This window comes from Helianthus annuus, chromosome 17 (assembly GCF_002127325.2).
Source record: "Helianthus annuus cultivar XRQ/B chromosome 17, HanXRQr2.0-SUNRISE, whole genome shotgun sequence".
NCBI classification, from domain to species: domain Eukaryota; kingdom Viridiplantae; phylum Streptophyta; class Magnoliopsida; order Asterales; family Asteraceae; genus Helianthus; species Helianthus annuus.
This window is the reverse complement of record NC_035449.2, coordinates 151,060,040-151,132,128: the sequence shown is the minus strand read 5'-3', so window position 1 is coordinate 151,132,128 and position 72,089 is coordinate 151,060,040. Positions and strand designations below refer to the sequence as shown.

Sequence of the window (72,089 nt, the reverse complement as noted above, 5' to 3'; positions counted from 1 at the left end):
GCCGAAAATCTATTGGTAAAAGTCGGAGACTTAGTCTTTCTGGCCGACTTTGTCTTACTAGATATGGAGGAAGATACCAAAGTACCACTCATCTTAGGAAGACCATTCCTAGCCACGGCTCACGCAATGGTGGACATGAATGGTGGGACACTAACATTGAGGGTTGGGGACAAGGAGATGAAGTTTGGGGTTGGGAAAAGAGTAGAAGATGATGACCCGGTCAACTACATGCAAGTCATAGACTCAAGTTTGGATGATGCTCTCCGACGGTGCAAAATGGGAAGCAAACCATCCCACTTGGGTAACATATGACTGGCTTTGGGTCTAGCCAAAGACCCTTATAAACATGGCGCACCACGGAGGCATTCCGCGGAACTATCCTTAGTTTCAGTTTAGATTAACTTTTTATGCTTTCTAGTATTAGTTTTAAGTTTTAGGAATAAAACACACTCGGGATGGTGAAGGATACTAAGGGAAGCTTGAACCCACACCCCATGCACAAAAACAGAGCCACCCGACAAATTTTTCTTCATTACAGCAAGTTCAGCACGGGGCCGTGCTCAGCCAACACGGCCCGTGCTCAAGGGTCTGCAGAAAAACGCCCAGTTCAGGTATCTGGACATGGGGCGTGTTCGCTGAACACGCCCCCATGCCCAGCCTTCTGTTACTTTTTGATATTGGCAATCTGAACACGGGGCCATCCGGTCAACACGGGCTCGTGTCCAGATGCCCAGTAACAAAATTTTTTTGTTTTTAAACACCTTTTTGCACATTCAATCAACCTGAAAATTTATTTTTGAGACACATTGAGGACAATGTGTAATTTAAGTGTGTGTGTGTGGGGGGGGGGGGTGCTAAAACATTAAATTTTGCAAGTCCTAATTACAAGCCTTACACAAAACTCTATTGGAACCGCAAATCACCCCAAATTTTTTTCAAAAACTTTTCATTTTTTTACTTGTCTTGGTTTAAGTTGGGAATAACAAGTTCTAAAAAGGTTATATTTTTACAAATTTACAACCGAATGCGTCGTGATAAAAAGAACCAACATAAGAAAATTATGAAACGGCAGGACAAATCTAGTTAAAATTTGATTATATATACTTGATCACATTAATAAACCCATTCCCACAAAAAGTGAGTCTTGAGCCTTTATTGAGCATACTGATGCGTGTGTAGCATTATATATTTTTTTTGTATATTTTTAGCCCCTTTTTAACACTTTCGTCAAGTTTTAAATTTATAAAACACGATATTCTACTAACACTAAACACAGATATGGGCAAGTGCACCCATCGTGAGCGTAGTATAGTGTTGGTAAGATACCGAGGTCGTCCAAGGACACAAGAGCTTTTAGTACCGGTTTATCCTCAACGTCTAATCAAATCAAAATTTTGGAAAAAAGGTTTAAAACATGAAAATAAAAAAATGCTGAAAATAAAAATAAAATAAAAACAGATAGACAAGATGAATCACTTGGATCCGACTCGCCTTTAGTGTAACCTTGGATGTTTTCCGTATTTTTGCACTTTTTAAGAGATTATCTTAGTTATAGTAGTAGGCCTTTCTTTTGAAAGTGACGTTACCCTCAACCCAGTAGTTTGAGTTAGCAAGGATACAATCCTAAAGGGTTGGATTATTGAAAGATAATTAATTAAGTTATTAATGCGTAAAGTGGTAGGCCCCTCTTTTGAAGGTGACGTTACCCTCGGCTAAGTGGTTTGAGTCAGCAGGGATACAATCCCAAGTAGCCGGGTTAATGTATTAATAGTAGTTTACATATGAGGGGATCAAGCCATTCGCACCCCCACCATCCAATACCAGTGGGTATTGAAGGAGGTCCTACTGTCCTAGTAAGCTTGACCCAGGTCCTTGCAGGATCTATACACTGAACAAGGCAAGAACCTTACCAAACCATTCCCTTAACCCCCGACCAGGTAGCCAACATATCTCTATATAGACCGTAGAGATATGAATGGTGTAAATCTTTTATTTTATATAGATAGTAAAATAACGCCAAGACACAACGGACAAATGATAAGGAAGTTTCACCTTCAGCATAAGAAACTAGTTATTAAAGTCACTAATACAAAACCAAATAAAAAGTGTACAAAGATTAAAAAACAAAAGTATTACACTAAATGCTTGTCTTCACCAAGTGATGTAATAGACTTAGGCAAACATGGCCTTTGATTGTCAAGAACTCTTACTATCAATCTTGGATCCCGAGACTACTACACACACTCTATGATGGATGATGGATGATGGTGGTGGATGTGGGAGTTGTGATGGTGGTGGAGTGTGGGTGAAGTGGGAGAGAGGTGGTTTGCCAAGGGATGCCTTTGAAGTGAACTAAGCACCTCTATTTATAGCCTGCACAGAAGCCCAGACACGGCCCCGTGTCCAGTGGGCATGGCCCCGTGTTCATCCACTTTCTCTTTCTTCATTAACTGCAGTTTGTTTGCATTAGTTGACCACGTCCCCGTGTCCGCTGGGCACGGCCCCGTGTGCAGAAGCGTATCTGTACTATAAAGATTTGCTTGGATTCTGCGAATCTTAGCGTTGACCACGGCCGTGTGGAGCTGGGCACGCCCCCGTGTGGAGCTGGGCACGCCCCGTGTTGGGAGATAGAAGCTTCTATGCTTTTGTCTTTTCTGCAGATACTTGGGCACGCCCCCGTGTCCGCTGGGCACGTGGCGTGTTCAGCCTACTGATGTCTTGTTTTTGCTTGGGAAGATGCTGTCGAGGGGTCGGGCATGCCACGTTTATTCCTTTTCTTGTATTTATGTTAGATTTAGCTGTGTTTTTGCTTCTTTTGTTCATTTAAGCTTTTTTATCCCTGAAAAACAAAAGGAAGACAAAAGCACACTTTTTCCAACATTAGTACTAAAAAATGGTTAGTTTTATGCCTATTTGATGTAATTTATATGTTTCATTTTACACACATCAAATACCCCCACACTTGAATCTTTGCTTGTCCTCAAGCAAAACTCTTTTTTAATGTGGCTTACACACCCAAATGGAATGGGTTGAAGAGAAGGTTTTTGGGCTTGTCTTGAGTATCGGGATTCCAAGATCTTTATTAGGTTTTATTTTTATGTTATTTACAATCCTATTCATTATGATTTATTTAAAACATTACATAAGAAAAATTACTTATTTGGGCATAACATGCCTTTCTAAAATTCCATTTATATACAAGTTCACATACCTCACGGGAGATCATTCAACACTCGGCCGAAAATGTATTTTTGTGAAACATTCGAGACCGGCATGGAACTTACTTCTACCATATGCTTGCCAAGCAATCACTCCTTCTCATTTTTAACTATAAACCTTTGTAAATATCAAGAGGACTATGGGGAAGGGTTAGGCTTGGGTTAAAGGTAGGTGTTTTTGGGTTAGTGGTTAGTAGAAAATGGCGAAAGGAGTAAAAAGAGTCGGTTTTCATAAAACTTTTTATTCTTGTGACTTTTTATTCAAACGAAGCATTTTTCAAACAAAGTTTCTTTTGAGGAACTTGTTTGTTGACTGCTAGACTTCATTCATTCATTTTTTTTTATAATGAATGTCACATGAAAACCGAGCTTTGTACTAAAATAAAGGGTTTAAAATGAAAAATGGTTTTTGTGGGTAAAGGGTGTTTGTTTTGTGGGTTTAGAAATGAAAAGGTTTAGGCTCAAAGGGGTTAACTAGGGGGATTTTGGGTAGGTGGTAAAAAAAGAAAAATAATGGTGTTGAAAGAAAAAGGTTAGTCCTAATGCCTCCATCATTTTCTTAATTGGGTTTAAGTTGGTAAGGACCGGGAATGTATCGTCATGGCAAGTTCCAGAGTCGTAAGAAACCAAGCGGCTATTCACACAAGAAACGAAAAATGAGCATTTAGTTTTAAAGATGTGTATTTGTATGCTCAATTAAAGGCTCAAAACTCACTTTTTGTGGGAATGGGTTTTTAATGTGATCAAGTATATATAATCAAATTTTAACTAGATTTGTCATGCCGTTTCATAATTTTCTTATGCTGGTTCTTTTTATCACGACGCTATCGGTTGTAAATTTGTAAAAATATAACCTTTTTAGAACTTGTTATTCTCAATTTAAACCAAGACAAGTAAAAAAAATGAAAACTTTTTGAAAAAATTTGGGGTGTTTAGCGCTTCCAATAGAGTTTTGTGTAAGGCTTTTAATTAGGACTTGTAAAAATTCAAGGTTTTAGCATCCCCCCCCCACACACACACACTTAAATTACACATTGTCCTCAATGTGTCCCAAAAATAAGTTTTTAGGTTGATTGAATGTGTAAAAAGGTGTGTTAAAACAAAATTTTATGTTACTGGGCATCTGGACATGGGCCGTGGTGACCGGGCACGGCCCCGTGTTCAGATTGCCAGCAACAGAAAGTAACAGAAGGCTGGGCACGGGGGCGTGTTCAGTGAGTGATCGATGTCGTAAGGTCGGTCAAAAATATAATTAAAAAGTGTCCTATTCACCTTTTACTAGTAAAGGGCAAGTAGGGTGTCGAATCCACGGGGAATCAGTGGAAAGTGTAAAAGTTCGTTGTTTTAATTATCATCTACTCCTAAACTAATTGCTTTTTGCAGTTTTGAGAATGATGGTGAAAACAAATATAAATTAAAGTTGTGAACAATTATGAGAAAATGACCAATCTCCGGGTTTCCGGTTATGCAGAAAATTGGGTTACTTAGTTACGACTAGTTGGAAATCACATAGACATGACCCGTAAAACTTGTTCTGATAAATAATTAACGGACAATATATTTGATTGCAATGATCCACGATCGAAACCGAAAGATTGATGCAAATGAATAGTAATCCAATTAATTACCAATTTTAGATTTCATAAACATAATAAGTTCAATGATTAAAGATTTAAAACAATGACAACCTAGAATTTAATCTCGGTAGTTGATGAACAAACCAAATAATTGATGAACTCAAATGATTACGATAATAAAATATTGTTTAATCTAAACAAGAATGATAAAAATAACTAACCGAATGGTTAATCAGTTTTCAATCCAAAAAGTCATAAACATATGTAAACCCAATGTTTAAACACAAACCCTATTCCCGGAGACGATCACGGGACGACTAGCTGCTCATGACGTTCGTATGATCTTCAATAGCTTGAGATGAAATTGAGTTCATGATCGATCTTGATGTTGTGCGGAATATCGATGGTGAATGATGATGTCGAGTGATGAAGTTGAAAGCTCCAAAAGTTGTGTAATGGCTGCCTCCCAAAATCGATAATATCGAAGTCCCCCCCCCCAAAAAAATTCTTTTGTGTGCTGCTAATGGTCGATCAAAAAGTGTTCACGGCCCACTTTTTGCATTAAGGCCCAAAATAATAATTTATGGCTGCTAATAATTTTTGATAATGGGCCGCTGCCTATTCGTCATGTAAGGATTGATTTTGAATGATCAGTTTTCTAGAGCCCACATGCATGTGATATGTGGCTAATTAATGTTGTTGCCAATATGTCTTCTCTTTGTGTATGCATGTCCATGAGAGTCCAGAATTGCAGCTGGCCCCACAATTCCCATGTTCATCCAGAAATCCAGCCCACATGTAACGTGAGTTTGGGTTTTGAATGTTCCTTTTTGTGTACATCAAACACCCGCCGTAAGTTGCAAATCAACCCGTAAGCGGCAAGTCATACTTGCTGTTTCTTTTTGTAAACATCACCCGCAAAGCGTAAGTTACGGTTATCGAACCGTAACCCACGACGTGTTTTAACCAGCTCCATTTATTCAGCACATACAACTTTCGCATCAATACAATAATGGCCCTTTCAACTTTAAACTTCCGTATTTCTTCCGATTCCAAGTTGTTATTCGATCCGAAACATACCCGAATGCTTCCGTTGGCCACACTCATCAACCTTACATGTTCCGCTTTATTGTTAAGCTCCGTAACTTCACCGAATAAAGTGATTAACCTATAAAACCATAAACTCTAGTAGTTATCACATTCACGTCATTTAATCACTTGAAACACACTCAAATACGTAATATAACATGCTTTAACACTCGGGTTTCACACTCTCCATCACATCCCCACACTTACCTTTGATTGTCCTCAAGCAAACCAATATGGAACTACTCACAATCGTAACAATACCGCCAAACCCCTTAACCAGTGCAACTGTTTAAGTCCCAAGTCATACCCGTCCCATATACTGACACAATCAAGATTGACAGCCCGATAAGCAATTGATGCAATTTATAAAACTTAAGACTTGTTTATTCAGAACTAACTTGCTTATGATTATGACACATGCTACACGCCCCTCACAATATACTCTCCTCTCGGTTTAACAACTGAACTAGCGTGTAATGTGCTAGTATGTATAACACTCAAAACCGTACATGAAATTCTGTAATCATAGGCTTGTATAACAATTATACCTCCACTGGATCGTATAACATGACACATATCAAAAGGACTTTTGGTTTTGGGCTTAGGCTAAGGGTAGGAAATTTTTTGTTTATATTTATATTTTTCTATGGCGAACAAACAAACGACCAAACCGTGACAACTTTATTTGCAAACATAACATACTAACACATTCGGGTTGGTTTCTACCCAAGACATAAATGATATTTTCAACACTTCTATTTTTTCTTTTTCTATATTTTTTTTCTTTTTTTTCCAATTATTCAAAACTCGTCGTTCACGGTCGGTATCAAACAACTCACATTAGGTGGACAAACGAAAGGGTAAATAGGCTCAACAGGGCTACTAGGGGTAATGGTTCGGTAAACACGAAACAAACACAACGGGTGTATAGGATATCCTAATGCCGTTATCATTTACGTGCACGTATCAAACCACAGTCTCAGCATGTATCAAATCATACAAGTTCTAACACAGAATAACACGTGGCCTGCTCTCATCAAATGAAGTCATAATATAAATCATTCTATCAAAGGCTCAAAATTCTCACCAAAGAAGGGTAAAAGGCTGCGGACAGGTAGCATATGCAATCTAAAGCATGTTACCCCTAAATAGACATCTCTTTTCAATTCTTTTAACTAAAAACACTTGTCGGACCTACTCTCATGAAACTTAAAGGAACGACCATGACAAGGGACTATGTTAGTTTACTACCGGTAAGGAACCCATTAGTGATTGAAACATTCGGTTTTCATATCCACTTAATTCACTTAAGGTGATGAAATTCTCTAAAATTTTAAAAATTTTCAATTTTTTTCGCTTTTCATCGTTTTCAATCACTTTCAACCTCTTTCAAACTCTTATCCCAAACCTTTCCTTCCCGGGTTTCCATATCCCCACACTTGGGCGACATTGTCCCCAATGTACCGTATTTAACAAAAAGAACCCGGGAATACTTACTATCAAACATCATGAGCAACCATTCCTAAAACAACTTGACACAAACACATTCCCTAAACACAAATAGTTTAACACCACCAAAACACAAAAACACACCAAAACAAGAAAAACTAAAATTGTTCAACCAGAGTATGGAATGAGCACGTGGACCTGATCGATAGTTGTTTTCCGCTTCTTTGCCGCAGCCGGTTTAGATGGTGAATCAACAACTTTTTCTTTTCCGGTCGTTTCTGACCCATTCTGCATACACAAACCAACACGCAAACAATGCAAATCAGCTTCATTATATGAAACATAACAAGTGTGCAATATCACCCTTCCCCACACTTGTTTAGCAACATATCCACTGCCATCGTGGAATTCAAAACCAATAATCACCCAATGTTCATTGCGACCGAATTTTCTTTACTTTTATCATGTTTCATACTTGATAAACAACATCAACTAACTATAACTTCCCACCAATCTCAATTAATAGCAGCACAATTCAATATTTATCATAAACTCAAAGATAAACCACAATAACATGCTTTACAATATTAGTTTTGCATATAGAGATTCATGTGTTCTTCATATGTCATCCAAACAACCACTTACCTTCAACACACTAGCACAATAATGAATAAAAACGTACCTTTTATGTTTAGATATGCTAGAATATACTTCAGATTCAACACATTGCACTCCAAAACGAAAAACCCCAAATTTGGAAATTAGGGTTCGTCACCCAATAGTCTGATTACTCGCAAACGGATGCGAATCGGAACAGAAGAAGGTTAGAATCGTGTTCCTTGTGAAAAATCACTCGAAATAGGCTCTTGAACGGCTTGATTTGATGAAGATTCGAGAGAGTTGGAGTATGATTAGGAGTTGAAGAACTTGAAAGTAAGAGATGATGATGATCGGTGAGGTGTGGTTGTACGAGGAATTGTCTGACCTAATGTTGATGTTTGTGTGTTGTATGCGTGACGGGTTATTATGGATGGGTCGGGTTGGGTTTTAAGGTAACACATGGGTTAATGGGGTGGGTCACGTGTGGTTTGGTTGGTGGGTAAAGCTACTTATTTAACGTGTAGCTGGCACAGAAACCAACGCATGGTTTCTATTCTCCCAATGCAGCCATGTGCCAAATATCAGCGCAATACAGAAGATAACTTCAATCAACGTAAGGTGGCATTTGTGCTAGCGCAAGCTGGCGGCCCGTTTATTTATTCAGCGTTTTTTATGACTTACTCTAATTATAAAAATCACTTGATTTTACATGGTTTGAATCTGTACCACATAATTTCTACTCTTCGGTTTACTCGCCTGCTCCACCCCTCGTAAAAAAAACGTGTCGTCCGCGACACCTAATTTAATCAGAACAACATACCTGGGGGGTTCCAACTTCCCCACACTTGAGTAATTGTATCCGTGGAGAACGTTACCAAATTAGAATCTGCAGAAATCACATACAAACCCACACCAACCAAGCAAACAGTATACACTAATCTACATCCTCGGGCTGCCTCCCGAGAGCGCTAAGTTTACATCCTCGGGCTGCCTCCCGAGAGCGCTAAGTTTAAGAGTCTTCAGCCAGACTTCATTCCCGAACATGATTATTCCGCATCATGGACCAAAGTGCTTAACATGAAGCACTCCGACTGTTTATCCGGTCCGTTGATATCATTTGCATCCAAATACGGTTTCAACATATGCCCGTTCACGACTTGCCTCAAATGGTCATCAAAGTCTTCAATTTCTATGTCTCCATAGTTTCCGATCCACGTGATCAAATACGGACCCATCCATTTGCTTTTCAGCTTACCTAAATAGTTTCAGTCTAGAATTGAATAACCATACCTTCTGTCCTACCTCAAACTTCTGTAGCCTTAACTTTGCATCGTGCACCCTCTTCGTCTTGTCCTTATACGCCATTGCACTCTTATATGCTTCATCCCTCGATTCTTCAAGCTCTCCCAACGACAACTTCCTCGCTTTACCTGCACTTTCATAATCCATGTTAACTTCTTTTACGGCCCATAACGCACGATGAGCAAGCTCAGCAGGTAAATGACATCCTTTTCCATAGACCAATCGATGTGGCGTGGTTCCAATGGGCGTTTTATATGCCGTACGACACGCCCACAAAGCATCATCCAACTTAGTGGACCAATCCTTGCGGTCGGGTCGCACGGTTTTTTGTAAAATCTCTTTTATTTGCCTGTTGGAAACCTCAACCTGCCCACTCGTTTGTGGGTGATACGGTGTAGCAATTCGGTGGTCTATACCATAACGTTTAAGCAATTTTCCAAAATGAAAGTTTTTGAAATGTGATCCCCCATCACTTATGATCAGACAAGGGATCCCAAATCACGAAAATATGTTTATTTGGACAAATTTGCAAACAACTTTATGGTCGTTCGTCTTGGTGGCAATCGCTTCTATCCATTTTGAAACATAGTCCACGGCCACCAAGATATAGTAATTTCCTAACGAATTAGGGAATGGGCCCATGAAGTCGATTCCCCAAACGTCAAAAATATCAACCACCAGGATCGGCTGCATGGGCATCTCATTCCACTTTGAGATACTCCCTAATTGTTGACATCTAACACAATTCTTTGCAAATTCAGCTGCATCCTTGAAAATTGTAGGCCAATATAGCCCACACGCAAGCACTTTATGCCCGGTTTTCTGTCCGCTGAAATGTCCACCACACGCCGATGCGTGCAACAACTCCAACACACACTTTATCTCCTATTCCAGAATGCAACGTCGGATTATCTAATCAGCTCCAACTTTAAAAAGATCCGACTCGTCCCAAATGTACGTCTTCGCTTGAGCTATGAACTGTTGCTTCTTCTTTTTGGGCCAAAACTCCAGAATATCACCAGTAACAACAAAGTTAGCGAAATTAGCAAACCACGGTTTAGTTGAAACAGATAATATACGTTCATCAGGAAACGATTCATTGATTTCAACATCTGGTGCATCTATCTCATGCAGCACCCGTGATAGATGGTCTGCTACAACGTTTTCACTACCCTTCTTATCGCGAATTTCAAGGTCAAATTCCTGCAATAACAAAATCCATCGAATTAACCTTGGTTTAGCGTCCTTCTTTTCCATGAGGTACCTGACAGCACTATGATCAGAATAGATAACAACTTTGCTACCCCACAAATAGGACCTAAACTTATCCAATGCATAAACAACCGCAAGCAACTCTTTCTCAGTAGTGGTGTAATTTAACTGAGCATCAGAAAGAGTTTTGCTTGCATAATAAATAGCCACAGGTTTCTTGTCAACCCGTTGTCCTAGCACTGCCCCCACCGCATAGTCGCTTGCATCACACATGATTTCAAAAGGGAGCGACCAATCCGGTGATTGTAAAATGGGGGCTTCAATCAACTGTTGTTTTAAATTGTTAAAAGCTTTTAAACACTTCTCATCAAACACAAAGGGAACATCTTTTAACAAAAGGTTGCATAGCGGTTTTGTGATAACAGAAAATCCTTTAATGAACCGTCTATAAAAACCAGCGTGTCCTAGAAAGGAACGGACGCCCTTAACATTAGTAGGAGGCGGTAAAGTAGAAATAACCTGAATTTTCGCGTGATCTACCTCAATTCCCCTACTTGAAATCACGTGTCCCAACACGATCCCCTCTTGAACCATAAAATGGCTCTTTTCCCAGCTTAAAACTAAGTTAGACTCGACACATCTTTTTAGCACCTTTGTTAATTGATCTAAACACAAATCAAAAGACGTACCGAAAATGGAGAAATCATCCATAAAGATCTCGATAGAATCCCCGACCATATCTGAGAAGATACTCATCATGCACCTTTGAAAGGTGGCCGGGGCGTTACATAATCCAAATGGCATTCGCCTAAATGCGAAGGTGCCAAAAGGACACATAAACGTGGTTTTCTGTTGATCCTCTGGATGTATCGCAACCTGGTTATATCCTGAATAACCGTCTAATAAACAATAAAACTTCTGACATGCGAGTTTCTCTACGATTTGGTCTATGAAAGGCAAGGGGAAATGGTCCTTTGAAGTTGGAGCATTCAACTTCCGGTAGTCAATGCAAATCCGCCACCCGGTTACCGGCCGAGTGGCAATCTGTTCGCCATCTTCACCTTTGACAACTTGTATCCCTGCCTTCTTTGGTACCGTTTGAGTTGGGCTGACCCACATGCTATCAGAAATAGGATATATTATACCTGCATCCAGCCACTTTAGTACCTCTTTCTTCACCACTTCCCGCATATTCGGGTTCAGACGTCTTTGAGCATCCCTCACCGGCTTTGCATCTTCTTCGGTGATGATCCGGTGCATCACTATAGATGGACTAATCCCCTTTAAATCTGCAATCGTCCATCCAATTCTGCCTTATACTCCATTAACACCCCAATCAATGCCTTTTCTTGAGCTTTTGTCAAATTTGATGCAATGATCACCGGAAGGGTGATATTGTCTCCCACGAAGGCGTACTTGAGGTGTTTCGGCAGTTCTTTTAGCTCCACTTATGGAGGTGATTCCAATGATGACTTCAGATGCGTATCGATGTGCTCGGGTAGACTTTCCACTTGATGAGTCCAAGTGGGTCTCATCACCTCTAATTGCCATCACCTCTAATTCCTTTTCAGCTTCATTCAAACATTCCGACAATTCAGCCTGTTCCCTGTCATAAATAACACACGTCTCTGTTGTGTTTACCCCATTTTCATGATGATGACACTCATCAATGATGTCCGCCATGAAGCATTCATCACTAACCAGAGAATCAGATGCACGGGAAAACACGTTTAATTGGACTTTCCTATTACCAAAGGTCATGTCAACTGTTCCATTTCTGCAATCAATTAAAGCGTTGGCAGTTGCTAAAAATGGTCTACCGAGTATAACATTAGGTTGTTTGGTTTTATCATTGGAGACATAGTCTAAAACCAAGAAGTCAACTGGGTAGTAAAAGTCCTCTACTTTGACAATGACATCACACACGATTCCCCGGGGTAGTTTCAAAGTCAAGTCGGCCAACACTAATGTGGTGTCGGCTTTCTGTAACGGTCCGAAATCGTATTGATCGTAAAGACTCCCCGGGATAATACTCATACTCGCTCCCAGATCCAGCAGTGCCCGGATCATTTTAAAGTCACCCACTTGAATGGGTATTAACGGAGCATCTGGATCTCGGAGTTTAGGAGGGATGGCACCCGACAAAACGGCACTAACATTTTCGGTTAAATCGATTTTCTTTGGAAATTTGTTTCCCGCTTTTGGGTGCACATGTCTTTCAAATACCTAGCGTAAGCCGGGACCTGTTTTATCGCATCTAACAACTGAATATTGATTTTTACTTGCTTAAAAACTTCCCACATCTCTTCCTGTTGTGGGCCTCTTTTAGTACTTTTAGTTCCCGGTTCTACCAAAGCATGAGGAAACGGGTTGGTTTTAACTCCCGCACCCTTTTCCGTAGCCTTGGTTGATGCGTTTTCTATTACCTTATCATTAGTTTCTTGAGAAGTCGTTTTATTAGCTTTCGTAGGGCTTACAGGTTCAGGCTCATGTTCCTCTTCCTCATTTTCATCCCACTCCTCCACCACACCATCAACAAATTGTGGTGGAGTGCCAACCTTATTATCATACACTTTACCAGAATGAAGTACACTTACCTGGTTTACACGTGCATTCTTGGTAGCTGAACTACTGCTTTGATGTTGCGGGTTGACCGTGGTGGTACTTGGCAATTTTCCGAGGTCTCTTCTCAACTGGGCTATATCCTCTGCTAATTGCCTCAATTGCTTCTGCATTGCTGCAGAACTCTTATCTCTCACCTCATTATCCTTCTGAATATCTTTCAAGAACGACATGATTGCATCCAGCTTCAAATCACTCGAGTCGCCTCCACCACCTGAGAATTACTTTGCTGGTTACCTTGATTCCTCCAACTTCCTTAATAATTTCCTTGATAATTGCTTGGATTTTGCTGTTGGTTATTGGCTTGAGGCCCTTGATTATATTGGCCCTGATTCTGGTAACCTCCTTTTTGGTAATTTCCTTGCCGATTCTGATACTGTTGACCTCCTTGGTTAGGTACCTGAAAATTGGGGTTCAACTGATTAGCAGAATTACCATAACTAAAATTGGGGTGGTTTCGCAAACCTGGATGATATGTGTTCGATTTCATATCATATTGCTTTCGTTCACCATACAATTGATTCACTTCATCAGTCTGACCACCCAACACAACACATTCTCCGACTTGATGCCCTAACTCTCCACACTTAGTACATATCGCAAACGTATTGGTGGTTTTAACTTCACTTCCATTTCCGAGATTCATTTGAGCTACCTGCCGCTCAAGCAATAAATTTTGGTGCCTCAACTTCTCGACCCGTTCCTCAGCTTCATAATTGATTGACTTTGCTGAACTTGATCTTGCCCTCCTGCTTGATTGTGCCTGTCTCTTAGAAGTAGCACTTTGTCTCTCCAAGTATGCCCAATCTGCAGCCTCTGTGTTTGTAAGAAACGTACCATTACTAATGGCGATGAGATCTCTTACATCATCAGGAAGTAGCCCATCATAAAACGCCTTAATTAATTCCCATGTCTGAATTTCATGATGTGGGCATTTCCTAAGCAACTCCTTAAACCTTGTGAACGCCTCATGGAATGGTTCCCCTGAATGTTGCTGGAATGCTCTGATTGCATCCCGAGCTTCACTGGTTCTATTCATGGTGTAGTATTCCTCCAAAAACACCTGCTGCATCTCTTGCCAAGTGTATATACTACCTGGAGGTAATGTCGCGAACCATTGTCGAGCTTTGTCTTTCAAGGTGAATTGAAACAGCATCAGCTTCACCTCATCCTTTGTAAACCCTGAACCTCCTATAGTTTGGCAAATCGAATCAAAACTCGCAATGTGCAAGTATGGTTCTTCGGTCCTTTTTCCATAGAATTCTGGCAAATGGCGCCATTTTGATTGTGACACCCCAGGAAAACCAGTGAACGATGTAACTTACCTAGCTTCCTCAGTGAGTGCGTACTAAATTTCGGGACGAAATTTCTTTTAAGTTGGGGATAATGTGACAACTCGAAATTTCAAGATTTCTATTTCGCATTTATTGCACGTTCTTGTATTACTTAGTCGAGTGATATCACAATTAGTTGTTATGGAATTTGTATATGTTTTGATTCAATGAAGTGTGTTGTATGTTTACGTTTATGTGATTATGCATGATTATGTGTTAATGGTGATAAACTTGTCAAATGCATAAACTTGGTGGTGAAACCGTGAAACTATTTGAGATGGTGTAATACTGTAAAATATATTAGTTAAGGGTGTGGAGGGTCATTAGTGAACTTAAACTATACTTAACCCTAAATCCTTCACTAAACCACACACACAAGAATTCAAGCACGTACTCTCATTTCTTTGGCTCTCTAGCAATCATCACCATCATCATTGGCACTAGATAATCATCACTTGATTCCTCTTCCTCTAGAATCGTTCAAGGTAATTGTTTAATCACTGTTCATGATTAATTGTTGATTGATTTCTTGATTTTGTGTTCATGGAAAACCCTAATTGCTCATGTGATATTCTGTGATTTAATTCTGGATAGTTGAGATTACGACGATGATTAGATGCATGCTTGATAGGTTATTATTGTGATGATTGTTGTGGTTTAGCATCGATTGAATAACCTTGTTATCTGCCGTCATATGATTAAATTTAGGGTTTGCTTGAATGATATACGTAACTGCTTGAATCACAAGATCGTAGGATGGAAGTTGTTGCCTGAGTTTCTGTGCACAGTGAATGTCTGAGTTTAATGATTACATACGTCTGAGTTTATAATGAAAACATCAAATGCCCGAGTCTATTTACAAGTCATGCATGTCTGAGTTTTGTGATAATGTATGCTAGATCCGAGTTTAATGTGTTCTCATATGGCCCGAATATAATGTATGATATTGGTCCGAGTATGTATAAGCTCATGGGGTCCGACTTTGTTTGGGGTCTTTGGTCCGAGTATAATGAGTCACCAAGGGTCCGAGTTTAATTGATTTGTGGTGATCCGAGTTTAATTGATGGACATTAAGTCCGAGTATAATGAGTTCACCAAGGGTCCGAGTTTAATTGATTGTGGTGATCCGAGTTTATTTTGATGATTGAAGGTCCGAGCTTTAGACAAGACCACCTTGTCCGAGTTTAACTCCCCAAAACCCCCTATGTCCGAGTTTAAACAGGAAACCCTCCCCCATTTCCTTGTCCGACTTTAATCACTTGGAATGCTTGTCCGAGTTTGATAAATACACTTGGTCCGAGTTTAATGGTTAGATAGTGGACCGAGTTTAATGACCCTATGTTGGACCGAGTTTAATGGGTATGTATTGGGCCGAGTATAATGAATATATATTGGACCAAGTTTAAAACATGATCAACCATGCCCGAATTTATATGTTGATTATATGTCTGAGGTTGTATGATGATTACATGTACCATCCGAGTTTTGAACAGGGGAGGCCCCCCCCCCATACTTGTCTGAGTTTTTGAGAGGTGCATGATCCTGTAAATGTTCATATGAATTACGTGAATTGTATGAATGGGTTAACTGTTACGTGATACATGATTGATACATGATATTGGCTATCAAGCACTATGTGATATTAGATTACTAGCGTATCATTTCGAACATGAACTGATTTGTTATACGTGCATACAATAGGACTTGATTAATTACTTGTGAGTGCATAACCTAGCATACCGAGCAAACCAAGGTGAGTTCACACTCCTACTAAGGCATGGGATTCCCGGGTCGTGGGAATGGGATAAAGGTTACCATTGACTAAGAACGTATATATGCTTTTCCTAGACTATCACCTACCATGGTCCTCGGATGTCAGGACGGTTCCGTAGGTTAGGATAACACCTACGTGGTCATATGCCAATTACTGCCTCGGATGTCAGGCACGCACGTAAAACCTACGTGTACGCATTACTTACTTCTATCCTCGGTTGTGAAGGATACGTGCGTAAAACCTACGCACACCCCATACGCGCTACTGTTCTCGGATGAAGAACAGGGATGATACGAGTAGTTGATACGAATAGTCTAGTGGTCACATAACATGGGAAGCCCCCACCTGTATAACTTACTATTGGCCCAGTAGAGCCACCCGTTACTTACTGTTACGCACTTACTTACTGTGAACTCGCTCAACTAGTTTGTTGATCATTCTGTTACATGCCTTGCAGATCGTTAGGTACTTGGAGCTTGCACTGGAGAAGCGGGTCGTTGTGGACAAGGATCGTGGTTTCTACGTTGAACTATTATGACATTTAAAGCTATTAACTATTGTTGGATTATTTACTATGCTTCCGCTACACTTTGAAACTATGGTTATGTTTTGAACACCTATCGTATTGGATGGATGGTTTACATTTATTTTACTTAATATTAATTACATGTTCAATATGATTGGTGGCTTGATCCTGGTCAGTCACGCTCCCAAGCGGTGATACTCCGCAGGTGGATTTTGGGGGTGTGACAGATTGGTATCAGAGCCATTGGTTATAGAGAACTTGGTTTTAATATGGAAAAACGTTTTTATTAAAACCAGACTATAACCAGAACAGTGCTCTCAACGATCCACAACGACGCTTCGCTCCACGTGCAAGACTCGACATCCTAGGTAATAAGGTTTATGTTTATTACCTGCTTGCTAGAACTGTTTAGAACTTTGCTCGTAGTATGCTTACCCTACTATTGCTCACTATCTGTTATTGCTTAAGAACACATATGTGCTTACACTTTTCTGTCATCGCACTACTCGCGAACCATTCATACTTACGCTACCTTTACTGTTCGATCATGTCTGGACGTGTTAACATGACTCAAGCCCAGTTGACGGCTCTCATTAACGAACAAGTTTCTACGGCGCTTGCAGCCGCACAAGCAGGAGGTATAACCTGCTATTCCAGACCTATTCTAGGATGTTAGATCCTACTCTCGTGACCCAACTCTCGCGCCTAACCATGACCTATCTTCCTCGCGCAACGGGTCAGAACACACAGCAACCTGTCTGCACATTCAAGAACTTCATGGACTGTCGTCCAAGCACATTCAGTGGCACAGAAGGAGCAGTGGGACTACTCCATTAGTTTGGAAAGATCGAGTCAGTATTCGAGATGTGTGAATGCCCTGAGGCACGCAGGGTCAAGTACGCCACTGACACGTTGGAAGGAATCGCGCTAACCTGGTGGAACGCGCAAGTTCAGATATTAAGGCTGGCAGCTGCTCACGCCACCCCTAGAACGAATTCAAAGAACGCATTAAAAGGGAATACTGCACGCGTGATGACATCCACAAGTTGGGAGTGGAGCTTTACCATTTGAAAATGACGGGGTCATAAATTGAAACTTATACGAAACGGTCGAACGAACTGGCCAACTCGTGTCCAACCATGGTGGACCCTCCAAGCAAGCGTATCGATTGTACCTCAAGGGTCTAGCCTCAGAGATTCAGAGCCATACTACATCGGCTAACCTCGACAATATCCAAGACGTTCAGTGTCTTGCTCATCGCCTCACGGATCGGGCAGTGGAGCAGAACATGCTGCCTAGTTGTATCAGCGCTATTACTACCGCTACCACTTCTGCTACTCCCGCTACTCCTAGTGACACACAAGCGGAAATGGGATGGGTATTCCAGCAAGGGTTCCGCTACCGTTCAGTCTCAAGCACAGCAGCAGCGCAAGAATAGTGATCACCAGAGCACAGCAGAAGCTAAGGATTTAGGAGTCCACGGCCTGCAAATCGGAATTCGCCAGCAGCAACAAGCAAGCAGAAATCCTATACAAAGAAAAGATTGTTCGCATTCCTCGCTCTAGTCAGGAACCTCTCGAAGTTCAAGGCGACAAGAGTGGTGCTGTGGTTGGCATCATCTCTTTCTTAAAGGCGCAGAAAAGTTTACGAAAGGGGCACACTACCATTCTGGCACTTGTCACTGACGCATCAGCAAAGGAAAAGAAGCTGGAGGATATTCCAGTTGTACGTGACTTTCCTCAGGTGTTTCCTGAAGATTTACCCGGTTTGCCGCCTCATCGTCAAGTCGAATTCCAGATTGAGTTAGCTCCTGGAGCAGCACCAATAGCCCGCGCACCGTATCGTTTAGCTCCAACCAAAATGGAAGAACTGCCGAAGCAGTTACAAGAGCTCTTGGAAAAGGGCTCTATTCATCCAAGCTCTTCGCCTTGGGGAGCTCCAGTGTTATTTGTGAAGAAGAAAGACGGTACGTTCAGAATGTGCATCGACTACCGCGAACTTAATAAGGTGATGGTGAAGAACCGTTATCCCCTTCCGCGCATAGATGACTTATTCGACCAGTTGCAGGGGTCGAGTTACTACTCCAAGATAGACTTGAGGTCAGGGTATCATCAGCTGAGAGTCCGGGATGAGGACGTCTCCAAAACCGCATTCAGAACTCGTTACGGTCACTACGAGTTTCTCGTCATGCCATTCGGGTTAACGAACGCGCCTGCCGTGTTCATGGATCTTATGAACAGGGTGTGTAAACCCTATCTTGACAAGTTTGGCATTGTTTTCATCAACGACATTTTGATCTACTCAAAGAGTCAGGAGGAACACGAGCAGCACTTACGTCTTATCTTGGAACTTCTTCGAAAGGAACAAATGTACGCAAAGTTTTCAAAATGCGACTTCTGGCTTCATGAAGTCCACTTCTTAGGCCATGTGGTGAATAAGGATGGGATTCATGTCGATCCATCCAAGGTAGATTCGATCAGGAATTGGCCAGCACCGCGAACACCAACAGAAATACGCCAATTCTTGGGTTTGGCGGGTTACTACAGGCGATTTATCAAAGACTTCTCCAAGATCGCGCAGCCGCTTACTATGCTAACACAGAAAGGTGTCGTTTACAGATGGGGTAATACGCAGGAGACCGCTTTTCAGTACTTAAAGGATAGGCTTTGCAGCGCACCTATTCTCTCACTGCCTGAGGGCACGGATGACTTCGTGGTTTATTGTGACGCATCGATACAGGGGCTTGGTTGTGTATTGATGCAGCGGGATAAAGTTATTGCCTACGCCTCTCGTCAACTCAAGGTTCACGAACGGAACTACACGACGCACGATTTGGAGCTGGGAGCTGTTGTTTTCGCACTTAAGATATGGCGACACTACCTGTACGGTACCAGGTGCACGATTTACACCGATCACAGGAGTCTCGAGCATATCCTTAAGCAGAAGGATTTGAACATGCGTCAACGAAGATGGGTTGAACTACTGAATGATTATGAATGCGCCATCAAGTACCATCCAGGCAAGGCCAATGTTGTGGCCGACGCCCTCAGTCGAAAGGACACTCTACCTAAGCGCGTGCGAGCGCTACAGCTTACGATTCAGTCCAGTCTTCCTGCACAGATACGAGATGCTCAGGTGGAAGCATTGAAACCAGAAAACGTAAAGGCTGAAGCTTTACGTGGTTCGAGGCAGCAAATGGAACAAAAGGAAGACGGCGCCTACTATGTAACGGGGCGTATTTGGGTCCCACTCTATGGCGGTTTACGAGAACTTGTAATGGATGAAGCACACAAGTCTCGCTACTCGGTACATCCAGGGTCGGATAAAATGTACCACGACATCAAAACAACGTATTGGTGGCCTAGCATGAAGGCCCACATCGCTACCTATGTCGGCAAGTGTTTGACCTGTGCGAGAGTCAAGGTCGAATATCAGAAACCCGCAGGCCTACTTCAACAGCCTAAGATACCTCAGTGGAAATGGGAAGAAATTTCCATGGATTTCGTTACAGGCCTACCGAGATCTCAGCGTGGGAACGATACAACATGGGTAATCGTGGATCGACTCACCAAGTCTGCACACTTCCTAGCTATAAAGGAAACGGATAAGTTCTCCACCCTCGCAGACATTTATCTTAAAGAAGTTGTTTCGAGGCACGGGGTGCCCACATCCATCATTTCGGATCGGGATGCACGATTCACGTCAGAATTATGGCAAGCGATGCACAAATCCTTTGGCTCACGATTAGACATGAGCACGGCATATCACCCTCAGACGGATGGGCAGTCTGAGCGAACGATTCAAACACTTGAAGACATGCTTCGGGCATGTGTTATCGATTTCGGCAACGGCTGGGAAAAGCATCTTCCTTTGGTGGAGTTTTCATACAATAACAGTTATCACACCAGCATCCAAGCCGCTCCATTCGAAGCATTGTACGGGCGTAAATGCCGGTCACCTCTCTGTTGGGCAGAGGTGGGGGATAGTCAGATTACGGGTCCAGAGATTGTAGTGGACGCCACGGAAAAGATTGCACAGATACGACAACGTATGGCGGCAGCACGCGACCGTCAGAAAGCCTACGCGGATAAGCGTAAAAAGTCATTGGAATTTCAGGTCGGGGACCGGGTATTATTGAAAGTCTCACCCTGGAAGGGTGTGGTACGTTTTGGCAAAAGGGGCAAACTGAATCCGCGGTACGTCGGACCATTCGAAATCTTAGAAAAGATTGGCAAAGTAGCCTACCGATTGAACCTACCAGCTGAACTCGGGGCAGTTCACAATGTCTTTCACGTGTCGAATCTGAAGAAGTGTCTGTCAGATGAGACCCTTATCATTCCTTTCAAAGAACTTACTATCGACGAGCGGTTGCAGTTCGTCGAGGAACCAGTAGAAATCACGGACCGGGATGTGATGGTCCTCAAACACAAGAGAATCCCTCTTGTTCGAGTTCGTTGGAACTCCCGACGTGGCCCAGAGTACACCTGGGAACGCGAAGACAGGATGACAGAAAAGTACCCCCAGTTATTCGAAACCAATGCAACCACTGCTGAGGCTGAAGCTACTACTACTGAATTTCGGGACGAAATTCCAAATCAACGGGGGGATGATGTGACACCCCAGGAAAACCAGTGAACGATGTAACTTACCTAGCTTCCTCAGTGAGTGCGTACTAAATTTCGGGACGAAATTTCTTTTAAGTTGGGGATAATGTAACAACTCGAAATTTCAAGATTTCTATTTCGCATTTATTGCACGTTCTTGTATTACTTAGTCGAGTGATATCACAATTAGTTGTTATGGAATTTGTATATGTTTTGATTCAATGAAGTGTGTTGTATGTTTACGTTTATGTGATTATGCATGATTATGTGTTAATGGTGATAAACTTGTCAAATGCATAAACTTGGTGGTGAAACCGTGAAACTATTTGAGATGGTGTAATACTGTAAAATATATTAGTTAAGGGTGTGGAGGGTCATTAGTGAACTTAAACTATACTTAACCCTAAATCCTTCACTAAACCACACACACAAGAATTCAAGCACGTACTCTCATTTCTTTGGCTCTCTAGCAATCATCACCATCATCATTGGTACTAGATAATCATCACTTGATTCCTCTTCCTCTAGAATCGTTCAAGGTAATTGTTTAATCACTGTTCATGATTAATTGTTGATTGATTTCTTGATTTTGTGTTCATGGAAAACCCTAATTGCTCATGTGATATTCTGTGATTTAATTCTGGATAGTTGAGATTACGACGATGATTAGATGCATGCTTGATAGGTTATTATTGTGATGATTGTTGTGGTTTAGCATCGATTGAATAACCTTGTTATCTGCCGTCATATGATTAAATTTAGGGTTTGCTTGAATGATATACGTAACTGCTTGAATCACAAGATCGTAGGATGGAAGTTGTTGCCTGAGTTTCTGTGCACAGTGAATGTCTGAGTTTAATGATTACATACGTCTGAGTTTATAATGAAAACATCAAATGCCCGAGTCTATTTACAAGTCATGCATGTCTGAGTTTTGTGATAATGTATGCTAGATCCGAGTTTAATGTGTTCTCATATGGCCCGAATATAATGTATGATATTGGTCCGAGTATGTATAAGCTCATGGGGTCCGACTTTGTTTGGGGTCTTTGGTCCGAGTATAATGAGTCACCAAGGGTCCGAGTTTAATTGATTTGTGGTGATCCGAGTTTAATTGATGGACATTAAGTCCGAGTATAATGAGTTCACCAAGGGTCCGAGTTTAATTGATTGTGGTGATCCGAGTTTATTTTGATGATTGAAGGTCCGAGCTTTAGACAAGACCACCTTGTCCGAGTTTAACTCCCCAAAACCCCCTATGTCCGAGTTTAAACAGGAAACCCTCCCCCATTTCCTTGTCCGACTTTAATCACTTGGAATGCTTGTCCGAGTTTGATAAATACACTTGGTCCGAGTTTAATGGTTAGATAGTGGACCGAGTTTAATGACCCTATGTTGGACCGAGTTTAATGAGTATGTATTGGGCCGAGTATAATGAATATATATTGGACCAAGTTTAAAACATGATCAACCATGCCCGAATTTATATGTTGATTATATGTCTGAGGTTGTATGATGATTACATGTACCATCCGAGTTTTGAACAGGGGAGCCCCCCCCCATACTTGTCTGAGTTTTTGAGAGGTGCATGATCCTGTAAATGTTCATATGAATTACGTGAATTGTATGAATGGGTTAACTGTTACGTGATACATGATTGATACATGATATTGGCTATCAAGCACTATGTGATATTAGATTACTAGCGTATCATTTCGAACATGAACTGATTTGTTATACGTGCATACAATAGGACTTGATTAATTACTTGTGAGTGCATAACCTAGCATACCGAGCAAACCAAGGTGAGTTCACACTCCTACTAAGGCATGGGATTCCCGGGTCGTGGGAATGGGATAAAGGTTACCATTGACTAAGAACGTATATATGCTTTTCCTAGACTATCACCTACCATGGTCCTCGGATGTCAGGACGGTTCCGTAGGTTAGGATAACACCTACGTGGTCATATGCCAATTACTGCCTCGGATGTCAGGCACGCACGTAAAACCTACGTGTACGCATTACTTACTTCTATCCTCGGTTGTGAAGGATACGTGCGTAAAACCTACGCACACCCCATACGCGCTACTGTTCTCGGATGAAGAACAGGGATGATACGAGTAGTTGATACGAATAGTCTAGTGGTCACATAACATGGGAAGCCCCCACCTGTATAACTTACTATTGGCCCAGTAGAGCCACCCGTTACTTACTGTTACGCACTTACTTACTGTGAACTCGCTCAACTAGTTTGTTGATCATTCTGTTACATGCCTTGCAGATCGTTAGGTACTTGGAGCTTGCACTGGAGAAGCGGGTCGTTGTGGACAAGGATCGTGGTTTCTACGTTGAACTATTATGACATTTAAAGCTATTAACTATTGTTGGATTATTTACTATGCTTCCGCTACACTTTGAAACTATGGTTATGTTTTGAACACCTATCGTATTGGATGGATGGTTTACATTTATTTTACTTAATATTAATTACATGTTCAATATGATTGGTGGCTTGATCCTGGTCAGTCACGCTCCCAAGCGGTGATACTCCGCAGGTGGATTTTGGGGGTGTGACATTGATCGATGCCGTAAGGTCGGTCAAAAATATAATTAAAAAGTGTCATATTCACCTTTTACTAGTAAAGGGCGAGTAGGGCGTCGAATCCACGGGGAATCAGTGGAAAGTGTAAAAGTTCGTTGTTTTAATTATCATCTACTCCTAAACTAATTGCTTTTTGCAGTTTTGAGAATGATGGTGAAAACAAATATAAATTAAAGTTGTGAACAATTATGAGAAAAGGACCAATCTCCGGGTTTCAGGTTATGCAGAAAATTGGGTTACTTAGTTACGACTAGTTGGAAATCACATAGACATGATCCGTAAAACTTGTTTTGATAAATAATTAACAGACAATATATTTGATTGCAATGATCCACGATCGAAACCGAAAGATTGATGCAAATGAATAGTAATCCAATTAATTACCAATTTTAGATTTCATAAACATAATAAGTTCAATGATTAAAGATTTAAAATAATGACAACCTAGAATTTAATCCTGGTCGTTGATGAACAAACCAAATAATTGATGAACTCAAATGATTACGATAATAAAATATTGTTTAATCTAAACAAGAACGATAAAAACAACTAACCGAATGGTTAATCAGTTTTCAATCCAAAAAGTCATAAACATATGTAAACCCAATGTTTAAACACAAACCCTATTCCCAGAGACGGTCACGGGACGACTAGCCGCTCATGACGTTCATATGATCTTCAATAGCTTGAGATGAAATTGAGTTCATGATCGATCTTGATGTTGTGCGGAATATCGATGGTGAATGATGATGTCGAGTGATGAAGTTGAAAGCTCCAAAAGTTGTGTAATGGCTGCCTCCCAAAATCGATAATATCGAAGTCTCCCCCCCCCAAAAAAAAAAAATTCTTTTGTGTGCTGCTAATGGTCGATCAAAAAGTGTTCACGGCCCACTTTTTTCATTAAGGCCCAAAATAATAATTTATGGCTGCTAATAATTTTTGATAATGGGCCGCTGCCTATTCGTCATGTAAGGATTGATTTTGAATGATCAGTTTTCTAGAGCCCACATGCATGTGGTTTGTGGCTAATTAATGTTGTTGCCAATATGTCTTCTCTTTGTGTATGCATGTCCATGAGAGTCCACAATTGCAGCTGGCCCCACAATTCCCATGTTCATCCAGAAATCCAGCCCACATCTAACGTGAGTTTGGGTTTTGAATGTTCCTTTTTGTGTACATCAAACACCCGCCGTAAGTTGCAAATCAACCCGTAAGCGGCAAGTCATACTTTCTTTTTCTTTTTGTAAACATCACCTGCAAACCGTAAGTTACGGTTATCAAACCGTAACCCACGGCGTGTTTTGACCAGCTCCTTTTATTTAGCACATACAACTTTCAAATCAAGACAATAATGGCCCTTTCAACTTTAAACTTCCGTATTTCTTCCGATTCTAAGTTGTTATTCGATCCGAAACATACCCGAATGCTTCCGTTGGCCGCACTCATCAACCTTACACGTTCCGCTTTATCGTTAAGCTCCGTAACTTCACCGAATAAAGTGATTAACCTGTAAAACCAAAAACTCTAGTAGTTATCACATTCACGTCATTTAATCACTTGAAACACACTCAAATACGTAATATAACACGTTTTAACACTCGGGTATCACACTCTCCATCAGTGAGCACGCCCCGTGTCCAGTTACCTGAACTGGGCGATTTTCTGCTGATCCTTGAGCACGGGGCGTGTTGGTTGGGCACGGCCTGTGCTAAACTTGCTGTAATGAAGAAAACTTGTCGGGAGGCTCTGTTTTTGTGCATGGGGTGTTGGTTCAAGTTTCCCTTAGTATCCTTCACCATCCCGAGTATGTTTTACCCATTACAACATTATCCAAACACCAAATAATTTTGAAAACCATCATTCATTAAATAGAGAGAGAGAGAGAGAGAGAGAGAGAGTTACATAAGGTCCTAATAAAGCATAAACTAAAACATAGATAAGTAGGTCAAGAAACACAAGAAATCCCAAACCGCAAAGAAGTCCTAGCCTATAGTTTATTTTAAGAGCAAAATTTCTGACAAAGATAATTTTATCGGTTGAATGAGGCTTGAAGTACTTCTCCTTCGGGTAAGGTCCCTCACACGTCGTTGAGCCATTCTTCTATCTCCCGAGGGAGAAGAAAGGCGGGCTCATTGGCATCATTATTTTGAGAGGGTGTAACTTCCACCGGAACTTCTTGCAAATTGTCGAGAGGAGGTTCCGCGGAGATGTCATCCCACCCGGTGGGGTTATTGACTCCAAGTGCTAAGTTCCAATCCTCTTGGGGAAGGATTGGTTCCATGGGAGGTGTCACAAGAATGTTCAACCTCTGGTGCAAGAAGTTGATTTCTTGGAAACTATTTTCCAGCCCCACCGTCAGATAATTTATACGGTCGATCAGGACCTCTTCTACGGATGCCATTTCGTTGAGAGCTTCTCGTAGTGCCATCACATAGCGTACAAGAGTTGCTTTGATTGAAGGCCTTCGTTCCCTTCGACTGTTTCTGGAATGTGCTGAAAAGATTCCACTGTTTTGGCTTGACATTCTACGAAAATAAACCGAAAAGAGTTCATTTAAGTGAAACAGTACTTCGGACACGGCCCCGTGCTCACTGAACACGGCCCCGTGTTCACCTTTCTGCGGATTTTTGGAACAAGGAATCTTTGAGTTTTAAATTATTTTTCTGACTTGTAAAGCATTTTTAAGCAGAAATAACTTAAAACAGTGTTGTAAAACTTATTTTTAACAAGATTCCTTGAATAAAAATCTAACAACCATCACAATAAAGCTTGAAAACATAGAGGTTTCAAGCTTTAATGGAGGTGTTGAGGAAACATGAAGAAGAAGGCAATGGACAAAAGTAGAAAAGACAAGATGGTTGTTGAGAACCTTCTTTAGAATATACCTAGTATGGTATGTGTGAAGATCCCACCAAATCTCTGTCTTTGGAATGGTCCAAATGTGCAGGAATCTTGCTGCATTTATAGAAAACGAAAGCACGCTAGACACGGCCCCGTGTCGGCTGGACACGGCCCCGTGTGCAGACAAGATTCTGACACTTTTTGTCCGTATTCTGACCAAAAGTCAGACGGGAATCTTTCGGTGGACACGAGGGCGTGCTGACCTGGACACGGCCCCGTGTCTAGAAGCTGTTTATGAAGTTTCATCTATTTTTAAGGAATTCATCCGGATCGGGTGGTTCCTTACTGGACGGAACAACACCGAAGTGCCTGAGATACCTTAATTGCCCTAGTTTAAGACGAGAACGCAAGAGGTTATCGGAAAGGGTGATTCCTATGCTATATGTAGGTGGACAAGTCCAACCCTTATCCAGGCTCTCATTAAAGAAGGTGTATGTCGAATCGCTCAGGTCTATGTATGCATCGACGGAAGTCGATGGGGAGTCCTTCACGACACAATCGACACAGGGACGACTATCGCTCAAGTCTTTACGAGAGTTAGAGGTGATTTTGGGAACAACGAAGTTGTTTTTATTCGAATGCGATCTCACTAATTCTTCTTGATCATCGTCTTGGGATGAATTAATTATATCCATCTCAAGCTCTTTTATCCAATTAAGAATTAGATCTTCCATTTGAAAATTTTTTATCAAGAATCATTTCATTTAGAATAGATGATTGAGAGCATTCTAGGGAGAGATAGGGATTATTTTTACTCTCGCCCCTCTTACTACAGGAAAACAATGGGTCTATATAGTGGGGAGTGTAATTTAAAAAATAACATTTTAAATCTCGTGAGTTCCACCACATATTTGACACCACGTACCATAAGAGGAGCAGTAGTAAAAAAAATCAGTATCACTCATGTTTGTGTCAGAAATTACTAACCGTCGGGATCTTACGGTTCTGTTTTCAGTATCTGATACTTGGGCACGGGGCGTGTTTATTGGGCACGGCCCCGTGTTCAGCTACTGTCTGACTTAAACAGGATTGCCAGTACCAAAGATAGGGCACGGGGCATGTTCAGCGGGCACGACCCGTGCTGGGCTCTGCAGAAACTGAAAATTTAAGAAAATCCTAAAAAACAGAAAAAATAAAAAAAACGATTAGGCCGTTGATTCCTAACTTTCTTAAAATCCTAGTGTCCCCGGCAGCGGCGCCAAAAACTTGATGCGTGTGTAGCGTTATATATTTTTATGTATATTTTAGCCCCTTTTTAACACTTTAGTCAAGTTTTAAATTTATAAAACACGATATTCTACTAACACTAAACACACATATGGGCAAGTGCACCCATCATGAGCGTAGTATAGTGTTGGTAAGATACCGAGGTCGTCCAAGGACACAAGAGCTTTTAGTACCGGTTTATCCTCAATGTCTAATCAAATCAAAATTTTGGAAAAAAGATTTAAAACATGAAAATAAAAAAAAATGCTGAAAATAAAATAAAAGCAGACAGACAAGATGAATCACTTGTATCCGACTCGCCTTTAGTGTAACCTTTGATGTTTTCCGCACTTTTGCACTTTTTTAGAGATTATCTTAGTTATAGTAGTAGGCCCCTCTTTTGAAGGTGACGTTACCTTCAACCCGGTAGTTTGAGTCAGCAAGGATACAATCCTAAAGGGTTGGATTATTGAAAGATAATTAATTAAGTTATTAATGCGTAAACTGGTAGGCCCCTCTTTTGAAGGTGACGCTACCCTCGGCTAAGTGGTTTGAGTCAGCAGGGATACAATCCCAAGTAGCCGGGTTAATGTATTAATAGTAGTTTACATATGAGGGGATCAAGCCATTCGCACCCCCGCCATCCAACACTAGTGGGTATTGAAGGAGGTCCTAGTAAGCTTGACCCAGGTCCTTGCAGGATCTATACACTGAACAAGGCAAGAACTTTACCAAACCATTCCCTTAACCCCCGACCAGGTAGCCAACATATCTCTATATAGACCGTAGAGATATGAATGGTGTAAATCTTTTATTTTATATAGATAGTAAAATAACGCCAAGACACCACGGACAAATGATAAGGAAGTTTCACCTTCAACATAAGAAACTAGTTATTAAAGTCATTAATACAAAACCAAATAAGAAGTGCGAAAAGATTAAAAAAACAAAAGTATTACACTAAATGCTTGTATTCACCAAGTGATGTAAGAGACTTAGGCAAACATGGCCTTTGATTGTCAAGAACTCTTACTATTTTACTGTCTATATAAAATAAAAGATTTACACCATTCATATCTCTACGGTCTATATAGAGATATGTTGGCTACCTAGTCGGGGGTTAAGGGAATGGTTTGGTAAGGTTCTTGCCTTGTTCCGTGTATAGATCCTACAAGGACCTGGGTCAAGCTTACTAGGACCTCCTTCAATACTCAATGGTATTGGATGGCGGGGGTGCGAATGGCTTGATCCCCTCTTATGTAAACTACTATTAATACATTAACCCGGCTATTTGGGATTGTATCACTGCTGACTCAAACCACTTAGCCGAGGGTAACGTCACCTTCAAAAGAGGGGGCTACCACATTACGCATTAATAACTTAATTAATTATCTTTCAATAATCCAACCTTTTAGGATTGTATCCTTGTTGACTCAAACTACTTGGTTGAGGGTAACGTCACCTTCAAAAGAGGGGCCTACTACTATAACTAAGATAATCTCTTAAAAAGTGCAAAAGTGTGGAAAACATCAAATGTTACATTAAAGGCGAGTCGGATTCAAGTGATTCATCTTGTCTATCTGTTTTTATTTTATTTTCATTTTCAGCATTTTTAGTTATTATTTTCATGTTTAAAACTTTTTCTATACTTTTGATTTGATTAGACGTTGAGCATAAACCGGTACTAAAAGCTCTTGTGTCCTTGGACGACATCGGTATCTTACCAACACTATACTACGCTCACGATGGGTGCACTTGCCCATATGTATGTTTAGTGTTAGTGAATATCGTGTTTTATAAATTTAAAACTTGACTAAAGTGTTAAAAAGGGCTAAAAGTATAACTAAAAACATATAACGCTACACACGCATCAGTTTCTTCATTGGTGCCCATCATGGGGCCGACAACGAACCACATCTTATTATTCTTCTTTACCTAAATTTATAGATCTGTGTATTTCACTATATCCACACTTGATTTTTGTTTGAAAACCCTTTAGATCTATGTTTATTAAGCCTTTTTGGGAGATTAAAAGATTTAAATAACTGGCGATCCACTTTCGTTCGAATCAGATGAGAAGAGATTAAAGATGTTTTGGTGTAACAATGACTAAAATATCATTCCTCTTACTTTTCTACTTTGTCACATGTAAAACCAAGATGCATTCGTAGGCTTTCTACAAATATCAAACTTCCTATTTGATCTTTGGCCTATATTTTATGATAAGATTTGGATAAAATGTGTCGATCGCTTATACAATATTGTTTGATATGTAAATAAATGTTATGATTTATATAAGACTCTTTAGCTTTTAATGTATGTCTCGAGCTTAAACCATGTATAGCTTTTTAGGGTGGAGATACAATAGGAAGTTTATTTGGCTAGGAAGGATAGGAAGTGATCTTGACCATCCATTAAGTTAATCAAGGGCTAAGATTAAATCAGGGAAATTGAAAGGAAGAAAAGAGGCGCGTGAGTTTGTTCAAGGGCATTCTAGTCAATCCAAGCCAATAGTTTATCTCTCCTCCAATTCCCCCCATTTTTTAAACGTTAATAACTCTTTCATACGACATTATTTTTTTATAAAAATTGCACCAAAAAAACGAGCGTTTTTTTATCTTTAAAACGAGTATACTATTGCTATATTTAAAAAAAATTTAAACCCAGTTGCGTAAAACGCAATAAAAAAACCACGTAAAACGCAATGAAAAAAAAACCTAAAAAATGACATTTTTCTAAAACGCAATGCACCAAAAACACAAAGAAATGACTTATTTGTAAAACGCAATGGCCAGAAAACACATAGAAATGTCTTATTTGTAAAACGCAATGGCCAGAAAACACATAAAAAAGTGTTTTACCTAAAACGCAATGCACCAAAAACACAAAGAAATGACTTATTTGTAAAACGAAATGACCAGAATACACTTAAAATGTATGTTCTCTAAAACGCAATGGACTGAAAACACATAAAAAAGTGTTTTACCTAAAACGCAATGCACCAAAAACACAAAGAAATGTCTTATATGTAAAACGCAATGGCCAGAAAACACTTAAAAATGACTCATTCTAAAACGCAATGGAATGAAAACACCTAAAAAATGTGTTTTACCTAAAACACAATGACTAAAAACACTTAAAAATGTGTTTTTGTTCTAAAACGCAATAGCCAGAAACCACATAAAACTCTCTTATTTCTAAAACGCAATGGACACATAAAACTGTCTGTCACTGTGAACTGTCTGAATTGTCTACGAATTACTGTCTTCGAAATGAGCCAATTTATGGAAAATTATTTTTTCTGATGCGTTTTTAGTACAGCTCAACCCCAGCCAGGGGCTCTGCCCCTTGGACCCCGCCAGGGGCTGCCGCCCCTGGGACCCCGCTACCGGGGGCTGCCGCCCCCGGGCCCCCGCAAAGATCGTAAAACACAATGACTAAATCAAAAACCCAGATCATAAAAATGAAATTAAAGAATTTCTTACATGGATTGAAGCCAATTTCTTCATCGGATTGACGAAATTTGAATGATAGAAACACTTATCAACGCTCGAATCGAACGAATCGAGTGATTATCTCCAAAATCACCAGAAAAACGAAGAACACGTTGATCGGGTTCTGAATCATTGATTGGGTTCTGAAGAACACGTTGATCGGGTTCTGAATCATTGATTGGTGATGAAAATCACACTATAATGTAGTGATTATTGAGATAGAAAGTGAAGAAATAGTTGAAGATGGTGGGTTTTGAAAATGGTGGGTTTTTGAATTTACTGGGTTTTGAAAAAGTAAGAAGAAGGAGTTGGATTGACTAAAATACCCTTTCTCTTTATTTTAAAATTTGTCACATGTCATAATCCTATGGCTTCCTATCCTTCCTAGCGAAAATTAACTTCCTATTTGATCTTTTCCCTAGCTTTTTAATCATTTATTTTATTAACTTGCAATTTACGTTAGCAATAATTAGCTGAGATATGATTTCACGTTAGAGTATTTAATAGATTAGAACTTTTGTGTATAAAAAGAAAAAAATATTTCGACAAAAGTAGCATTTTTAATTTATTTTCTAACTTTATTAGTCACCTTTAACCATTTTCTAATACGGCTTCACATGATATTTGTATTAAACTCTGAAACTCTATGGTACACGTTTTAATGCAAGGTACAAATTCTACCGCATGAGGTGCAAGTATAAGATCTGATGATTTTTCAATGTTTTGGTCACATTTTTATCCATATATGCACATACTTAAAGTTATCCCTCACCTTAGGCCCAAGGGCATGCTTGCTTTCCCATGTAACTCCATGGCCTTAAACATGATACCCCCTACCCCCACCCCCAACCCATTTAAAAGAAATTCATTGTGAATATATAGAGTGAGTAAGAATATATTCACTAACTTTGAAATATGAAAGATTTGTATAAAGATAAGTCTAAGAGCATAAACCGGATTAGGCCATCAATCGGTCGTCATAATAATGCTATAATGACGTTGTTTGTTCTAGTTGCGGTCTTTGTTTTCGGTTGCATGTTCATGATGATCGCATGTTGGCTAAACCTTGTAAGTTTTCATTGAACCCCATAACTTACTTTATGAAATTGTTGTGTTTTCACTTGTGAGATGCATGCGTGTCATGTAGTCTTTTTTTAAAAATCATCATTGGTAGTATTCTTACAACTCTTATTAGGGGTGTTATGGGTCGGTTTTGGGCTAACATTGAACCAAAACCGAAGTTTCAGTTTTAAAAAACTATTCATATTTCGGTCTTTTATATGGGTTTGGCAATGAGTCGGTTTTTGGTTTTACACATAGGTTGAAATGTTTGAGCCTAAAAAATTGGCGTGTAGCCAATTTTCGGTTTTACATTTGGGTCTAAGATGTTTGAGCCTAAAAAATTAGCGCGTAGCCAAGTTTTGGTTTTACATTTGGGTCTAAATTGTTTAAGCAACATTGGCCCAAGATAATGGAAAAGCCTAGAAATGGTGATTATTCTTTTGTAACCGTCCATTATTAATTTGGGCCTGATTTTTTTTTTTGGCCAAAATCAAGAATTTAGGCCAAAAATCCAATAGCGAACATTTAGACAAGTTTGGTTTTATAGTTCGGTTTGGTTTTGGAGCGAGACATAACCGAAACTGAACTATAGTATTCAGCTTTAAAGAAAATAAAACCTTAATGTTAGTCATTAGTTTGAATCGGTTAGTTTGGTTAGCTTTCTCGAAAAACAACTCACAAACCCTCCAAGCTCTTGTATTAATTGTTCGCACAAATAAGATGCACACACAGATTTAATCAGGTTTTTGCTATAAAAACCAAGATCACGACTCTTTCCACTTATTCAATAAACTTGCACAATAAATCCGGTTACATAAAACCCTTTAAATAATTAATTAAACAATTGAATAAGCCTATCTAATATAAACTAATAAACATATCCCTAGATTTTTTTTCGATTCACCCTCTTTTAACTTTCTTCATTCTTTCATGTTCAAACCAAGATAATGAAAACATATGAAGTGTGAGGGAGAAACTCATCCACTGATCTCCCAAGATCAATGACTCAAAATTAAGCGATGACATTTTGATAAATATGTGGTTCAAACAATTGAAAAAAGCAAATAGAGAAATGGTATTCTGGTCTTTTCTCACATGAATTCCTTCCCTCTTCGATTTTCAAATGATTATAACCATTTCATACGTTAATATAATTTTTTAAATTACACCGTATTAATGAGCATTTCATTCTCTTTAATTCCAACAACCTATTGCTATAGTTTTCTTAATTTTTTTACAGGATTTTGAATACCCATTACGTGTTTTTAAATACCCAGTATGTGACTACGTGAATTTGAATACCCATTACGTGATTATGTGATTTCATTATAGTAATTTATGTGAAACCCCACTAAGTAATTACGTAACAATAGTAGACTATGTATTATTACGTGACTACGTGATTTTGAAAACCCATTTCGTGATTACATGATTTCATTGTCGTATTTATGTGAAACCTTACTGAGTGATTACGTAAAAACAAAACATGTAATATGTAATAATTCATATGGATTATGGAATACCCAATATTTCAGGTATAATCACGTATTAAGGATAAAGTATATACATTATATTAGCCAATTCAACTATAATAACCACATAATGCCGTATATTAGAGATTTAATCACGTAATAAAGCATAAACATTTAAGTTGTTATTATTGAATGTGTAATCACGTAATGAGTATTCAAAAATTACGTAATGGGTACTAGATATTCAAAATCACATAATCACGTAATGAGTATTCAAAATCTTGTAATTTTTTGTAAGTAAACTATAGGAATAAACTGTTCGAATTAAAGATAATGAAATACATCTTAATAATGTATGAAAAAGTAATAGCCATTTGAAAATTAATGAGAAAACTAGTTCACTTAAGAAAAGACAAAATTAATTACCCTTCCTGACAAAGACGGTTGTCACTTCCGCTTTCCCATGTATGCTTCGAATTCTATCTTGTAAATGTTCCTTTCCATTATTTTAATAACTTGTAGTATACGTAGCTATAATTTGCTCAAATGTCACTTTGGAAAATTAGATAGATTAGAACTTTTGCATATAAGAAGAAAAAAATTCGACAAAAGAAGTAACTTTTAGGATTTATTTCTAACTTTGTTTAGTTTGATGGATCACCTTTAACCGTTCTCTTATACGGCTTCACATTATATTTGTACCATAGCATTTTAATGCAAAGTACAAGTCCTAATGAATGAGGTGCTTAAAGTTATCCCTTATCATTAGCCCAAGGACATGCTTCTTTTTACATGCAACAAACATGATACCCACTACACATACACCCACCCCAACCCCATTTAAACGTGATACATTGTGAATATATAGAGTGAGTGAGGATATATTCACTAAATTTAGAAATATGAAAGATTTGTATAAGGATAAGTGTAAGAGCATAAACCGGTTTAGGCCATCAATCGGTCATCAAAATAATGCCATAACAAGGTTGTTGGTTCTAGTTGCGGTCTTTGTTCTTGGTTTCATGTTCATGATGGTCACGTGTTGGCTAAACCTTGTAAGTTTCCATTGAACCTCCGTAACTTCCACTACCAGATTATTGTGTTTTCACCTGAAAGATGTTGCGGTTGTGTCATGTAGCATACTAGTATTTCTCTACCAATCATCGGTGGTGATAGTCTTATGACTCTTATTAGGGGTGCGTATGGGTCGTTTTTGGGCTCAAACTGAACCAAAATGAAGTTTCGTTTATAGAAAACCATTTGGTTTTCGGTTTAGTATGGGTACCGTTTGTTCATAGTTTTCGGTTTAGTATGGGTACCGTTTGTTCATACGCCAGTTTTCGGTGTTATATTTGGGTTGGAAATGTTTAAGCTAAAAAAAGCTAGCCACCCAAAAAAAAAAAAATCTACTTTTTGAGCCTAAAAAGACCTATTTTTTTAACCATTTATTAATGAATTTGAGCATGAAACTTTTGTCCAAAATAATGAATATGGGCAAGAAATCCAATAACAAACATTCAAAGAAGTCGATTTTATAGTTCCGGTTTGGTTTTAGAGCGAGGACCAAAACCGAATTGTAATTTTCGATTTTCCAAGGAAACAATACCGAGCCGGTTGTTATTATTTTGAATCGTTTAATTTAGTTAAGGTATTTTTTTTTTTTTTTGTTATGGTTTGGTTAATCGGTTTTTTACTCACCTTAAATGGATGCTTTGCATAAATAAAAATTCTAACATGAGGCGTCGAGAGATCAAAGTTCAATGATCATATTCATGCACATCTTGCATATCACAATGCCTTTTATGTAACAACAATTTGTTCGTTTTTTTTTTCCACTAATCTAACTATTATTCCTCATTGTGCATCTAGTATATGTTTTCAGGCCAACCCATTCCAAAATTTCAGACCAAAGAGGTTCATGATTTCCCTCTTGAATGTTTAGCATGGAATAAAACACTATCATGCCCCAACAACTACCCAACGACGCACGACAACCTAGACCATTCATCATTCAACACATGTCCCGAGTACTTTCGTTGGATCCATGAAGATCTACGACGCTGGAGAGGGACAGGGATCACAAGAGACATGGTAGAGGTAGCGAAACGAAGTGCTCATTTCAGACTAATAATCCTCGATGGAAAAGCTTATGTCGAAACCTTTAGAAAATCAATTCAAACTCGAGATTTATTCACACTATGGGGGTTTCAACAATTGCTAAGGTTGTACCCCGGTAGGATTCCTGATGTAGAACTTATGTTTGATTGTGATGATCGACCGGTTTTCAACATAAAACAGTACTTTAGGAGGCCCAACCCTGGGCCTCCACCTTTGTTCAAGTATTGTTCTGATCCATGGAGCTTGGATATTGTCTCACCCGATTGGTCCTTTTGGGGATGGTATGCAACTTTGATCTAATCTCTCTATTACTTTTGACATATCTATTCATCTGAGTATGTGATCAAGTTATTGAAAGAGAGAAACCACTATCAAATTTCAAAATTATAATTTAAGGTTATGATCTAACTTTTGACATGTAAACCTATTTAACCCATAACATCAACATAAGGTGTGAATCTGAATTTATGACGCAAAATGAAATCATAATATGAACCTAGCACGAGAGTTGTGGCTTTCATTTTAGTCTAAATAGGCAGGGCCGAGTTGAACCTGTAAACATTTAACTAAACAGGTTAGGCTCATGTTTACCCGTTTAACCTTTTTTATATTTTATCAAAGTGTTTTTAATGTCATAACTGAATCGAGTATTTTATGTCAAAATTTAAAAGCATAAAGAGAAATTAACATCAACTTTTACAATTTAGACGTAACCATTTTTTATATATGTTTTTTTTAAATGGCAAATTTCTTTTAATTCTTTACATCTGTAGGACTTGAACCCAAGACCTCACCCTCCTCCCAAGGTGTTTAACTATTTTATATACATTTGTATTTTAGTTTTAATTTGTAATTTAAAAGTATTGATATTCAACGAATAATAAAATAGAAAGAAATTCAGATTTACATGTCTGACAACATATTCAGGTTTGTGTAAATTTTTGAGTGATAAATAATTGTTTTTTTTTTTAATTTTTAACTTTTATTATTGAGTTAACTGCCATTTTCGTTCCTGTGGTTTGGTCACTTTGGCCATTTCAGTCCATTTTTTCAAAAATGCGCCATTTTCGTCACTCACGTACTGGAAAGGTGCCATTTCAGTCCAAAAATCATAACCCAGTTAAGTCAGTTAGTAAATAAGGACTGATTGTGTAAATTTGTAACATAAAGGACCATTTAAGTAAATATTAAACACCACCACCACTAGCCCTGCCACCACCACCATTCCGCTGCCACCACCACCGCCACCACAGCCCTGCCACCACCACCACTCCGCCACCACAGCCCTGCCACCACCACCACAGCCCTGCCACCACCACCACCACAGCCCTGACAACATATTCATCGTCTTCCCCAAAACGGTCAACAGAAGTCAAACGGCCTAATTCTCGATCAATACCGGATAATATTCAAATTAAACTTGCAGAAACATTGTACAAGTATAAACATACCGATTGGGTGATTAAAACCGATCCGGTATCGCGTGCAAGGGCGTGGCGACAGTCTCCGGCCACGGGTATTCCGGCGAGACTTGCAGACGATGAACAGAGGGTATTTTCGAAGGGGTAAAGGATTTTGAAGGGTGTGAGAGTTTCATATGGGTTCAGGGACTCTAAATAACACAACAATTTGACACTTAATCGACAAACTTCTGTGGATTAATTCCACTTTGAATTTTTTATAAAAACTCCGATTTCACGTGGTGTCGGGCATGCTTATTGAACAATTACAAAGCGTGGGGAGTTGTTTACGATCTGTGAGAGTGGTGGTGGCAGCGGAGTGGTGGTGGTGGCAGGGCTGTGGTGGCGGTGGTGGCAGGGCTGTGGTGGTGGTGGCAGGGCTGTGGTGGCAGGGTTTTGGTGGTGGTGGCAGGGCTGTGGTGGCGGTGGCGGTGGTGGTGGTGGCAGCGGAGTGGTGGTGGTGGCAGGGCTGTGGTGGCGGTGGTGGTGGTGGTGGCAGCGGAGTGGTGGTGGTGGCAGGGCTGTGGTGGCGGTGGTGGTGGTGGCAGCGGAGTGGTGGTGGTGGCAGGGCTAGTGGTGGTGGTGTTTAATATTTACTTAAATGGTCCTTTATGTTACAAATTTACACAATCAGTCCTTATTTACTAACTGACTTAACTGGGTTATGATTTTTGGACTGAAATGGCACCTTTCCAGAACGTGGGGGACGAAAATGACTCATTTTTGAAAAATGGACTGAAATGGCCAAAGTGACCAAACCACAGGGACGAAAATGGCAGTTAACTCTTTATTATTATATTGCATGTGATAGGCCAGAGACAAATCTGAAGCCGTGGGAAATGACATTGAAGGATATTAAAGAAGGTAACAAGAGAGTAAACTGGAAGGACAGAATACCTTTCGCTTATTGGAGGGGTAACCCTAGTGTCTCCCCTGTTAGGGCTGACCTTGTCAAGTGCAACGTTAACAACACTCATAATGTTGACTGGGATACTCGCTTGTTTATCCAGGTAATCAAAGCTGGAGAATCCTTCAAATTTTTTAGTTGCGGGGCGAGTAGAAAAAAACGAGTATTCATGAGTATTCATGAGTAAAAAAAGAGCAATGAACTTAATTAATTATGAGTTTATTGTGTTTAATGGACTTAAAATAAATTAAAAGGTTTACGTCTTTAACAACGTCTATATACCTTTTGTCCACTATGAAACTTGGACCCTTAACGGCCCAACTTTCTTGAACATGGGCAATTAGACATCTTTCATCATACCTTGGTATTATTAGGCTACAACTACTTGAGTAGGTGTAAAAAGGCTTTTTATTTCAGCACGACCTAAATGACTTTGTGTTCATTATGTAAATTTGAGCCAGTATCTTGGTAGTTTATCTAATAAAATTCCACCAGATTAAAAAAGATAATTATTTGCTTTTGTACTTTCCATACAAATGCAATGTTAAGTAAGAAAATAAACCTATAACAACACTGTACTTTAATTATAGATCTAAACATCTAGTTATCCGTTTTTTTATGTTGTTTTGTATAAACAAAAAGGGTCACATGTAATGTAGTTTTGATATACAAGGGTTTTTAATAAAAGAGGTTTAGTAATTTGGGTGACCTCCATATACCTTATCTCTTCAAATAATAAAACTATAGGTCAATTGGTTTCAAACTTGCTCAAATCATTTGTGACAGTACCGGAACCTCTAGGTTGGAAGCAATAATTCTATATAAAGGAGATGATCATGTAGAAATTTCTTTTTTTAAGTTTTGAATCAAGCGGTGAAAAGATTCAAATCAAATCTTAGAGAATTTTATCATCTTTAATAACAGTATAGTATTATTATAGGTTTTTTCTTATTTTATTAAAATGCTACGTAATTATGTAAGTTGGTACGTGATTAGTTAACATGTTATGTTTTTTTATGAACGGCATATAATCGGGTAGTACATGATTATATAATCTGGCATGTGTTATATAACCTGGTATATGATATGACGTGATTAGTTAACCCTCATACATAATTATATATATCCCTCACGTGTCACATTTTGGTGGCTTCCTACATTTCTCACGAAAGAAAAACCCATTGTACAATAACTAACACACTAGTATAATAGTGGAATGCAGTCAAGCCCTAAAAGATTTGTGGCCCATTAATTAATTAACTGGTATTAGGTTCACTAAAGTTTAATACTTGATAATCATATGAAACAGGATTGGATTAATGAATCAGTGCATGGATACAAGAATTCAAATATTGAAGATCAATGTACTTACAGGTAGATATATATCTTTGAAATTGTTAAAGAACTTCACATGCAGGAAATTAATATTTGACAAACTTCATGATCAATGAACAGGTATAAAATATACATAGAAGGATGGTCATGGTCAGTAAGTGAGAAATACATTATGGCCTGTGATTCACCTACGTTATACATCACCCCACGTTTCTACACTTTCTTCGCAAGAGGAATGTCTCCGCTCCAGCATTTCTGGCCTATTCGGTCCACTGACATGTGTAAATCTCTTAAATTTGCCATCGAGTGGGGCAATAATCACACTTCCAAGGTAATATTCACTGCTATTCTACAAAAGCGGTCGAAATTTTCGACAAATAGTATCAAGTTGTGATTTTGCTCGCAAAACACACTGGTCGCAACGCTAGTTGCTGATGTAGAGAGGAAACTCCAGTCGCTAACTTTGGTCGTAAATGAAATTTTGGTCGCTAAAGTTGGTTTGATTGGCTGTTTTCGTGATCCATGGTAAATGACAAAAAATATACTCCTTTATTTTCTGTACAACTTACTTTTAGTTAAAATTTATTGACGAAATATAGAAAAAAAATCAAGCAACTAACTTTGGTCGTAAATGAAATTTTGGGCATGTGTGTCATTTTCATCCAAAACAACTTTTTTGTACAATGTAGTCCTTCACTTTTGGGGTTTTTTGCCATTTTCATCCAAACATCTAATTTGCTTTATTTTTTCTATCAAACATTTGGATGAAAATGACAAAAAATCCCAAATCCCAGGGACGATTTTGGCAAAAAATTAGATGTTTGGATGAAAATGGCAAAAAATCTCAAAAATGAAGGAATATATGATATAAAAAAGTTATTTTAGATGAAAATGACAAACATACCCAAACTCCAGGGACGATTTTGGCAATTTACTCATTTTTTTGTTAAGGGTAGTTTGGTCCTTATAACAAATATGATAATTTTAAGTGTCTTTTAGTACTTACGTGCACTTACAACCAGAAGCATTTATTTTGTTTCAATGATGCCTTAATCACTTGAATCCACTAGGCACAAGAGATTGGTGAGGCGTCAAGCCGGTTCATTCAAGAGGACATGAAGATGGAGTACGTTTATGACTACATGTTACATCTACTGACCGAATATGCTAAGCTTTTGAAGTTCAAACCTACCCTCCCTCCAAATGCAGTTGAGCTATGTTCAGAGTCAATGGTATGCTTTGCAGATGGAAAGTGGAGGAGGTTCATGGAGGATTCACTCGTGCGGTACCCTACAAGCGCGACCCCATGTACTATGCCTCCGCCATATGATCCCACAACTATTAAAGCTATCATAGACAACAGAACAAGAGCGATAAAACAAGTCGAAATGTGGGAAGATGAATATTGGAAAAATCAACACTTGAAACATTGATCACATCTTCTTGTACTTATCTTTATTGGCTTGTAACTTTGGATCACTATTCTGACTTTAAAAAATATGGTTACTCTCATTACTTTTAGATATTTTCTTCAAAGTCAGCCTCCTAAGTGTGCATGTAAGGGGGTTAATTTAATTCAAGTTTTATACTTTGAAGATGTAATTTGAGTCACATAACAAGTGCATCAAGTCAGGGGCGAAGCTATGAGGGGGGGGGGGGGGGGGACCCCGAAATTTTCATTTGTTATATATGTTTTCGATCTCTCGGTTTTATAGAAATTTTTGGTATATACGTTTTCGACCACTCGGTCGAAACAAGCTTCGACAATCACAATATTGTTTTTAGGTGTTTTTATTCAAGAACAAATATACCCAAGCTCTAACCTCCACCTCACATATCTTTCCTACACCTCACCCTTTCTCTCTCCTAAAAAAAATGTTAGAGAATGCTTTTTTTTCGATGTACACAGGCCGTATAATATTATATGACCCATATAATGTTATACGACTCAAACCTTATATAATGCTATACGACCCATATAATTTTATACGACCTAATATTTTCTCTATGTATACGAGTCGTACAACATTATATCAGCCGTATAACATTATACGACCCAATATTTTTCCTGTCAAATTATTCTATACGGGCCGTGTAACGTTATGCGACCCGTATACAGGGTGTGAAATTAAGATTTTGGGGTGTGAGATTATTAGGACCCTGTAACAATAACTAGTGATTTTTCCTCGCGCTTCGTGGCGAAAATTCGATCGGTCTTATTTCAGTTAGTTACGGTATTGGCCTTTACTATAATAATCCAAAGAAAAAACCTTATGTCAATAGAAAACAATAAAAACTAATATCGGTACCGGTATCGAACACAAAGTAGGTAACCTAACATGCATCTGTACATGAAATACATTCACAAAGACATACAAGGAACGATTGAATGATAATAAATTAAAGTAAAGTACGCACACACATCTAGTTAAATATAATTAAATCTTTTACTTTAATATAAACCATCAATTAAATTACCAAAAGCCGACAAATTACCGATTAACACAAATATTCATCAGAAATCTGGGTAGATAAATAAACTAGCCAAGAATCATAGTGACAAACAATAAACAAGTCTGAGATAAATAGCAAAACATGTTCCTATCGAAAACCAAGAAAAACCCTGACACGAATCTTGAATCGCGGCCTTCAATCTTGAACCAATCCGCTTCTCCCTCTTTTGATATCGCCTTCTAATACTCTATATATCGTATTTCCCTTCTGTTCTCATTCGTATCTATATATCAAATATTCTTCTGCTCAAAATACGTATTCTCATCAAATAACAATTCCTTGCAGCCATGAAGGCCTGATAAAAGGCCCACTATCTCGTCTCTCTTATCATGTTAAAAGGCCCAATAAGGGCTCGCTGAATACCGACCCAAACAGATGCGGTTTAGGATCTTCACGTTTTCTTTTCTATACATAAACAAGCGTTTTCCTCGTACAACCCAACAACCTCTTTACCTTTATTTCTTTTTATGCACATGGAGCTTCCCATTTATGATTTATTAGCAAAATTCACAAGGAGTGGAATTTTTAGTGGACATTAAAAACAATTTTAGTTATGCTTTCTTTTAGACTAATAGTTGACTTTTATAGTGTACCTGGTCTTTTTGTAGAGGAAATTTAACTCCACAAGGGACAAAATGAAACATACATTTTATTCAAGAAATTTTGATAACAAAAACTTCTGATAATTCACACCTATTATACATATCCTCAAGATTGTTACTTGAATTATATTTGAACTTTAAAAGTTTACACATAATATATCATCATTAACTTTGAAAATAAAGGAAAAAAATGAATGTAAAACCACTGAAAACTCGTACTTTCAATGGTCCAGTAAAGAGATAAAAAACGGCTTGCTTGACAAAGATACATTATAAAAGAAACCAAGATTTGTGAGTATATATAAAGTATATGAATATATTTATGACTGGTGATTGCTCGTCCTCCGGTTGTGATTTAGGATTGCTCCTCTTCCTGTGGTGGTTCTGGTTGGCTATCATCTTCTGCTCCCTCTCCAGTTCCTTCCTCTCTATCTCCGTCTCCATCTCCGCCATCTTCCTCCTCATGCGGTGGTGCCTCAGGTGCAACGTCCTCCGGCTTTGCATTACTCTTTCTATTGGCGGCCTCGAGGACATGACTATAATTTCCTTTCTCCATGAAGAGTTGAGCAAAATGGTGTTTGCAGTAAAGAACACCATCAAGGGCAGCATATGATGAGTGTGTAAGAGGGCAGCCTCCATGAGCACATTTGAAGCATAACTTGTGATATGGTTCGCCTTCCATTGTCACCTATAAATGTTCAAAGAGTTTTACTTATATGACATGGAACCAGAACTTCTTTATCGGGGTAGTTCTCTTCTATGCGGACTACAACCAGAGTGTTCAACTCATATTTTTGTTAAAAAAAACCTTGGATTTTTTTTTAAATTCCGGTAATAATTGGGGTCAACGAACCCTTCTGACCCCTTGGTTCTGCCCTGGTGACGAGAACATGTTCTTTAATCGAATAATACTAAGCATTGTAGTTACTAACCTTTTCTAGGGGGTAGACAGTTTTGTTACATTGTCTACATTTGTCTTGAGTGCCAGAGAACATAGATGAAAGTTTGTTTGGAGCTTTTGACTGCAGCAATATTTTCATTCCAAATGCTCATTTTAATCATAAAAATATTTAGAATTTAATAGATTTTGCTAATTAAAAAGATAGAATTATGTGATTAACATACCGTGTTATCTCTATCTGGTTTCGCTGCAAAAATCAGATATAAAATGGAAAATCAAAAAAATAATTATGATAAAAGTATTCCAATAAAAGATTACATGTTTTTCGAAGAAGTATATATCCACATACTTACATTTATATATGTATGTACAATAAAAAGATCTTACATGATGTTTGGAAATTCTTGCTGAAGTTCCCAGATTCCTTGAAGAGTTGTTCAAAGTGAGGCTTGCAGTAAAGAACTCCATCCATGGATGAGTAATTGACCATCTACAAGATAATGGTATACATAAAAAAACTTGATTTTTATTTAACTTTTGAACATCAAATCAGGTGTGTTATTTAACACTGATTCATTAATTGCGAGAAAAAAAACCGACACTTAAGATACTTTTGATCTCATGATCCATAACAACCTATGTCAAATTGTTAGATTTTGAAAAATACTATGTATGAATGTTAATAATAAACAAATAAACAATAATATGAGTTGATTTTCGATAGTTTGTTTACTTTCTCTTCCATAAACTTCATAACAAATTTTCTTTTTCTTTGCGACGTACAATTTACCGTTGAAATTAAAAGCTTATTTAGAGGGAAAATTCCCTAGAAGTGTACTTTTTTTTCATAGAATTAGTCGGTTTTGGGAAACCACATGCACATCTAGGTGGTTTTTTTTACAACCATTGTACATCTAGCCAGTTCGCTCCTGCACAAGCGGGTTCAAGCCATGTCTGAAAAAGATTACAACTAACGCCGAGGTGGTAAGCCCTTTCATCAATTTCGCTTGCTTGGAAAACGAATTCATAAGAAGGCAAAATTGTTGTAGCGAATTTATCACCCCACCAAAGTATCTTAAAACAAAGATTTCCTTCTAACACTTTTGTCTTCTTTCGAATTTGCTCGCTCGATTGATGAATTCCACTTGCAACCTCGCGAATTCTGGAAATCTTTGTCAAACATGGCTTGAATTCGTTTTTGTACAAATTGCCAAAAATTATTAAGAAGTGTGTGCAAATGATTTTTCTAAACCACATGATGCTACAAAAAAAGTTCCCTAGAAGTATTAATTATGTAGCATGAAAGTTACAATACACGCTGAAAATAAGAAAAAAAAAGAACAAAAGTAGAAACATTTGAAGAAGAAAATAAATGGAACAAACCGAAAGAGTGCCTTTGCAATGACTGCATCTGAAGCAAGCTTTATGATAAGTAACCCCATCAGCAGTCAACAAATCTACAAAATAAACAGTTTTATCACAAGCTTTGCATTTATCCAAAGTTCCTGTGAATGACATTGTTGCTTATCTTCTTAATCTTTTTCTAAGTTTTGATGTAAAACTATAGATCTTAACAAAATTGGGTTGTCAATTCATTGTTTAAATGAGGATCAAAGGAAAAAGAAAATCATGTTTATGTTGAAAATATATATTTTCTCTTAATTTTCTACTTTTCTGCAATGGTTTGTTGACCAGAACTAGATTGAATCAATGGAATACAAACACCTGATTGGAGATCCTAATAATTCTGAGGCTATTAACAGGAATCACATATTTTAACAAAAATAAATCAAAATATCTAATGGTAATAAAATGGTCATGAAACTATATAGAGCTCCTAATAGAATATGTTGGGTAAAATTCCTCACAACAGTCAACGTTAAAAAGGTTAATCAATCTCTGAGGGGGTGGGGGTGGTCATCACTTATCACTCATAACATCCAAATCAAGTTCCGTCATGTCATCAACAATTTTTCTATCACTCACAACATTTTTTAGTGGCAATGGTCATCACTCACAACACCCAACAATAAACCCTCACACCCCCTTACATCCATTTATCACTCACAAGCCATCACTCGTGAAATATATCACGCACACAATCCCTTCACTCGTTGAATTATTAGGTGGCGGTGGGGGTTTGCATGCTATCACTCGTGATGATTGCTCCATCACGCACCACCTCCACTGGCCTAAAAAATATCAGAGGGGATAATATGGGAAGGGTTCAAGTGAAAACTCATTTTATCGTGAGAACTCGAAAACTAACTAAAAAAACCTAAAAAATATACCAAAAACTTTTTTTTTATAATTTTTTATTAAAAATCGCTATTTTTTATAAATAAAAAAAACTATTTTTCAAAAAAAAATTGTAATGCACATGTGTAATAATATGCATGTGTACATGTGCATTACATAAGAATTTTTTTTTTAAAAAAGTTTTTTTTTATACACAAAAACTAGCAAACATTGGTAAAAAAAAATTGGTATGTTTTTTCGGCTTTTTAGTTAGTTTTCGAGTTCTAGCGTTAACTAGTGGTTTTCATTTGAACCTACACATATATATACTCAAAAGTGTGAGAACGGTGAGAACGCTTCCTGGCCTAACACGTGTCACGCCGCTTAGAAAAGGGCGGAGGGGCTTTTTTATTCTTTTATCTTCTTCTTTTCCAGTTCCGCTTTTCCTAATATTGATGGTTTTTAAGATTTTTGGCGTTAACCAAAATATTTAATGGCGTTTAATGGTTTCATCTTATTAATATTTTGGCGTTTATGACGTTTATTCAAATCGTATGCCATTGTAACCTAGGGGTCAGGAAATCTATTTGAATGACGTTTTTCACGGCGTTTTAAACAAGTTGGCCAATTGTTCTATTATTTCTTATAAACATTTTGGCGTTTGGGTTATCTTGGCATTTTACAATTGTTGGATTATATTTCAGCCACAGTAGAAAAAAAAACAAGCAAAGAAAATAAATTAAAAATCCTAATCGGATCTCTCTTCACAATGTTCACTGTCATCAGTCTCTTTGTTATTTAATAGTACAAGAACTGACACCAAAAGATGGCGTTTTATGTAAAACTTAACAAACCCATCGGTTTGATTTTTTTGCCTGCTCGTCTGTTGAAGTTGCTTTTTTGTGGATGTTTGGGGACATAGATCTATGACGTGTGGGTGGGTTTTTCGCTTTTTCTTCATGTTGATCTTCATTTTTATAATCATCCCACTTTTCAGTGTCATTGATCTCTTCTCCTCATCCAAGCCTTCTTCAAGAACAAAAAATACAAAATGCCATATGACTGGCATTAGTATCTTTTTCTTGAATTTTTGTCCATCTCATGCAGCAAAATCTTTTTGAGTTACTCGCCTCCGCTAACAATTCATTCAGTGAATCTTGACAAATAACAATATTGAATATCCAAGAAAGCATATTAGCCATCTTTGTTTTTTCGGCGTTTTATAGTGAGTGGTATTTAGTAGTATTGGCGTTTGTTTATTTATTTATTTATTTTTTTTTTGTTTGATCAAATGGAAGTTGCTGAGATGTATCATTTTATAGGATCTCTTTTTGGCGCCAAAGTTAGGCGGTGCGTTATTATAATAAAGTATACGTCTTTTCAGTTACTGTTTGTAGTTATTGTTTTTGACAATCTTTATCTCTGAAGTCTGTAACACGTCCCATCTTTCAAGTTTGGCGTTTTAGATTCTAATATAATAAATTTTACCTATCTTCAGTTTTTCTGATTTGAAGTTACTGTTTCTAGTTACATTTTAAAGTTTGTTTTTTTTTTTTGGTTTTTTATAATACTTTTTCAAACTAATTTTATTATAGTTTGGGAGTTTTGGGGGGCGTTTAACGGGATGATATCATTTAAACAAGCATTTTGGCTGTTTTGGCGTTTTTATTATATATGACGTTTTTATTATACAACAATCAACTGAAAAGGAAAATAAAAAAAGAATACATAAAAAAAGTTTTTTTATAATACTTATCCAAAGTAATTTTATGATGGTTTGATAAACGCCAAAGGTGTAAGACATTTGTCTTTTTGGCGTTTTTATTAGATATGGCGTTGTTAATTAAATAACAATTAACTGAAAAAGAAAATTAAGCAAAATAATATTGATCTTCATATCTTCACTGTCACCAATCGTTTTCTTCTTTTGAAGCATCTTCACTGGTTGTTTCGACGTTCGTATGAAATCAGCCTCTTTTTCTATAATTTTTGTCCATCTCATGTAGCAAAATGTTATTGAGTTTACACCCTTTCAGCCAAAATGTTATCTTTTTTGGCGTTTTACCGAGAAAAAGAACGCCCCAAAATAAACCATCTTAAAACTGTAAATTTGATCATGCTAAAATCAATAAAGTGTTGCTGTATGGTGTTGGATAACATTGTTAATCCTCAGTTAATAAAGATAACTGACAATGTTGTCCACACCATACAGATACACTTTATTGACAACAATATATTTGATGTTTGGGTTTTCTGGCATTTATCAGTCGAATGTTAGATATTAAATATGGCGTTTGGGTTTTTGTTTGTGTTTTTTAATTGAAGGTCTGAGTTGTTATATATATAGGATTTTTTTGGCGGTTTTTTTAGGCGGGATTTTACTATAATTAAGTTTGACGTTTTATATCTAATGGCGTTTTTAGCAGAATGCTGTGTGATTTTTGTTTTGGTGTTTTATTTTCATGGTACGGCGTTTTGTTTGGAGTAGTCAAAAGACGCTTTTACCCTTGTTGAAGCGTATCCACGTAATAAAATTGATGTTATTTACGAAAATGCCACCGCGCCAATCTAGTCCATAGATTGTTTTGATCGGACGATTGATAAGCGTTCTCACCGTTCTCACACTTTCTACCGTTTTCTCTAAATCCCGACCCTATATATATATATATATATATATATATATATATATATATATATATTGAAGATCTTGTACATTAATTCAAAAGTGTGAGAAGTGAAATATTGTGGAGATGAGATGTGTCCTCAATCTAAATTAATTCAAAAGGGTAAACACGTAATTTTCTTATTGATTTAATTAATTGTTAACCTTCCATAACCGCCACCCTTAATTATAGGAATGCGAATTAACAATTAATCTACGAATTTGTGTCATCTCGTTCATCAATTATTAATTCTGAAGATCGCAGAATGAAAATTTATAGAGTGTTATATAGTGATGGATGCAGAATGAAGGTTTTTATATAACACTACAAATCTCAATAAAACACTACGAATAGCATATAACACCATATAACCCTTTTATAACTCTATATAACACTATAACATTATATATAACACTGCAACCACCATTCAGAACTGTATAGTGCTATATATTTTTATATAGTGTTACATAGTTATTATATGGTGTTATATAGTGTTTTTTGGTGTTATATAATATTATATGATGGATGTATAGTCTTATATATTTCTTGTAGTAGTTACATATTTCTGGATTTTTTTTAGAATGTCCGGATTTTAGAATAAGTTTAAAATTAAGTCGCTAGAATTTGGGAGTGAATCGCTAGAATTTAGGAGATGTTACCTAATTTGAAACATATACAAAGACACTATTATCCCTATAATTTTCAAATCAGTCCAAATAATTAAAACACAATTTATAATTTGGTCCCTATTGTCTCAACCATTAGATCAAAGATCTAATGGTTTAAAACACTTCTTACACTTCTCACAGTTTAGACACTTTGTACACTATATATATATATATATATATATATATATATATATATATATATATATATATATATATATATATATATATATATATATAGGGAGGGGCTCATGCGAGAACCGCCCTTATTGTGAGAATCTTGAGAACCAATGTGAACACAACCTAAAATAGCTAAAAAAAACCTAACCCCCACCCCCCCCCCCCCAAAACCTAACCCCCCCACCCCCCCCCCCCCCCCAAAAAAAAAAAAAACCTAACACCCCCCCCCCCCAAAGCTAAATGCTAAAAACTAAAACCTCCAAAAAACCTAAAAAAAACCTAACCCCCCCCCCACCCCCAAGCTAAAATGCTAAAAACTAAACCCCCAAAAAACCTAAAAAAATCTAAAAAAATAAAAAAAAAAATCTAAATTTTTTTAATATTTTTTATGCTCAAATCGCTACTTTTAATGGCAAAAAAAATTTATTTTAAAAAAAAAATTAAAAAAAAAGTTTTTTTTTTGCTTCGAAAAGTAGCGATTTTTATATAAAAAATATTAAAAAAACATTTTTTGTGTAATTTTTAGCTATTTTTAGGCATTTTTGGTGTGTTCACATTGGTTCTCACAATAAGAGGTGGTTCTCGCATGATCTTCTCCCTATATATATATATATATATATATATATATATATATATATATATATATATATATATATATATATATATATATATATATATATGTATATAGGGGACCGCTAAAATGAGAACCAACTCGAGTTGTAAGAACCGTGAGAACTACACCGTACGGGGCGAGGTGGACCAAAATTTTTTTTCATAAACGTAGATGTGTGTATTATAAACACATTTGTAAAAAAATTCAAAAAAAAAATGTCGTGTGTGTAGTTTAGAGCACCACAAGTTTGTGTTTACGGGTACCGTAAATCCAACCGGAAAATTTACGGTACCCGTAAACATACACTTGTGGTGCTCAAAAACTTATTTTTTTTGAATTTTTTTTTACAAATGTGTTTATAATACAGGCATCTACGTTTGTGAAAAAAAAAATTTGGTCCATCTCGCCCCGTACGGTGTAGTTCTCACGGTTCTTACAACTCGAGGTGGTTCTCATTTTAGCGGACCCCTATATATATATATATATATATATATATATATATATATATATATATATATATATATATATATATATATATATATGTAAGGTAGGGTCTATGCGAGAACCACCTTTATTGTGAAAACCGTGAGAACCAATGTGAACACAATAAAATAACCTAAAAACCTAACCCCCCCCCCACCTACCCCCACCCAAGCTAAATGCTAAAAACTAAACCCCCAAAAAACTAAAAACCTAAAAAAATCTAAAAAACACACAATTTTTTTTAATAATTTTTAATGAAAAATCGCTACTTTTAGTAGGCAAAAATATTTTCTTAAAATTTCTTTTAATAACGAAATCCAGCAATTTTTCGTTAAAAAATATTAAAAATAAATTGTATGTTTTTTTAGCTATTTTTAGATATTTTTGCTTGTGTTCACATTGGTTCTCGTGGTTCTCGCAATAAAGGATGGTTCCTAAATGATCCTTCTCGTATATATATATATATATATATATATATATATATATATATATATATATATATAGGGGACCGCTAGAGTGAGAACCACCTCGAGTTGTAAGAACCGCGAGAACCACACCGTACGGGGCGAGGTGGACCAAATTTTTTTTCAAAAACGTAGATGCATGTATTATAAACACATTCGTAAAAAAAATTTAAAAAAAATGTCGTGCGTGTAGTTTTTTACACCACAAGTTTGTTTCGTAAACCACAAACTTGTGGTGTAAAAAACTACACGCACGACATTTTTTTAAAATTTTTTTTTACGAATGTGTTTATAATACATGCATCTACGTTTTTAGAAAAAAAAATTGGTCCACCCCGCCCCGGATCAAGTAGTTCTCGTGGTTCTTACAACTTGAGGTGGTTCTCATTCTAACAGCCTCCTATATATATATATATATATATATATATATATATATATATATATATATATATAGGGCAAGGATAAATTAAAAACCCACTTGAGTTGAATAAACTCTGAAAACCCAATAACAACCATTGATCATACTTGATGGATGGCTAGGATTCACTTTTGCCCATCAGATGCTTTTGTGTCCTTTTGTCTCAATTTTTTAATATATTTCATGTACTGAAGGGTAATATCGGAACATTAACATAATTTCTCTTACAATCAGACAAAAGTCTGCATGTTGTAAGAAACCTTCACATCAATATTCATCATTACACTTCTTTTTTCTCCAAATATGATACACCAACTACTTTTCAATATTCTTTTTTGCTCGTATATTTTTTTTTTTTTTTGGTTTTGTTACATGTGTATATGACAATATATTTTTGTAACATATTTTTTTTGGTTTTGTTACATGTTTTACATAGAAACGTAACATATAATTTTTCTATGATCAAATGTTACATAGAAATGTAACATGCATTTTTTCTTTGATTGTTACATTTTTTATGTAACACAAAAAAATGTAACATGCATGTTTTCTTTGATTGTTACATTTTTTATGTAACACAAAAAAAATGTAATAGGAATTTTTGCTTTGATTGTTACAAAAATGTAACAGGCATTATTTATGTAACACAAAACAACGTAACTGGTATTATTTATGTAACACAAAAAAGTGTAACAATGCACTTTATTTTCAGTAACATACATTATTTATGTAACACGAAAAAATGTAAAATGCATTTTTTTCTTTGATTGTTACATTTCGTAACTAAGATGCAAAGAATTGTTACATCCAACAACACTAGATTTTTTTAGATTCAACCATAAAATCAATAATAAAAAAACAACATATCCAGAACGCAAGAACTTAATAACATTAATCTTCTTAAACAAGAAAATAAAAAAAAGTTGCAAATCTACAAAACACAAAAAAATGAAGATCTACAAAACATAAAAAATTGCAAATCTGAAAAATGCAAATCTGGATGATCTTTTAGATCTGGAACACAAAAAAAAATCAAATCTAAAAATTACAAAAAAGTGAAGATCTACAAAACACAAAAAAATGAAGATCTACAAAAACACAAACATACTTACGGATCTGGAGGATCTTATAGATCTGGAACATCATGTTCAACATCAAACATCTTTTGGATCATCTTCAACATCGAACCGTCATCTGAAACATCCTCGAACATCTTCAACCGGATCTGGAGCATCTTTTGGATCTGGTAGCATCTTCCCGGAACATCTTCAACCGGAGCATCTGGAGCATCTTTTTTTATTCGGATCATCTTTTTTGTTTGGAGCATCTGGAGTTTTGGTGGTTGATTGTGAAGGATTTTGATAAGAAAAAGAATTTTTTTTGTTTTAGATCTTAGATCTGGAAAATGGTTATCTAGAGAGAGAGAGAAAGAGAGAGAGAGAAGTGTGTGGGATGAGGTAGAGAAGTGTGAGGGTGATGAAGATTAAGGGGATGTCAGCACAAAAGTGTGACAACTCGTATTTCGAACCTATCTTTGTGCAACGTTATGTAATTACGTGAACTTTATTAATTGAATGTTATGATTATATGTTATGTGTATTGAATGTTTGTATAATAAACAAGCCCAAAACGCACAACACGAACCAATCGCACAAGCCCACTCGGACTACACTCTTGTATTCGGACTTAAGGGCAGCCCACTAGGAGGGTTCGGCCCACTCCATCAATCGCACAACACCTAGGGTGTTGGTATAAATTCCACATTTTACCTAATCACACAAGTTTACAAACCCTAACTCTCTCCTTCTCCTCTCTTTTTCTTGGTCGAAAGCTGTCCATCCATTCGGAGTTCCCATCTCGGTCAAAGTTGATCTCACTTGTTCACATCCGGTTAGTGTTCATAGTCATGTTTGATATCGTTATATTATGTGATGATTAGGGCTTTATGCTAGTAAATATGTTGCTACAACTATAACCATGATTTGAATCCATGTGCTTGATCCCGGTATATATATGTACATATGATGAGATGTGATCGAATCAATAGTCTAGGGATTGATTGTTGTTCACCAAATCAAGTATTTGATTAATTGGCTATTATGAATTGTATTCGGATGATTAATTATGTTGTTATACTAGTGTGTATGCTAGTAATAAGAATCATCAAAACTGTTATTGCGATTCAAGGTTTTGGATAGGTGGTTGTTCATGATCATGATTAATTAGGGTTCATGAGAATTAAGGTGATAAAACTCTTATTTGATCGAGAATTGGCATGATTTGAAACTATTGATTAATAACCACAAAAATAGGAAACAATTGATTTGCAAGATAATTGTAACTGATTTCATGAAGTTTCCAAAACACACAAGTCGACCGCACAAGCTTGTGGGATCGCACAAGGTCCACCCCTGATCGCACAAGGGATGGATCGCACAACACAGTCGCACAAGCTAAAGTGCAACACATTAGAACACATCGTACATATTATCTATGCATGATCGCACAACATATTGTGGATCGCACAAGCCGGTGCCGATCGCACAATAAGTTGGGCCACACATAAATGAGTTAGCTGTTGATGTTGCTGGGCCGGACAGCCTAAGACCCCACTCGCACAAGACTAATCTGGTCGCACAAGTCTAACCGGGACGCACAAGATATCTACTTGTTACTTATTGGGCCGAGTATGCTGTTAGACTGCTTTACTATATTATGTGGGCAGGGTATGTTTGGGTTACAACAAGTGAATCGCACAAGTCGAACGCGTTATGTACTTGACTGTTAACTGTTTACCATGATCAATACGTGTTGAGAACCTGTTAGGCTATGTGTAAGCTTATGTGCAATACTTGAACCAAAACCTGACTTGTATGGTAACCCTGTTAGGACGTGGTTGACCACCCTTAGTTCAAGTAACTTTTCGTGTAATCTGCCGAGCAAACCAAGGTGAGTTCACACTCTTACCAAGGCATGGGATTCCCGGGGTAGGGAATGGGTTTGAATAATGGGATTGAACAATTACTTGTACTTACACTGTTACTAGACTAACTACCATCGTCCTCGGATACGAAGGACCCATACGTAAAACCTACGTATACTTGGGCTTATCACTGTCCTAAGGATGCAAAGGACACTTACGTAAAACCTACGTAAACTTATATTCACTACTGCCTCGGGTTGTGACAGGCACATACGTAAAACCTATGTAAACCCCCGCGTACTACTGTCCTCGGGTTGAGAAGGACGCTTACGTAAAACCTACGTAAACCTTGTACGTACTACTGTTCTCGGGTTGAGAAGAACACTTATGGTTACCTCTAGTCTAGTACATACACACAAGGGAAGCCCCCACTAAATGAATATACAATTGACTTAGTTAATAACGCATGGTGATGCAACGGACCTACTATTACGAACTTACTTACTGTGAACTCGCTCAACTAGTTGTTGACTCTCTGTTACATGCCTTGCAGGACCATAGGTAATCATGGAGCTTGCACGGGAGGCGCGGTCGTTGTGGGCACAGATTGTGGATGTTATGATAAACACTTTTATGACATTTCAACTGAATACTTATGTTGGGTTTTTACATTATTGCTTCCGCTACACATTTCACTATGTTAGGTTTTGAAAACACCTTTCGTATTGATGAATGACTTTTACTATTTACTTATATGTTCAATATGATTGGTGGCTTGATCCTGGTCATGTGGCTTGATCCTGGTCATGTCACGCCTCCAAGCGGTGGTACTCCGCGTGTGGATTTTGGGGGTGTGACAAAAAGCTTCTCCATGGGTGGTGGGTTTGTTCCGAATTTCTTTAATCTAAACAAAGTGGTGGTGGGTTTTTTGGTAGAGGAGAAAGATGAATGAGGAGAGAGGTAGTGTTAATTGAGATGAATGAGGTCTGATGGGTTTTTTTTTAAAATGTTGCTCTTATAAATTCTAGAGAGAGAAAATGTACAAAAGTTGTCATCATTCTCAAAAAGGAAGACCTGTTACATTTTCAGGCTATGGATAAATTGACGTAAATACCCCTCTCTTCATCTTTATGCATATGTGACGTGGCTGAATCCTAGCCACACATGTGGGTTTCTTGGGTTTTCTCATCTGGAGTGAGTTTACTCTTTACAATTAGCCTATATATATATATAGGGCAAGGATAAATTGAAAACCTACTTGAGTTGAATAAACCCTGAAAACCCAATAATAGCCATTGATTAATCAGATTGATGGATGAGATCATTTTGGTCTTGCCCCCTTTTTACTTTTTAATATAATATTAATGAGAGCTACAAGAAGGGTATATTTGGAAATGTTACAATTTCTCTCTCCTGACAGAAAGTGTAACATCTGTCAACTTTCCTCTCTCTCATGACAGAAAGTGTAAATCTGTCTACTTTCCTCTCTCCTCTCTCTCTATAATTTTGATCTTTTTTGTTTACTTTTGGTATACGTACACTACAAAAAAATGTGTTACAAATATCATCTATTTATGTTTTTTTAGAATTTTTAAATATGTAACTGACAAAACATATTAAAATTGTTACATTACTAAACCCCAGCTATGTTGTTACATAAAGATGTTACACAAAAAAAGTGTAACATAACCAAAGAACAATTCATTTTTTGTTACATTAATATCACCCAGTTGTTACACTCACAAGAATCACTAAAACCCAGCTATGTTGTTACATAGAGATGTTACACAAAAAAAGTGTAACATAACCAAAGAACAATTTTTTTTGTTACATTATTATCACCCAGTTGTTACACTCACACGAATCGCCCTGACTTTTGTCAACTAGCACATTTGTTTCATCTAACAATCAAAAACATATTAGAACTGTTACATTACTAAAACCCAGTTATGTTGGGTTACATAAAGATGTTACGCAAAAAAAGTGTAACATAACCAAAGAACAATTTATTTTCTACTACATTATTATGATCCAGATCTGAAACAAATTTTACACAAAAAAATTGATAAAATCAATAATAAAAAGCAAAAAAGGTGTTACATATATCATCTGTTTATGTTTTTTTAGAATTTTTAAATATGTAACTAACAAAACATATTAAAATTTTTACATTACTAAAACCCAGCTATGTTGGGTTACAAAAAGATGTTACACAAAAAGTGTAACATAACCAAAGAACAATAATCTGGAAAAAAAATATAACAACACACTTTATTTTTACAACAATCTAAAAAAGTGTAACAACATATCCAGAAAACAAGAACTTAATAACATTCATCTTCTTAAACAAAAAAATAAATAAAAAAAGGTTGCAGATCTACAAAACACAAAAAAATGAAGATCTACAAAACACAAAAAATTGCAAATCTGGAGGACCTTTTAGATCTGGAACACAAAAAAATTGAAAATCTGAAAATTACAAAAAAGTTGGATATCTACAAAACACAAAAAATGTAGATCTACAAAAACACAAACATACTTAAGAATCTGGAGGATCTTGTAGATCTGGGACATCATGTTCAACATCAAACATCTTTTGGATCATTTTCAACATCGAACCGTCACTAAAACATCATCTTCAATATCGGATTTGTTGACCACCATCGGATCTTGAAACCACCATCGGATCTTGAAACCCTTATCGAGGAACTACCCGAGCCCACCTTACAAATCTATTGAACCACTTAAAGCACTAAATCCGCCATGAAAAACAGTGGTTTTGGTGATGATTTATGGTGGATCGATGAATATTTCGTTCGCCAAGAAACCGGATCTTGAACTACACCGTCACCGAGTTGTTATGCTTGTAGATCTAGAGTTTTGGTGGTTGATTATGAATGATTTTGGTAAGAAGAAGAATTTTGGTGGTTGATTTAGATCTGGAAGTGTGTGTGATTTAAGAGAGATAGAGAGAAGTGTGTGTGATTTAATGTCACACCCCGATATTTTCACATATTACCGGTGGGCCCAGCGGGGAGTATCGTGACATAGTTGATATCATCATTGTCAATACACACAATATAATAGCACAGCAGAAGGCTTGGTGAATAAACTATTACAAACCATAATGTCTGAGTGTCCACGAAAGAATATACAGACTGGAATGTAATAAGATCCACAGGCGGATCATACGTAAAATACAAGAAAAACAAAATAACAGACTTCAGGTATCTATGGATTTGCAAGATCCTCTTATGACACCTAATAGCTCCAGCCTATTACGAGAGGTACCTGTTGTTGGTGCACTACATCTGTTGATTCCGTCTAGGTGTTTAGGATCAGGTCTTACATCGTATTGTATAGTATAGGGCACGAAATACGAGAAAACAAGAGTCTGTATAGGTTTTAGGAGGCTGGGTCACTCATAGGGTCATAGTAGTCATGGACCGCTTATTTGTCATGTGGATCGCTTATGTGAACTAGGCTGGACCGCACATGTGTCACACGTCCACATGAGCGGACCCAGAACACTATATATAGGTGTTATCAGAAGCGATCCAGATAGTGATTGATTGTATTCCACGCCGAAGCTCTGCCGGTGTGACGTTTGAGCTGTAAAACATTTCTAATCAATACAACAAGTAGTTAGGAATAAGAACAAGCTATATCTACTTGCTTTTCTTATTATTCCGCATCTGAATTGCAAGAGTTAACCTCTGAACGACTCGTTTGGGTCAGCATTCGATCCTACAATTGGTATCAGAGCTTTGGAGGAGGTTTTCTGCAGATTGTAGCTGTTTTTCATCATTTCTTCTCATTTCTACACCTTCTTTTCTTATTTCCGGGAGATTTCACGGTTGAAATTCGTTCAAAATCTCACAGACTGTTTATTATCATACCGAGACAAACCCTGTAAAGTTTGAAGCAATAATTCGAAGTTTTAACAGTTCAAATCATGTTCGTAATATGCACCGCTCAAATGACGTCATCATGAACCGCTCAAAATTGTTATCTTGAATCGCTCGAGTGTACTTGGTTGCTACTGGACCGCTCGAAATTTGATTGTTCGGTTCGCTCATACGTTCAAATTTAAGTCTGGTTCGCTCGAAAATTTATCCCTGGATCGCTCGAACGAACTGTATTGAACCGCTCGTAAGAACATTCTAGGATCGCTCCAAAGATTTTGTTGGATCGCTCATTTGACTAATATTGGACCGCTCTTAGGACATTGGTGCTGGATCGCTCCAAAGGATCTTTTTAGTTCGCTTATCTGTTCACTGTTGAATCGCTTTTCTGTCAGTTGCTTTGAAAATCGTGCTAAGTCATCATGAATTCTGAGTTTTACAACGCCTTTGCTACATCGACTACTCCAGCCGCAATTGCTCAAGCAATGAACTTAGAAAATGAGACGGGAACGACTCAAAAGCCCCCGAAATTGAGGAGCATTGAGGAGTATTATGGGTGGAAGGATCGCTTTGAAAACTGGGTTCAGGCAAATCATCTCAGATCGTGGGAATGCATATTGGAAAAGTACACATTGCCTCGAACAGAATTGCAAGTCATTAAACAGATATCTGAATTCTCAGAACAAGAACGTGCAATGTATAGAGCAGAGAAAATGATGATCAGTTTGTTACAACAGGCGATTAAAGAAGATATATTCATTCTGCTACAACACGACAAAACTGCAAAATCAATTTGGGATGCTCTTAAAGTAAAATTCGAGGGTAGTGAAAGTATGATCAAAAGCAAAAAGGCATTGCTTAAAAAGGAATTTGATTTGTTTAGCAGTTTGCCAGGAGAGGATACTAAAAAGCTGATTGAGAGATACTGTCACTTAGTGCGATCGTTATCAATGTTGGGAGTTGAAAAAGGTCGTGAGGAATGGGTTGATAAATTGGCTGATGCGTTACCTCAGAAAGAGTGGGGAACGTATTTGATGATATTGAAAAATACGGGTGTTTATGAAAAACTAACAATTGGTCAGTTTATTGAGAAAATAGAGGGACAGGATCTGGAACAACAGAAGATAGCCAGAATGAATAACCCGAGTGGTCAACAGGATGTTAAAATGTACTATAAAGGTAGTATTCCAGTTTCTGAAGTTGAAAAAAACCCAAAGATTCAAACCGCTTTCAGTGCTGGAGATTCATCAGAAAAAGTTGATCAGGGTTCAAACAAGAGCAACAGTGGGTTTTCATCGTTTCCGAGTGTGAATCCGAAAGAGACTAACACAAGTTTTCAGTCTCAGAGTACAAAAACTGGAAACGGATATGTAATTCAGTGCAACATAGCTCTCAACCTTCCAGACGATCAAAGTTTCTCCGAAGACATTGCTAAAGACCATATGGCACTTCTGGGTTCAGTTTTGTTATCCTATGAAGGTCTAGTTGCTGGTCGGATCGGAAATCCTATGCTCACTAAAGAGGATTACGATCAAATAGACGCTGAGGAAATGGAACTTATGGATATCAAATGGTGTCTTGCAAGTGTTCTTCGTCGGGCTGAGAAATTCAAAACCATTACCGGGAGAAATGACTTTTTAGATGCTCATGTTTCAACTTTAGGTTTTGATAAATCTAAAGTTACTTGTTTTCGATGCAGGGAAAAAGGCCATTTCAAGCGGGAGTGCAAAGGAAGAGAAGCTAGCGGAGCACAGAATCCATTCGGGAAAGATGATTACTACCGCAAAGCTATCTATCAACAAGTTGGTCAATCCCAAGAACCGCAGACAGCTCATGGGAGAAAGATTGAAGACTCCAAAAGAGCATGTGTTGTAGATTTCAGCTGGAGTGATTACATATCATCTGAAGCCACAGCAGAACGAGTTATCGATCAAGATGATGAGAAACTACTAGAAGGTTTCAGTTGGGATATGTTTGTGGATGAAAAGGGAGGTTTTAAAGCTTTCATTGCCAAGATTGTCCGAGAGCCAAATTTGTTTGCTACTTGGATGAGATCTATTGGAGAGAATGTGTCATGTGGAGATGAAAAATCTGTGTCATCTGATGAAAGTTCAGATAGTACTGATAGACTTTCAGAACACTCTGGGGATGTTTCAGATAGTTCAGATGAAATTGTACAAGATGAAACTGTTCAAGAACAGGATGTTGTATTTGACAAAACACCATCTGATTCTAGTGTATCTGATGCTGATTCTGAAAAATCTGTTCAATTTGATCAATCACCAGATCATAGTAGCAGTGATGATGAAGAAGTAGAAAAGGTGATTGAAGTAGAAAAAGTGATTGAAGTTGTAAAAACAGTCGAAGTTGAAAAAATTGTTGAAGTCGTCAAGCCATGTGAGAAGTGTCTGGAAGCCTGCAAAGAGTGTGCAGCAAAAGATGATATCATAGCTGAGTACGAGAAAAAGAAAGAGCAGTTACTGTTCAATCTCAATTATGTGAAGGAATCGTACGACGTGTTGAACAAAACAGTAACTGGTCTCCAAAAGACAAACACAGAAAGAGAACAGGCGCTGACGATGATGAATGCAACTTTAATGTCGAAGCAAAAAGCTATAAATTTCTACATTGAAGAAAGCGCCAAATGGAAGCAAGAGTTGGAAACTGAAAAGATTGAAAATGAGAGGATTAGGAGGTTATTGTTGAGCTATTCTACCTCTGATTATCTTATTGATCGTGTTTACCCAACTGTTGCAGGTATGGAAGCTTTTCAAGATGAGAAGCCGAAAGAAAAGAAAGACTGTGGTAAGAAAACTACTGTTAGCTATAACAAGTGTCCACCTCCAATTTGGGATGGGTATTCACCTAGGAAACCAAATGAGGAGCAACTTGCAAAAGCAGTCAATATAAAGCTTAAAACCGACACAACTGACGTCTTACCAGAAAACATTGATGTGACATTTACCTCATCCGATACTGATCATGAGTCTGAAATAATCAAAAAGGTGGTCGATCAGGTGTTGGATACTGATGAGGAGACAGAGTCGAAATCTGAGTCTGAAAAGCCAAAGTCGTCAGTCAACAATCAAAATTCGTCGGTTAAACAGTCTTATAGTAAAGAATTTTTGTTATCAACGGCAGATTTGAATGATGAAACATTCGAAGTTGTGTATACTTTGAATGGTTCTGACAAATTATATTACAACAAAGAGTTTCCGATAATGAGTATCAAAACGGAATTAATCAACAAAACTTTTAAACTAATAGAGGTTAATATTCCTGAATTAAAAGTATTGAAAAGTTTTGATAAACCTAAAAAATATACTTCTAGAGTTCAACAACGTCTAAACAAGAAAAAAGGTTACAATTCTGGTCCTGGTTTTCCAAAGAAACCTAACCAAAATCGTAGCTACAAAAAGAAAGGTTTAGGTTTTGTTCCACCAGAAAATTACAAAAATGAAAACAATTCTAAATCAAACACTGAATTTGTATCAGGTGGAAGCTCGGAAGATGAACAGCAGAAACCATTTTGGAGACAAACTAACAAAGAGTTTCTTGCTGAGAGGAGAAAGAATGGAACTGGAGTATTTCATCCGAGAAATACTCAAACTTGTTCTAAATGCAGTGAAGCTGGTCACAATGCATCGGATTGTCCGAAAGATATCAAAGCACAACAGGGAGTTTCTAAGAAGTTGAAAGAAAAAGTTGTTGAAAAATCTGAGAAATCCAAAATTTTTAAAAATTCGAAAAATGAAGTTGGGGAATGTTCGAAAAAGGAAAAATTTTACAAAAGAAAAGGAAATGACAACCAAGTATGGGTTGCAAAAAAGGTAGTAGAAAAGGTTGGCGATGAATCTGGTTCCACAAAGCCAGAAGAGCCACAGGTTGAGAAGAAAATTTTAGTGAATGATGAGGAATTTCCATCATTGAAGTTTGACGAAGTTAAAAAGAAAGTGGGAAAAACTGAGATTTCGAATCAGTTTTACAGAGAAAAAGATGAATTTGATGTCGAGAAAACATTCAACGGGAATGTTAAGAAGATATTTGGGAAAATGTTGAGTGGAAGAGCAAAGGGGGTCAAAGATTTTTACGCCACGAAAAAGGCTACATACAACCCGACTGCTCAGGAGTTGAAATCCATCAAGTCTGAGAAGACTTGGATGGATGTTTGTTTTCCATGATAGTCTAAGGACTATGCCGGAGATCCCAAGTTTATATCGTGGATCAGGAATCGGCATCATTCTAGTTTTTGATGTATTTGTTTGAATGATTGTGATTAATGTTTGAATGTTTTGCAGGTGAAAGGACTACGCCGGAGCTTCCAGGTGGTTAATTGCGAAGCAGGAATCGGCATTTTTGATTGGTAAAATGGTGATGTAAACGTAACATTCCTACAATTGATAGTTTTTGGGTATTTACAAGTGGTAATCTTGATCCCACAAGTGGTAGTTGTGGTTAAAGTTTGAGATGTTTGTATACTTTAAAGAGGTTATCTTTACAAGTGGTACAGAAGGTTATAAAATGCAAATGGTAAATCAGGGACATTAAATTGTACTTGATTTACTATTCATGGCAAAAGATAGACAAGATGATGAACCACATCCCCAGTTTTTAAAATTGATAAACCTACAAGTGGTTGTTATCAACACAAATTCATTTTCCGGAAAAATCATTTTGATTAAAACAAACTTAAGTGTTTTGAAATCTAAATGAGAAAATGATTTGTGATAGGGGAAGTTCAGATTGTTTATGCCTAGTGAATGGCGATTTGATGTGTTTCAGTGTCAGTTGTCAAGTTTCTGTACAATTTGTTTTGCGTTTTATGTTTCTAGTAGATCAAGAGTCTTGAAGTTTTCAAATTTTCTTTAAAATGTGTTTGCATTTTAGGGGGAGTAGGGAAATTTCTGAAAATCCAAAAACATTTGAAAATTTGAAAAAGCCAAAAACATGATAAAATTCAAAAATGAGTTTTGTTGCGAAAAAGAGGAAATGATAGTACATCAGTGGACTATCACGGCACGCTAAAGAAATGTAAAGTTAAAAAGAGTTAAACAATCTTACTGCGGATGTGTCAGTAGATTTTCGCACATTTAGTAAATTGAAACGAGATATAAACCTAAATTCAAACTTGCTTAATTCGTGGGTAACTATTCTTGAATATATGGGTAACCCCCGAAATCTTGTTTGAAAGGTCCCGTATTCTGAGATACTAGGTCTTTATACTCAATGATATCTGGGGTATTATCCCGGGACTTCTGCTGTATGGAAGTACTGACCTAGTCCCCGGATAATACTTTCTGCTAAAGGTTTGAAACATAAGCTTCGCCCTCAGCATGCTGATGAAACAATAAAATTGATAGTCGCTGCTGTTGAAATGCAAAAAGATCCTCTAAAGGGGACCCACCAAAAGTCGAGCCGTCATCTCTCTGCTGAACGGAAGTTCTGACCTGAGCTCTCACGGTTTCGCATTTAACCCCTTTACAGATATCAGCTGTGGTATACTCACCTGTAAGATTGAATATTTGGGATCTGGATACGGGAGTATATTCAAGTGGAGTGATACACAATTAAGTTTAAGTCTCTAAAACATTAATATCGTATCTCGAATCGATTGAGAATTGTGTTGAAAATTTAAGAGGACAAACATACTGACAATCTAGGTAAATTGTTTAAAGCTTAAAATGAAATCAAGCTTAACGGTGTTGGTGATTTGTCTCATAAACTGATATGATCCTCTTGCACGAACTCACAAAAATATTGTATGTAAATATTATATTTCTGTTTGTTTTTATCCGAAGTGGTGTCAATTAATGTCTCTCAGAAAATCCAAAAAGATTTTATGTGTGTTTTAGCATAAAAGTTTGAAAAAGTCAAAAAGATTTTCGACAACTGACGTTGGAAAACTGATTTTAAAAATTCCGAGTGCTAAACATGATGAGCAGAATTTGAGGGGGAGTGTTTGTGAAAATCTAAATGTTTGTATTAATCTAACCTTCTTCAAGTGGTTCATCATAGAGTGTTTTGAGGAGAGTCATATGTTGGTGCGATGATAAAATTAGAAAATTTATTTCTAGGTTAATATTGTGCAGGTAATCAGGTTTTGGTTTCTAAAGATTAGAGGAGAGCCAGGTTGATCGATTATGATTCTAAAGATCATGTCAACTGTTGATGCTGATGAACTTAAGGAATCAAGAGATCTGATCAAGAGAATTAGAGTGTTTGAATGCCAGACAAAGATCCTGAAGATGTTACTGAAGAACAAAAGAATGCCAGTAAATCGAGAGGGGGGTCTGAAGATCGAAAGAAGAGAAAGCCCAGAGACTGATCTAGATTAAAGATGAGAAGACACAACTTCGAAGTCAAGGTGTGTTGGCGACTCCATCAACATCTGAGGGAGAGTCTGTTGGTGCACTACATCTGTTGATTCCGTCTAGGTGTTTAGGATCAGGTCTTACATCGTATTGTATAGTATAGGGCACGAAATACGAGAAAACAGGAGTCTGTATAGGTTTTAGGAGGCTGGGTCGCTCATTGGGTCATAGTAGTCATGGACCGCTTATTTGTCATGTGGATCGCTTATGTGAACTAGGCTGGACCGCTCATGTGTCACATGTCCACATGAGCGGACCCAGAACACTATATATAGGTGTTATCAGAAGCGATCCAGATAGTGATTGATTGTATTCCACGCCGAAGCTCTGCCGGTATGACGTTTGAGCTGTAAAATGTTTCTAATCAATACAACAAGCAGTTAGGAAGAAGAACAAGCTATATCTACTTGCTTTTCTTATTATTCCGCATCTGAATTGCAAGAGTTAACCTCTGAACGACTCATTTGGGTCAGCATTCGATCCTACACCTGTCAATCAGTCTTTAGAAAATACGTCAGTATAAACTTGTAAATACAATTAACTGACTCTTTTGAAAATATTTATGAAAATTGATTTAGGTGCACATAGCACAAATCATTTATAACTTGGGACAATGATTTAAAGATAATCTTGTATACAGATTTACATGTTTGTCACACAATTGGGGCCGGTTGGAAGCCGGTCATAATTAACCGACTCACCACTTATAGAACCCACAAAGGAGTTATCCCCAACATGTGGGTTTATATATTATTTAGCATTTTGCATCTGTCAGGTGTATGCCTACACCCCGTGCATAGGTCGTGGCCATTTTCAAATGAAATGAGCCGAGGATATCCAGGACACGGTCGAATTAACCCCCAACGTTTATGTTATCAAACAAGACAGATTAAAACGGGTTATGTAATTTATTAATCACAATCCGATTAAATGATTTCATACCCGACCAAGTGGTATTATTATAATACCATATCCCAAGCCCGTATAACGGAAAATGTGACAACCGGTAATTTACGCCCTTAATTACGTGATTTACAGGCGATTTACGCGACATTAAATAGTGTTTACGACGCTAATCAACTTAACCAGGCCCTTGGAGTGCCCAGGAACGTTTGTTCAGCTATACAGTACGCATATGAAGATTCGCGTGGAATCTGCGAAACATCAAATGACAACGGACTGAAACTGTACGAAAAACTGACGACACCGACAAATATGGATGTTACACGAATATTTATTGCTTATCGAGTTTGGGTCGCGATATCGGGTCCCGTAGGAGTTACGGGCCACTTACACATGAGATGGGCTTGTGGGCCCTGGGCCCAAGCTCGAAACCCACAAGCCTAAACCTGCATATAATATAGATCCTTACTACAAGACTTTCTTGTAAATCTTACCAAGATCTCTATAGATCTTATAAAATCTTGCCAAAATCTAAACAAATCTACACAAAAGATCTTGATTCAAAGGGGTAAATTATATTACCTGAATGTAATATAAATACACAATAGACATATATGACACTTTGATCTATAAATGAAACCCTTGCCTGCCTTTCTTTCTCACTCGATACACAAACACCCAACACACAGACTTTAAGTCTGACTCTCTCCCCTCTCTTATTCTATACATATACAAACACACACAGAGGAACCTTCTCCTCTTCACAATCGAGACCCAACCCAGCCACCCCTTTTCCTTTCTCGGTTCCGATTGCGGCGACAGATGCGCCGCCGTGAGTGGCGGCGGTGGTGGCTCCAACCACCGACAACAGCCCCCCCTCCTCTTTCAAACAACACAAACCGACCACCACCACCTTCGGGTGGTGGCGCGTGGCGGCGACCAGCAGAAAGAGAGAGAGAGAGACGGCGGAGGAGCCGTTTTCCGGTGAGTTGCAGACATCGGCGGCGGCGGTGGAGCTGAACGGCGGCAGTGGCGGATGGTGTCGGTTTACAGCAGAGACGCTGAGAGACGGAGGACCGACGGTCGAAGACTTGGACCGCCGGTCAGTCTCTTTGACCGGTGGTCGACATCAATAGTCCGGCGAGAGAGGCGGAGTTAGGCGGCGGTGACCGTGGTGCGACGGGTTCACGGTAAACCCACATGTTAATCTTCCATTTTTTTAGATTGAAGATCCTGTTGTCGATAATGATGCTGATTTTCAGCTGTTGAAGATGACGATGTGCTTAGGATGATGATGTCAGCTGATGGCCGACGGTGGCAGCCGGCGTCGGAGACACCAGCAGTGATGGTGGCTGTGGTGGTGACTATTTCAGTTCAAGTTTCAGAGTTGGTTCGGGGCTCAGTTTCGGTCCGGTCAACATGAGGTTTTGGTTCGGCTCGAGTCATAGATCGGTTCAGCTCAGCTTACGGGTCAACTCAGCGAGGCAACTCGGTCAACCTGGTTGACTCAGTCAACTCGATCAGCATGTTTGGCATATCGACACGCGAAGATTTGGTAAAAATTTTACGGCGTGAATTATTTCATTATTTTGTAGTGATAACGAGCTCGAACCGATTTAACTATAATTTACATTTGATATATATTGCGTGAATTGATTGAATTTTGATAAAAATAGCGACAACTTGTGTTGTCGGGACGTCCAAAAACAGAGGAAACTCTGCCCGTTTTTCGAGAAAACCTGTAAAATAAAACGAGTTTTATTATAAAAACGTGCTTTTCTTGTAAAACGACAACTATTGTATTAAAGCAACTTTTACGAGATACAAATATAAAGTTTCCTTTGACAACGACTTACAACTTACGAGAACAACGATATGGAAATTATTTCGACAACAAGAATAAATATAGTTATTATTATATTCATTTCAAACGAACTCGAATCCTTTTATAAATAAATATAGTTATACCTTTATTTTCCAATACAAGTCGACGAATCTTTTACAAAATAAATATAGTTCACATATTTATTTCGAATATCAAATGACATGATTTCATTTTGTAAAAATAAATATAAAGTTTTTATATTTATTCCAAATATCAAACAAGATGGATTCGCTTTTATAAAAATAAATATAGTATATATTTCTTTTAAACATGCAACGACTCGATGAAGTTTTCATAAAATAAATATAACTTATATATTTTTTCGAACGCCTAAACGGCATATACATATATTTTGGCAAAATATACAGGACGCAATATATAATACAAGTCTACTATATATTACTTTCATACGAAGATTCCTTTATATCAACATACGACTTCTCAAATCGAGTTAACAAGTATAACATCTTCGTTGCTTTTAAGTTAACAACGTACCAACGAATCGTTCGATTAACGATTCGGCAGAGCTCGGTAACACGTAATTACCGTTTTTGGTTAGAAACTTATTAGATATTCCATGTTAGGAATATTGTAGAATGCACACTAGCGAGTCAAGTCTTGGAAACGACATCACGAAGTCGTATATAGCTAGCTTTGCACAGGAATATTCAGGTGAGTTCATAACCCCACCTTTTTACAGTTTTACATTTTTCTAAATGTTTTCGGGGTGGAAAGACATGCACTTTTTGAAAAACATACAAGAATTTCATATTACTAAACAATTTTACAAGTAAGTTTTAAACTGACACAGATGGTTTACGAAAAGCTTATGTTTTTATACCGGTTTTTCAAACAAGCGTATTTTTCGAAACATGCATACACACGAATTCTAGTTTTCTGAACTACGGGGAAATACAAGTACAAAGAGATACAAGAATTGAGAAATGATACAGGAATTGAGAAATGATACAAGAATTAAGGAATGATACGAGAAATCGTGTCACGAATAGGGTACCATAAGCACCATTAATCGTGTACGTACTTAGACCGCAGAACAAAAGGTTAGATCTAACGGGTGTAGGGCAGCCCCACTCTTGGTGACAACTAGAACCAAGTAGTGTTTTTGTGTCTCAGTCGTGAATCGACTAGAGAAAAATGCCTATGGGGTTTGGTGACTTCCTATGTCGTGTCACATGTTAATGGCCTTGCAACCCATTAACAACAAATACATACAAGAATACTTGATTTATACAAGAATACATGATACATACAAAAATACTTGGTTTATACAGGAATACTTGATTTATACAAAGTTTCCATATAACTTGACAAGAAAATGATTTTAAATTCGTTTTCTCAACAATACTTCAAAAACCGGTTATTCAAAAGATTTATTTCAAATCTTTTACAAACAAACTATAAACTCGCTCAACTTTATGTTGACTTTTTCGCATGTTTCTTTCTCAGGTTGCATTTCTAAGACAAGGCACGGTTGGAATAGGAGGACCATGGAGAGTCGAGTACTTAGTGGCGTTCAATTCCTAAAAGACTTAGATTGTTTGCTTCCGCTGTGCAACGAAGATACCAGTCCAGTCACGCCAATGCTCTGATAATTTCGGGGTGTGACAGATTGGTATCAGAGCTATAGGTTACAGCGAATAGGGTTTTCTGAGAAGATACCTAGGCTCTAACCTCATTTTCCTCTGGGAACTTAGAATATTAAAACCTGAACATATAAAGAACGCCTAGTACTCGAATATGGTCTGCAACCGTTGCCGAAAAACAAACAGTCAAAATTTTGTTTTCAAACATACGCTATTGTGGTGTTTTATATACGATACACAAAACAAATACATACAGTGCACAAAACTCTGAGGGTTTAGGAAACATGCATTTAAGACCTTCGGAAACTTATGTTAAAGTTCATTAAAGGTCATCACGTAGGAACTGCAAATATTAATTCGGGCACACACAATTATACATATCGTCTATGATGTTTTAACTTCCCGAGCAGGCAGCCTACGCATAACGAAACGCTAGCGCACAGGTATATGTGATACTTAAGCTATACATCAACGGAGGATGAAGTACGTCACATACGACTTTTGAGGAAGCGGCAGGTTGGCACGCGGTCCTGCAAACGACACGAGTCATGTTAAGGAGACGACGTACGTCTCCGTATTCCCCCTAACTCATTAATGATGAATACACTATGTTCGACATTCCATGGTAATATCACCTAACAACTGGTCGTCACGTGCAACCCCAGGTAAAGTCCTTAAATTTCTTTTAATGAAATTTCGACTTTCACATTTACTGAGTAGATTTTCGCATCTCTACTCCCCTTAATGGTCATTGCATCACAATAACTTCTTCATTATAGCGAATGTTCATTTGCTTCATTTCTTGAAAATTCATATGTTACGCATGCATCGTTTGTTACGCATGAGGTTTCGTTTCGAATAAAGCTTTCCATTGAAGTCCAAATATTGTTTCGCCAAATCTAATTGTTGATTTGTGATTCGAATGACCTGCATTATTGTAATTGTTGGCTTCTTCGTTATCAGGTCAACACATTTTCTTGACATCCCTTTCTTTTCAAGTTACATACATGGTTTTCATTGTGACCATGCCGAAAGTTTTCTTGTCGATACATGTAATTATTATCGGCTTGCGCCGAAGTCAAATTCAATTGTTTGAACTTGCTCATTTCACATATTCAATTCAAGACACCATATGATGTATTGAAAACATCGTATTCGAATTCGTTTTAACAAGCGTTTCATTGTTCTGAGTCGTAGTAGATTTGTTTGGTCTACGACTCCATTAAGTCGTTTGTTGATTTCGACACCTTGAGGTGATATTTTCAATAAATTGAAGCTTGCGCTAATCTCATGTACGGATTTAAATATTTATTTATTTGTTTAGATTAAATCCACTTCGATTTATTACGATGCTTTCATTTTGACTTCAAACACGGTGAATTTGTTTGATCACCGCTATTATTGAATTGTTACATTCAATACGACACCTTGTGGCGTCGATAGAACTTGCAGCTTTGGCTGATCATGATCGAGCGTTTCATAAAAACTATAACGTTTAAGCTTGTTGAATCTAAGTTCATTTATTGAATGCGATCATTTCTAGAATTCATTTGTATCTCGTGATACGTCCTTGAATTCACATTATTCGAATAAGTCTTGATTCGATTTCATGATCATTCACCTTGATACTATTCGTATTTTCTACGGATAACGTAACTCTAAGGAGTTAACATAATCTAAATTTCGAGGACGAAATTTTATTAACAGGGGGAGAATGTGACAACCGGTAATTTACGCCCTTAATTACATGATTTTCAGGCGATTTACGCGACATTAAATAGTGTTTACGACGCTAATTAACTTAACCAGGCCCTTGGAGTTCCCAGGAACGTTTGTTCAGCTATACAGTACGCGTATGAAGATTCGTGTGGAATCTGCGAAACATCAAATGACAACGGACTGAAACCGTACGAAAAACTGACGACACCGACAAATATGGATGTTACACGAATATTTATTGCTTATCGAGTTTGGGTCGCGATATCGGGTCCCGTAGGAGTTACGGGCCACTTACACATGAGATGGGCTTGTGGGCCCTGGGCCAAAGCTCGAAACCCACAAGCCTAAACCTGCATATAATATAGATCCTTACTACAAGACTTTCTTGTAAATCTTACCAAGATCGCTATAGATCTTATAAAATCTTGCCAAAATCTAAACAAATCTACACAAAAGATCTTGATTCAAAGGGGTAAAATAAATTACCGGAATGTAATATAAATACACAATAGACATATATGACACTTTGATCTATAAATGAAACCCTTTCCTGCCTTTCTTTCTCACTCGATACACAAACACCCAACACACAGACTTTAAGTCTGACTCTCTCCCCTCTCTTATTCTATACATATACAAACACACACAGAGGAACCTTCTCCTCTTCACAATCGAGACCCAACCCAGCCACCCCTTTTCCTTTCTCGGTTCTGATTGCGGCGACAGATGCGCCGCCGTGAGTGGCGGCGGTGGTGGCTCCGACCACCGACAGCAGCCCCCCTCCTCTTTCAAATAACACAAACCGACCACCACCACCTTCGGGTGGTGGCGCGTGGCGGCGACGAGCAGAAAGAGAGAGAGAGAGAGAGAGACGGCGGAGGAGCCGTTTTCCGGTGAGTTGCAGACATCGGCGGCGGCGGTGGAGCTGAACGGCGGCAGTGGCGGATGGTGTCGGTTGACAGCAGAGACGATGAGAGAGGGAGGACCGACGGTCGAAAACTTGGACCGCCGGTCAGTCTCTTTGACCGGTGGTCGACATCAAAAGTCCGGTGAGAGAGGCGGAGTTAGGCGGCGGTGACTGTGGTGCGACGGGTTCACGGTAAACCCACATGTTCATCTTCCATTTTTATAGATTGAAGATCTTGTTGTCGATAATGATGCTGATTTTCAGC

The 72,089-nt window shown here is 37.8% G+C and overlaps 3 protein-coding genes across 4 annotated transcripts; 1 reads left to right on the top strand and 2 right to left on the bottom strand.

Annotated features, from left to right (window-relative positions):
- Window positions 1–11,761: 11,761 nt before the first annotated feature.
- On the bottom strand, window positions 11,762–13,242 carry LOC110924982. The gene is made up of 2 exons (XM_022168955.1): window positions 12,730–13,242; window positions 11,762–12,673 (listed from the first exon to the last, which is right to left on the bottom strand). The coding sequence occupies exons 1-2, from the start codon at window positions 13,240–13,242 to the stop codon at window positions 11,762–11,764; spliced, it is 1,425 nt and encodes a 474-aa protein (XP_022024647.1).
- Window positions 13,243–32,432: 19,190 nt separating this feature from the next.
- LOC110925680 (protein O-glucosyltransferase 3) lies at window positions 32,433–41,378 on the top strand. 2 transcript variants are annotated; one of them, XM_022169564.2, is made up of 6 exons: window positions 32,433–32,580; window positions 35,916–36,445; window positions 38,436–38,634; window positions 39,841–39,905; window positions 39,987–40,197; window positions 40,937–41,378. In XM_022169564.2, the coding sequence occupies exons 1-6, from the start codon at window positions 32,506–32,508 to the stop codon at window positions 41,297–41,299; spliced, it is 1,443 nt and encodes a 480-aa protein (XP_022025256.2). In that variant the 5' UTR covers window positions 32,433–32,505; the 3' UTR covers window positions 41,300–41,378. The 2 variants fall into 2 exon arrangements, with proteins under 2 accessions (XP_022025256.2, XP_022025255.1); XM_022169563.1 differs by lacking the exon at window positions 32,433–32,580 and adding an exon at window positions 34,876–35,101.
- A 1,701-nt stretch (window positions 41,379–43,079) lies between these two features.
- On the bottom strand, window positions 43,080–45,573 carry LOC110925656 (LIM domain-containing protein PLIM2c). Its single transcript, XM_022169548.2, has 5 exons — window positions 45,267–45,573; window positions 44,271–44,373; window positions 44,108–44,130; window positions 43,915–44,004; window positions 43,080–43,670 (listed from the first exon to the last, which is right to left on the bottom strand). Exons 1-5 carry the CDS (start codon window positions 45,399–45,401, stop codon window positions 43,338–43,340), a joined length of 684 nt encoding a protein of 227 aa, XP_022025240.1. The 5' UTR covers window positions 45,402–45,573; the 3' UTR covers window positions 43,080–43,337.
- Window positions 45,574–72,089: the final 26,516 nt, after the last annotated feature.

Coding starts and splice junctions, on each gene's coding strand:
- LOC110924982 (XM_022168955.1), bottom strand. CDS start 13,242: ATGTCGTTCTTGAAAGATATTCAGAAGGATAATGAGGTGAGAGATAAG. Junction 12,674..12,729: donor TGTGGGAAGTTTTTAAGCAA/GTAAAAATCAAT, acceptor GGCTTACGCTAG/GTATTTGAAAGACATGTGCA.
- LOC110925656 (XM_022169548.2), bottom strand. CDS start 45,401: ATGTCATTCACAGGAACTTTGGATAAATGCAAAGCTTGTGATAAAACT. Junction 44,374..45,266: donor ATTGCAAAGGCACTCTTTCG/GTTTGTTCCATT, acceptor ATTATCTTGTAG/ATGGTCAATTACTCATCCAT. Junction 44,005..44,107: donor AACCAGATAGAGATAACACG/GTATGTTAATCA, acceptor ATATTGCTGCAG/TCAAAAGCTCCAAACAAACT.
- LOC110925680 (XM_022169563.1), top strand. CDS start 34,949: ATGAAAGATTTGTATAAGGATAAGTGTAAGAGCATAAACCGGTTTAGG. Junction 39,906..39,986: donor GAAGATCAATGTACTTACAG/GTAGATATATAT, acceptor ATCAATGAACAG/GTATAAAATATACATAGAAG. Junction 40,198..40,936: donor GCAATAATCACACTTCCAAG/GTAATATTCACT, acceptor TGAATCCACTAG/GCACAAGAGATTGGTGAGGC.